We start from the raw sequence: 60,948 nt of genomic DNA on the forward strand, positions 1-60,948 counted from the left end.
TACTGTGCCTGAACTAGTCCAGCCTCCACGAACATGACGTTCACCAGAAAACCAGTTTTGGTTGGACAAATCTCCACCAATTAGAGGAGGTTGTAGAGGGTCAGGCACACGAACAGGATTCACAGCCCAATCTTGCGTGTTGACAGGAAGCACTTGCTCTGGCCTCTGGAATAAATATCTACCTCCATCGGGGAAAATATTGTTGGACATATTTTGCTGCATGTAAACAACCTCGTTTCCAGTCTTCTGTACTTGCTCCAGGGGCATAGATAGACTTGGCTGCTGATGGAAGTGACTGGGGAACCGAGAATCTTCCATCAAAACACTGTTTGATGGAGCAAAGTGTAACTCTGTAGGTTTCTGCTCTTGATTGTAAGACATCATGTCCTGGCCCTTAAGAATAGATTGGAGAAGTTCATTTTGGTCTGGGTTTGGATAGGATTTCAGAGAACCCTCGTTTGATTGTTGATGCAAGTTGCATTCAAGATCCATCCAGTGCCCTCGTTGCTCGTCATTAACCGGAGGATGGGTGAGTTTCAACTCACTGGAAGAAGTGCCCTGAGGGCCTGTATTAGACTCATAGAAAGGATGGAGCATGTTTACCGGTTGCCAGATGTTACCACCACCAGAAGAGAGAGGAAGTCCCTGACCAGCCATTCTATTAGTGTGGCTCAAGGTTCCCGAGAATGCCGATACACTGTGAGGACCATTATCTGATTTTGAGGTTGCTCTATTATCTCCAGACTCGAGATTCAGATGGCTAAAATCATGGCAGCCACTAAGTGGGGATATCTCCTTCATCGATGGGTTGTGGCAAGACACAGGAAGAGGGGTTCTCGAGAATGCTGATACATTGTGAGGACCATTATCTGTTCTTGAGGTTGCTCTATTATCTACAGACTCGAGATTCAGATGGTTAAAATCATGGCAGCCACTAAGCGGGGATATCTCCTTCATAGGTGGGTTGAGGGAAGATGCAGGAACAGGACTTCTCTCTCCATGCACAGTAGAAATATTGTCTACCGAATCAACATCTTTTAGATCATGCACAGATCCAGGAATAGGCTCTTGGTCATCCTGCATGATTGAAGCGAGGCCAGTGGCTTGATCATTTCTACTGTCGGGGGAAAAGTCAGGTTCCGGCTCTTCATCATTCTCCCCATCAAAAGCAAATTCTGCTTTTGTGTCATCGTTTTGATCCTCCGAGGTACCTGAAAGAGACTCTTTCTCATTTTCCATGTTGAGTGTGTTCTGCCCCCCATCAACACTTTCATCCACAGACACACTTTCAGAAGTTTCTTCCTCATCCTCACCATCCTGTCAGAAGAAAACACATCAGCAATGCCTAGAGAAAAGCTGCAGGACTAAATCATATGAAGATTCTTAACGCAGTAGACTTGTAGAAGCTCATGTTGAGGTCAATTTCAGAAAAAATCATAGCTCTATGTAAATATTCATGTACATGGTAGCCAAAAAATGCAGGTAAAAGAGGAGGACAGTAAGAACCTCTCTGAAAGATTCTCCTCTTTCGTTGAGTTCTTGCTCCAATGCCCTAACCATATGATGTTTCTGCTCTTGCATGTTCCTCCACCTTGCATATGTAGAAGGGATATCTTCTTTTGCCAATCGCACCCTAGGCAAAAACAGATGCTCAATATACATATGCCAGGAAAATAAAAACTGAAGCTATAATGTAAATAACTCACCAGTATTCATGCAACTTCTTCTGCTCCTCTTCTACAAATACTTCATATGGTTGTACATTGAAATCATCAAGATTGCCTAAAAGAGGTCTGAGTGACTTGGAGTGCATGGTGGTACCAGATTGCTCCATGCTCTTGGCAAGTTCATGCTGCTTCTTACTGATCTGAACATTTTAAACGAAATGATCATATGACAAGGAATAGATTGCACTTGTTACTTGTCTAGAATGCCTTCACACTTACATATACTAATAGAGTTGAAAAAATGATTGATCATATGACTACTTCATGTCCAAAGGACCAAAAAAGGTGAAGACTCTTTTTCGTTATGGGACGATGGCCGAACTTGACACAGATGCTCCTTAATCAAGTAGATAAATGTAGACGAGAGAGAATTTCATATTGTTAGAAGAGTGCAGGTGGCCAAAAAAAAGGAATAATGTACAAGCCAACTCCAGTACCAATATCAACAACCAATTTTAGTAAATTTTATGGTTCATAGCACTAATGATATGCAAGAACAGACAATGGAAAAGGAGATTTTGAAGGTCAAAAATATAACATATTCTCACCATGTCACCTAGTCGCTTGAACAAGAAAGCACAAAAGGACAAACTATGACAAAGCTTGTAGCAATTTTCCACAATATTCCAACAATCATACTAAGAGAAGCTTAATTAATATTTAAGTTTAAGAAGCATTGTTCCTAAGCTTTACGACTTGATATTGTTCCAAATATGTTCAAGGTCCCCTAACGATGAAGAAAGATTGGAGCTAAACCAGATAACTGATCCGTGCTCATAGCCAGATAGTTTGAATGATAGAAGGAAAACTATTATATGCTTCTGGCTCAGTGGAACCTGAGCTTGGCAGCACTAGTATATGGTGCCTGATTCTGGCCGGAACAAGGGACATGGAAATGCTTTTAAAATTCACATGCTTTACACTACTGATCAACCAACAGGTAAAACAATTCTCAGAGATGGAGATACATGTGCCCCAACTACACCGATTCACTCAATTTCCAAGCTGTGGCCTTTTAGTCAACCTCCCTAAGATAAGAAAATACTGACCTTGATGTAGGACATGTATTTGGCTCCATCGTTGTAGATTATGCTACTTTTGCTTAGCTTTTTGTCTTTCCTTGGCTTCTTTTGCGCCTTAAGCACATTATCTAAGACAGCAAATGAATTGCTGGTTTTGCCCTTGCCTTTCTCGCCAATCCTGCAACCAAAGGTTTTGCAAGATTCATAAATTATAAATGCACGCATAAGTGGACATGACCCCTCATAAAATATATTTTAGTAATCACAAGCAATGAAAATATTACGTCATTCCACATTTATGATGGCTACACATGTTATTTAATCAAATAGCTTTTCTGGAGCTGCCAAAGTATAATGTCTCCAACAAATAGGGTTTCAATAGCACTTTCTATCGCAGATCACCTGGAGTAATTTTTGGAACAGTGGAAGAAACCAAAAATAATTCGAAACAAAATAAAAAGGAAAAAAAGAGAAAGCAGAATGAGAGAAGCACAACACACTAAACAATTGTTCGTTAAACCAAACAAAAGAACCCAGAGAATATAGAGACCACACTTCAGAAATTTCAGAATAGACACACCACATTAACTTCAAAGAAACAGGAGATTCCCCTATCAATATCAACCTATCTCCTTCGGGAAGGCTTGAAGGCAAACATCAAAGAACTCTTTGCATGGATCAGTTACCTCTTCTTTGAAACTACACCCTTCAGAACAGTGGATAGGTGCTTATCACTGTTATTTGACCTCTCATCTCCATCCCATGAGGAAAATTCAGATGAAGCAGAGACGCTCTCTTCAAATTCACGAAATATGGATCCGTTTGCAGGTGAAGAGAACTTTTTTCCTGCATTCTTTCTGGACCTGCTGAAAGTGAAAGGTAAATTCTCAATTAGATGTTGTCATCATCAATATGCATATAGAATATATAAGAAAGGGACGAGCCTCCGGATCTTCTGGACAAATTCTTTTTCTGGGTCCTTGCTGCTTTCCCAACTCTCCTTCAGCTTCAGCAAGCATCCTATAATACTGCAAGGGGGAAAACAATTGAGATGTCAATGCAAATGCAGTCTAACAAGCAAAATACTGAAGAAAAAAGGGGGCTGAACATGTTTTACATACTCATTGTGATATTTCTTTAAGTCTGAGTAGTATTCCTTCTTTTCCGCCTTTAATTGCTGTTCACGTCTAACAACTGCATCAGGATGCAAATTACCTGATTGAAGTGAAGCACCCCTGCAGTCACAAGTTTCATTAGGAGCTCAGAATCAGAGAATCCCCCCAACTTTCCATTTTGAGGAAGGAAAAGGTCGAACTACCAGACTATTTTACATTTCCTTTTTGTTAATTATGACGGGCAGGGGGTGATGAGACTTGACACTCAAAAGCACAGATGCAGGTAAGGCTGCCCAAATAACTGAAAAAATTTAATGAGCAAAGGCAGAAATAAACAACCGTTACTTCATAACCAAATGTCAGGAAGGAATGGAAGGTACTATTGGATGATTATAGTGGCGTTCAATACAATGAGAAAAAGATCAATTCATAATCAGAATAGAGAGTTAAAATTAAATAACAACATGCAAATAGCACTCTTTCACAAAGTTAAAAGTTTCAACAAGCCCTGTCAAAGTACAGACATTTAAAAGTCAACACGCCCTATTAAAATACAGACATTTAAGCTGAGCCCAATGGTTAACTTGACTCTTTGAAGTCTAAGAAAAAATTTCCAATCTAAGAAAGCAATTTTCTTCTGACATGCAGCAAGGATAAACTACAATCTCACAGAAAATCAGAATGTTTTCAATCTATATTCAAACATATATCAACAAATTTTCACCAAGCTTTCAACTGTTCATCCCTTCCAGTCCTACAAGCAAATTCAACAGTTCTTCTACTTTGCCTAATACTATTCCTCTTCTGTTGATGAACATGGCTCATAGATTCCAATCTGCTCAGAGATGACCTAGTAAGGTCTCAATTTCGTCAATCCAACAGAAAACCTTCGGCACATGCACAAAGAACAAGGACTCCCTCCAAATATGTGGATTTTTCAAAAAGTAAAAGAGATGATTGCGCCAGCTGTTAAGAAATAATATCAAATGACTAGGAGAATTTCCAAATCCCGAAAAGCATGACAGAGTTTCTCATATAGGAGGTTCATAAACATGATTTTCTGTGAATCGTCAAGTTCAATTGCACAAAAGAAATACACAACGTACAACAAAAGACACAAGGTTTGGTGTAGAAAAGAGGACAACCTATAAGTGCCACGGTCACCTAAAACAAATTATTACATATCAAGAATACCTGATTGGGCAATAAACAACGGAAAGAGCAATCACAACTACAGATGGGTATGCTTTTCTTGATGACAGGAAGAGGAAAAATTGCTTATGTCAGAAATTGCACCATCCCAACATGAAAGAGAGCAACTCTCTATGTTGGACACCGGACCATGCCACAAGCACAAAGTGCATCAACGCAGAATGATACTTGCAAAGAAAATTATCTTCAAATGAGATATTTCAAATCGATGCTAACCAGTTGGTTAAAGGATTTCCGAAATGGAAGTTATCTCCTGAGAACAATGATTTAACAACTTCCTTTGCCTCTGCTTCTCTGGGAAGAAACTGCTTCAGAAATTTTCTCTCACTTTCTGATAGACAACTTTTCCAAGCCTGCATGTTCCAATTGAAATACCTTGGTAAGTTTCCAGAGCATCTGAAAATGCAAAGGCACAGGCAATTCACATAACCATATTATATGAAAATACCTCGTGGGAGAGAACATTCTTCAAACTCTCCAAGTCAAATATTTCTCTCGGGATATCAAAGGCATCAGCCAAGACATTGTGACCATGCGGCGGAGTATCAACAAACGTTTTCAAATCTCTCCAACTGATGCCAATTTGCTCCTTCTTAGCGATAACCCTCGCTTGGTTCACATCCCACTGAAGAGATATATGAGACTTTGTGTTTAAGCCATCTTCTACTGATTCCACACGTTTCCTTTTTGCCCTAGATTGTCCACGCAAAGTGCTATCAGCATTAGCAGCACCATTTGACAGCTTTCTTCTTTGATCAGCAGCCATCACAATAGATAATGTCAAAACAAGACCACGAAACACATCACGCTAGCTAGAGGGAAAAGCTCTCTTGAAACATTGAAGGAGTATCTTCCATCCAAACGTAATCTGAAATCCATGTGCAAATAGATTAAAATTGCCAGACAGCAGTTAACAATAGTGTATGATGTTATTGCGAAGACAACTATATAATCATCATTTCAGTAGTTGTAGCAATGTATAGATGTCTACAGTGTGACCTAAGTAGAAACACAAGTTTTATGCACAAAAGATTCATATAAAAAAAAAAAAATCGTGAAGAGATGTTTAAGGATAAAGATTGACTGCAAAGCTTAGAAACGATATTCAATCTGTCAAATTAGGGCGCGTTTATTTATGCTTCAATGGAAGCAAATTTCAATCAGTTATGGAAAATACATGTGAATGCATGTCAAAATTTGTATATAGCGAAAGTTTCAAGTGTAACAAGAAAAAAAAAAAAAAAAAAAAAGGAAGTCCACGTTTGTTCACTGCAAGATTTGGACTAAGCAAAAAGCAAAAAGTAGAAAGCAGAAAGCAGAAAGTAAAAGATTATCCAAACACACCCTTCAACTTCATGCTTAAACCTTAATTCTCAGACATACATGACAAAATTGAAAATGACATACCCAACGAGCCAACACCCAATGTACTTTGGCTATCAACACCAATACAGACACTATCACAAAAGCTACATTTGAATATTTCCCTTCCTCCAGGACCAAAAAAGGATAACGAAGATCATGTATCCTCCAAAAGATGCCAATACAGAAGAAAACACTACCGCTCCCACAAATTTAAACATTATGCTAGGCACAAAAACAAAAGCAGATCCTAAGACAATCGGACAAAGAAACAGCAGACAAAGAACTGAGGCTGTTATAGGTTATTTCCAATGACCCACAAAACTACCAATCAATCCCTCGAAAGGCATGAAAATGGCAATGCAGATCAATGAAATTGAACAATTTAAATGCCCAATTTCACAGCCCCAGCATTCAAGTACCAGAACGTGATCTCACACAGCATAGGAACTAAAAGTGCACTTGGTTAGATGAAGTTTCCAATATGAAGTTGATATAAAGAGTATATGTACCAGGAGATCTCTATATTTCTTCTATCATTCAAATTTTTAACAGAGCAATACAATGCCTGTCCCAACTGATCAACCAAAAAAAAGGAAAGGCAATAAAGCAACTAATACTCTAATATTAATTTCTCATCCATTCACAAAATCCTAAATTGGACATTGGAGTAAATGCAACACTCTAGAATATGCCTTAAGACCATAAATGACAGTATAAACTGTATAACCCATGCAGAGTGTAGATGGGTATCATGAACCTCTGAAATAAGTCACATTCTAAGAATTAACCAAAATAAGAGTGGTGACTAGATAATGGGGGGAAACAAACTAGCCAAACTCCATCTAAGAAAACAGCATAAAACCAAACCCTTCACCATGGACACTTCATTAAATAAGCCAGAATGGTCAACCTAACCACCCCTTTGCATGCGCTAACCAAAACTTATTCCTACCATATTGCGAAGAGGCCAACAAAAATAAATAAAAATTTTAACATCAATCAGGAAAGCCCCAATTAAGTCCTCCGCTGCACACCCCCCTTAAACAGCAAAACACGAAAGTCCACCCCAATTCACCGCTTGCCGAATTTGTCCCGAGAGACTCCCATCAAAGCAACGTAAAAATTGACGCATCACATCCCCCATACGATCCATAATTACACATGGACGCGGAAGTACCACCAAAAAGTCCAATTCGCGAGCATAAAAGGCAAAGATTCAGCAATTCCCCCAATCCCAAAACGAAGCGAAGCCGTGCGGACTCAAAAACTTCACAAACAAATCAATCAGAAAAACAGAAAAAAACGAAAAACCACAAACACGCACGAGCGACCGACGGATATCGAGGCTCCCCCTCATTAATCAGCAAAGCAGAGCAAACCTAAATTCGGAAACAAAACCGCAGCTCCCCCCCAACCCCGGCGTACCTCTCCGCGCGGAGAATCGATTCCTCCGGGGGGGGCCGAAACCCTAGGAATTCGGCGGCGACCGGGACCGGCTTTCTCCGTCGGGAAGCGCTGGCGGCGGCGGCGGAAAAGCCCTCGTCTTTCGCAAGGCAATCGGCGGCGGCGGCGGAAACCCAAGAGGAGGCCGCGAGAATCGGCTCGCCCCCACCACCCCAAAAAAAAAAAAAAAAAAAAAACAAGACTCGAAGGAAGGAAAGAATCGAATGAATGGAAAACCGCAGAGGAGAGAGAGAGAGAGAGAAGGGGCGAGGGGGGCGTAATGGAGCAGGGCGGAGAAAAATCCGCGTTATCCAATTCGGTCTCGAGGAGAGAGAAAGAGGAGGAGGAAGAGGAGAGAGAAGGAAGACGCAGGCCACGAGAATATGGCCAGATAGAGAGATCGAAGGGGGAAGCAGCGAGGCCTCCCCGCGCGCTCCGCTCGGCTCGGCTCCGCTCCGGCCAGCGGCTCGGCCGGTGGGTTCGTTCCTGCCGGGCCGGTCCGGTCCGGTTCGATCTCCTCCGGACCGTCGGCCCCGCAGGCGAGTCTTCACGGTTTGACCTGTCTCTCCTTTCTCTCTCAGACTCTCACCACCACCACCACCTCCTTGACCTATCGAATTGCAAAATGCAGATTTTGCAAAAGGGGGTGAGCTTTTTGCAGGCCCCTTTTTTTCCCTCTTTGGCTTGCCCTCCTTCCTTCCTAGATGTACTAGAAAAAAAGGGATTCAAAAATCGGCTAAATGGGGAAACGCGCGCTCCCGTCGAATATTGGCGGATCCATGGTTTTCATAAATAGTAATGAGGATAGTGCTTGCCCATTTTAAACCAATTTTTGGTAGCTTATTAACTTTTTGCATCGTGCTTTTTCGGTGATGGAACGATGTGACGGTCCAAGAGCATTTTGATTTTGGTATGTATTGGGATGAAAATACGAAGAGGGTTTAATGACTTGCTAGATAGATACAATCGTCCTGGTCATTTACTCATTGGAGTTGAATTTAGATAAGGTTTTCGTCATGACAAAAAAGGAAATATCCCTAGTTGTCGAGTAGGGAAAATTACCAAAAAAGTTTTAAACCTAATGTACAGCGCGGCCAATTCAATTTTAAACTATATTATTTTCAATTTAGCCATGCAACCAAAAGGAAGAAAAAAAAGAACAAAAAAAAAAGAAAATAAGAAAAGGTTCAAAAAAATTGAAAAATCTATCCATGTTAGCAATATTCATGCTGTGTAGGATAGCTATCACTGACTCGACCACCATGTAAATTGCCAAAATGTTTAGAATTAATTTGGCAAAATTAAAAGTCTAATACTAAATTGGTGATCGTACAATAGATTTATGACTATTTTTAGTAATTATCTATTATGTAGGACGACCGTCGTTGACTAGGCCACCATATAATTATCAAAATATTTAGGACTAAATTGGCAAAATTTTAAAGTTTAACACTGAATTGGTGATCATATAATAGGATTAGGTTTAGAGCTATTTTTAGTAATTATCTATTTATCAAACAAGTGTTAGAAAAAGGAAGTAAAAGGAAAATTACACTGATTGTTTTTTAAGTTTGTCCCAATATGTAATGTCGTATTTGGACTTTTTTAATTCATCTAATGTGATCATTAAACTCATTCATAAATGTTCAAAGTAATTATTTTGTCTAATCAAATAATGGAGAGTCAACACAAGCTCCTAAGCTATTGCGAAATGTCTAATCTAATCCATTAACTGGAAATGTGTAATATAATCCCCAAATTTCAATTTTTTTTCTAGCAAGTCCCTCAACTTTTCATAGTAAAGTTAAATTAGTACGAATATTTTCCAAAATTAGTAAAGACAATACCCACCAATAACTGTAGGTCTCGCAATCTGACACGGGCGTTGGAAAAGGGAAGGAAATGATGATAAAGGCCAAACAGAAGTTAGACTTTTCTTCGCACGTCACCAATCACATTTTCAAAGTGAACCAAGAAATTAGTGATAGATTTATATTATTTTAACAGAAGACAGCTTGCTTTGGCCATTAAGAAGAAATTAACAAAAGATGAGCTTGGAGAATGAAACTTATGGGTCCATTAATTCAACATTGTGTCCTAAAATAAAAATCATCAAATGTTCAAATATCATAAATAAAATAAAGTTATATGAAAAAAGTAAGAAAATCTGAGGCCGAAGGCAAAAAACCTAGGACCCGGTCCGCCGGACGGTAGGAAAGATTGCGCCGAGTGGCTGATCTTATTATATATTATTTTGGTTTATTGGTGGGGGTGAACAGTGGACACTGGACGTGAGGGCATGAAGTCAACGAGTTATGCTTTTCCTGTTCCGTAGGTTTTTTCTTCTTGTCAGCCTTTTCAAGGAAACTTCTGTTCCATTCTGAAAATGCCTAAACACAAGAGCGGGAGTTTCAAGATAAAGCAAATCTCATGCAGTTTGAGGAGGGTGGACTACCCAATTCGGTGATAGAACAATTTCGTGATGTTGTTAACGAGCTATAGAATAAAAATTTTAGCGCGTGGCTAATTTTTTTCTTAGCATGAACAGTTCCCACAACAACATTTTACAAAGGAAGACATTTGAGATGATATTCGATTTGAATGGCACGAGGTTACGAAGTTACTATGAACATGGGTTATTTCTACTTTCTTGCGACATCTTTAGTCTTTGGCTATTTATTTAAATTAAATTTGTATGTGGGTTACATTGGAACATGTGAAAGTAACTTTCTCAAATAAAAAATGGAAGGAAATGTAAGGTTAATTTGGCAACACTTTTCCAAAGGACCTTGAACCCGTAGAAGTCTCAGAGACAAAGTGAAGCAATTTGGAAGCTGATTTGGCAAATGCAATGTATTTCTAAAGGGTTTTTCTCTCAAGGCAAGTCCATATCAATTTTGGCATTTCTTATTATCAAATGCTGGATACCAAAAGTAATGAATTTTTATTTCAATTTTACCCTTAATAATTTTTCTCATCCCTTTCTCGTCCCTTGATTTTGCATTGTTCATCATCTCTCTAAATCACTCGCTCTAGATTGTCGAGTCACCAACAAATGCCAACAATTGCTAAGGTCATGCAACCCTTGACCTATGCCTCATGTGGGTTGCTTGAAGTCATATGAGACCTGGGTTCGCACAACCTTTGGTGAGGATGGTACCTACTGCTAAACGGGGAAATGCGCACTCCTACCAAATATTGGTGGATCCATGGTTTTCATAAATAGTAATGAGGATAGCGCTTGCCCATTTTAAACTAATTTTTGGTAGCTTATTAATTTTTTGCATCCTGGTTTTTCGGTGATGGAACGACATGACAGTCCAGGAGCATTTTGATTTCAGTATGTATTGGGATGAAAATACGAAGAGGGTTTAATGACTTGCTAGATAGATACAATTATCCTGGTCATTTACTCATTGAAGTCGAATTTAGATAAGGTTTTCGTCATGACAAAAAAGGAGATATCGCTAGTTGTCGAGTAGGGAAAATTACCAAAAAAGTTTTAAACCTAATGTATAGTGTGACCAATTCAGTTTTAAACTCTTCAATTTTCAATTTAGCCATGTACCCAAAGGAAGAAGAAAAGGAATAAAGAAAAATTAAAAGGAAAAAACGAGAAAATAAGAAAAGGTTAAAAAATGTTTAAGACTAAATTGATAAAATTAAAAAGTCGAATAGAACTATTTTTAGTAACTATCTATTACATAGGACAACCGTCATTGACTGGACCAGCATGTAAATTATCAAAATATTTAGGATTAAATTGGCAAAATTTTAAAGTTTAATAATGAATTGGCGGTCGTACTATAGGTTTAGGTTTAGAACTATTTTTAGTAATTATCTATTTATCAAACAAGTGTTAGAAAAACGAAGTAAAAGGAAAATCACACTGATTGATTGTTAAGTTTGGCCCAATATATAATGTCATCGTTGGACTTTTTTAATTCATCTAATGTTATCCTTAAACTTATTCATAAATGTCCAAAGCGATTATTTTGTCCAATCAAATAATGGAGAGTCAACACAAGCCCCTAAGCTATTGCGAAATATCCAATCTAATCCATTAACTGGAAATGTGGAATAACCGACCAAAAAAAAATGGAAATGTGTAATATAATTCCCAAATTTCAATTTTTTTCTATCAAGTCCTTCAACTTTTCATAGTAAAGTTAAATTAGTACGGATGTTTTCCAAAATTAGTAAATGACAATACCCACCAATAACCGTAGGTCTCGCAATCTAATACAAGTGTTGGAAAAGGGAAGGAAATGATGATAAAGGCAAAACAGACGTTAGACTTTTCGTTTCATGTCACCAATAACATTTTCAAAGTAAACCAAGAAATTAGCGATAGATTTATATTATTTTAACAGAAGACAGCTTGCTTTGGGCCATTAATAAGAAATTAACAAAAGATGAGCTTGGAGAATGAAACTTATGGGTCCATTAATTCAACATTGAGAGGAATTCATCAAATTGTCAATACCATAAATAAAATAAAATTATATAAAAAAGTGAGAAAATCTAAGGCCAAAGGCAAAAAGCCTAGGACCCGGTCCGCCGGATGGTAGGAAAGATTGCACCGAATGACTGGTCTTATTATATATTATTTTGGGTTATTGGTGGGTCAACGGTGGACTCGAGGGCATGAAGTCAACGATTTATGCTTTTCTTGTTCCGAACGTTTTTTCTTCTTACCAGCCCTTTTAAGGAAACTACTGTTCCAACTATGAACATGGGTTATTTCTACTTTCTTGCGACATCTTTAGTCTTTAACTATGTAATTAAATTAAATTAGAGTGTGCGTTACATTGGAATGTGTGAAAGTAATTTTCTCAAATAAAAAAATGGAGGGAAATGTAGGGTTGAATTGACAGCACTTTTCCGAAGGACTTTGAACCCCATAAAGGCCTTAGAGAAAATTTAATGAAGCAATTTGGAAGCTGATTTGGCAAATGCAATGTATTTCTAAAAGGTCTTTCTCTCGAGGCAAGTCCATATCAATTTTGGCATTTCTTATTATCAAATGCCGGATACCAGACGTAATGAATTTTTATTCTAGATTGTCAAGTCACCAATGGAGGCCGACAATTGCCAAGGTCATGCGACTCTTGACCTTTGCCTCACATGGGTCACTTGAGATTGCATGAGATCTGGGTTCACACAACCTTCGGTGAGGACGATAGTTGCTACTTCGTGCTATTTCGCCTTCCTGTGGTTCAAATCTAGATCTTCTAAGATGCGCCACCTCATCATCGGCTCACCTGGGATTATGCGACCTTAGTGACCCGTCACTTGGGGTCAAGCCACGAAGGTTGTGCAACCTTGACAACCTGTCAGCTTAGTCTACCGACTCCAACGTTGGCTTGCTTGGGATCGTGAGACCTGAGACGAGGGCAATAACTTCTCCTTCATCTACTTCGCCTCTGGTCCAAATCCAATTCTCTTGAGGTCGAGCGACCTCTACAACCCGTCGCCTAGGCTGGCATGATTGCCAACCACCGTTGCTGGAGCTGAAGGTCATTGTTGCAATTTGTCTTTTGCCTAAGTGGCCAAGAATTTGCAATTTTTTATTTATATTTTTAACTAAAGCACTTCATGCAAATAATATTTGGTCAACACTATTTGTATTATGGCGAAAAATTATCCAAAAAGTCATAAACCAATTATAGTTTTGCCAATTTAATTCTAAACTTTTTGATTTTGCTAATTGAGTTCTAAGCCTTTTTACTTTTTGTCCATCGAGTTCATCTGATCAATTTTAGTTGGAATTCACTAACATGGACATCGACCATCCTACATGGTATGATCGGTGCTGATGTGGACAAATATATATTATTTTTAATTTTTTTCGATTTTTTTTTCTTTTTTTTTTTCCTCATCTCTCTTCTTCCTCTATCAGTCACCCAACCTCTCGCAATTGGCCATAGGCTGCAATTGGCAAAGGCAAACCCTCGCTTGAGGCTAGAGAGGCTGCCCTCATGTGAGGCCAGCGAGGTCGCCCCTCGCCAGTTCTTGACGACGGTGACCTCGCCTAAGGTTGGTGAGGCCAACCCTCCCTGATCACAGCCTCTGGTCAATCGCCGAAGGCTAGGCAACCGATAGAGTAAGAAGAGAGAGGCAAAAAAATAAAAAAGGAAAGGAAAAAATTATAAAAATACAAAAAGAATATTTAAAAAATAATTAATTTCATGCTATGTTGCTTAGCTATAGCGTACCTCATCTAGAGGAACTTCAACCTTGGCGATCTATGGTAACAAAAATCACCAACTTCAAACTTCCATCCTTTTTTCTTATGAAAATAAAATAAAGAATAGGAATAAATTATGAGGAATTGCCAATATGAATTAATTCAACATAACTGCAAAAAAATGATATATTGATATTGAAACATATTTTCCTATAGTTTGAATTGTATTGTCTCAAACTGTCATACAAAATAGCAAATTAGATAAACATGTTTGCCGTATTAAACTTTCTCTATAAATTGGCAAACCTTGCAACAATTCAATTATTTTCATTCCAATGGGGTCAATCTCGTGCCCATGTCTTCTGATCGAGTCATCTCTACGGTACTCCTCTTACACTTGTGTTGAACCTCATTTTGGGAATTGTAGATGATGTGCTTAACGTTAGAACTCATAGGCAACTTACGAATGAAGGTTTGCTTTTCCTGGGCATTAACGTGTCTTTCCAGCCTTGTGATTAATTAAGGATGAAAAAAATGACTTTTCTCTAAAAATATTAGGTATTTTATTAAAGGGCTTACTAGTTTTTACAGCACAAAAAAGGTGGTTAAGTTAGTCTAAATCAAGTTTAAATCAAAGCTGTGTCTTGTGATCGAGTCATGTCCAGGGTTATCGTTCCCATGGCAATGTTAAGCACCATTTCCTTTGAAAAAGAGTTCTCTCTTTGGTGGGCATAATTGATTTTCTTACATGGCAAACCAAGAGTACAAATCCACTCTACTAAAACTTATAAATAGCAGACACCAACTGCAGAGTTTATCTGAATCCTTTTGATTTTGGTTTGGCTGCTAATCTCAAAGGGTATTAAAAATATTGACCGAATGAATGTGCCTTATGTTTGCTTCAACATCTACATGTGTTATCGCTCCATTGCTTCAAAGTTCAATTTAACTTACCAACCACGACATGGTGACCGCACTAATTTCTGTCACAACATCTATCTCCATTGTCTTATTAAACCAAGTTTCTAAGTTGTTACCTAGAATGAAACAGGAAATATGGGCAATGCCACTTCTTCTTGGCCTGTTCATCTTGACCTGTTTAGCACATTGGTCCCCCTCCACTGTAGAATTTGGAAAAAATAAAATAGCAATGATTTAGATTTTTCTTGCTCTTGGTGCAACATAATCCAAGAAAAGTATAGTTGTGGAAAGTGAAGACATGGAAAAAAAGGAACTGGGCCAATTTATTGTGTTGCTGCTGTAAGTACTGTCATGTCAATGGTGAAACATGCAATGCAATCTAGACAGTTTTTGTCACATGGGTTCTTCTCCGGCACTATGGTATTGAATACTTATTTTATGATAAGGAATGTAGTCAATATGCTATGGAGATTTATGTAATGTCAAAATAAAATATTCTTGGATATTATTCAAATTATCTAGACTTATTTATTGGTGAGCATTAATTTTTTAATTGAAATATTTTGTAGTTGTACTTGTCTTTGCACTTGCATTTTCATCTCAACAATCGAACAAGAAATAAAATTGCTATATTGCATATATATGATGTTGTCATCCAGTGTGAATGAGGGTACTTCAAGCGGATTGACCTTTAAAAATTAATGGTGTAACCATGGTAAGCATGTTGTCGTGAGAATGTTGGAATCTAAAAAGCAACAAAAACAGGTTATACTACAATTGTTATATTGCAACTATATGATGTTGGCATCGCCTCGCCAGGTGAGGTCAATCTCGCTGGGGGTTGGTGAGGCTCCAACAAGGTTGTTGGGCCTCGTAGCATTGGCCGGCAACCAGTTAGGGGAAAAAGAGAAGGAAGAGAAAAAGAAAGAAAAGAAAAAATTAGGCTTGATTTTTGAGTTATTTCTAGAAACAAAAAGGCAAAAACTTTTTTTTTATTATTTCTTGTTCCTGTTCTAAATTTTTCTTCAGAAACAAAAACCTACACCAATAGATTTTTTGTTCTATTTCTGTTCCAAGGAATAAAAAAGCAAAAAAAAAAAAATAGAGAAACTAGAATATTATCAAATGCGCCCTTATTTGAGAGGAATAATAAAAATTCTAAACTAGCAGCTATAGACAAAGCCAATTAACCACCCAACAACTTATTGATATCAATTCATCATTACTGTCTTCGATTGATATGCTCTTAGGCCTTTGCCCATTAATTGCACCATGTCAACGCTTAGCCAAAATTAGGGATTGTTTGCTGTTGATGATTCCGTTGACCACTTTCTCAAGTCTTGATTAACGTTGCCATCAATAACTTTCACGTGATGTGTTCTCGATGACTTTTTGTCAAATTATTGCTTCCCTTCAATTTGTTGACTTCTCGATTTGTTAGGAACTTCTATTTTATCAACCGACCACTCAAATAACTAAAAGTTGATAATTTTTTTGGGGTCAACAGTTTCTTTCTGAACGGCACCTTTAATGGTAAAAAGCCTTTATCGATCTAAGGACCCGTAACATAGCAACTTTTCACCACACCATACATGCAACAAAAATAAAATAAAAGAACCAAATGAGAACTTTTTACCATCCTCAATTTCTTAAATTCATAACTACAGTTACATAACTTTGTATAGTGAGATAGAGATTACAAATGGTACTTGAACATTAAATCAAAGAATGAAATGAGAACTTTCTACCATCCTAAATTTCTTAGATTCATAAACCATAAGTCACAGTTACATAACTTTGTATAGTGAGATAGACATTACAAATGGTACTTGAACATTAAATCAAAGAATGAAATGAGAACTTTCTACCATCCTAAATTTCTTAGATTCATAAACCATAAGTCACATAGCTTCTTTACAGAGCGATAAGACATTGCAAATGGCACTTCAGCATTAAATTCGATAAATATTCCGCTGCTGGTAATTTAACGTGAAAAGTGGTAAGATTAAAAAACATTTGAATTTCATCACATTGATTTACCAATCCGAAGACGCATCTATTACATCTGTGGATGTGCCCCTCCTAACATGGGAAGCCCAAAAACCTGTGTAGACCCTCCAAGTTATGGAAAGAAGCATCTGTTGTCGCAATTTCTACATTGTCGGAATGTCTTTTCCTCTTAGGATCGTGACATGAAATGCATAGGATCGAACATCAATATCAAGTACGCTTTCCATCATAATGTCATCATCATCACAAAGCTACGAAGTTCAACAACCAAATTATTCAGATCTATATTAGGTATACCGTCGTCCTAAAGATTAACTCATTGAGAACCGATCAGCAGCCGCCTCTCGTCGAGGAAGGCGTAAACCGGCACCTCCAGATTGAGCGGCGCGGGGCCCTTCCGGGCCCGGCCCGAGATGTCGTAGTGCGAGCCGTGGCACGGGCAGAACCACCCGCCGTAGTCGCCGGCGTTCGGCAGCGGGATGCAGCCGAGGTGCGTGCACACGCCCACGACCACGAGCCACTCCGGGTCCTGGACTCGCGCGGAGTCTGGCTGGGGATCCCGGAGCGAGGTCCAGTCCTCGCGGCTCGCCCGCTCGATCTCCTCCTCCGTCCGGCGCCGGATGAAGACGGGCTTCCCGCGCCACTTGACGGTCACGGTGCTGCCCGGCTCGATGCTCGACAGGTCGACCTCGAGCGACGCCATGGCGAGCACGTCCCTGGTGGCCGACATGCTCAGGACCAGCTTGACGATGAGCAGGCGGACGGCGGACGCGTAGGCGAATCGCCCCAGGACCAGGACGAAGTAGGCGAAGGCGCGCTTGCTCGGCGACCCGGGAGGCAAGCGCTCGTGGTTGTACTCGTCGTAGACTATCCTCGGGGTGGGGTTCTTGATGGCGGCCGCGACCGGGGGCTCGCCGTCCGCCACGGCGATGCTTTCGCCACGCGCCGCGAGCGCTCTGGAGGCGAGGCCTGATTCAGATCGTTCAAAAAACAGAGTGCAAATTACTAAATGACGAAGCATGAAATGGACCCGAAACTCGTGACGAACTATGCGACGGCGCGCCAACCAACCCACCTCTCCCCATAAGGCGAAACGGAGGTTTACTCGAGAAGTATCCGGAGAAGACGAGCGGCGACAAGCCGGGATCTTTCGCCGCGGCGGGGACGGCGGCCGTGGGGAAACTGCTCGGCCTCCGGAGAGGGGAGAGAAGAGAGAGCCGCCTCGGGGCCGCTGCAGCCTTCCACATCCTCGCGCGACCTTTCTGGCGACGTTCGAATGCCAAACACCTCGCGCCGCTTTCGATTAGAGAGAGGGGGGGGACGATCGATCCGGAAAGATTTCCTCCACCCTGTTCTTGTTCTGCAGAAAGCAAGACGGTGCTGCATGCGGTGCGGGGAGAAGCCGGATGTCGACGCGAGGCAGGGCTGAGGAGCGAACACGCGGCGGGCGGTACGCATATGCCCAAATAAAGAAGAAATAAAAATATAAAAGAACAAAAGACAAATAGCCGTCTTAGCTCAGCTGGTAGAGCGCATGGCTTTTAACCATGTGGTCGTGGGTTCGATTCCCACAGACGGCGTCCTCTATCGATTTTTTGTGTTTTGACTCTTTTTTTTTTTTAATCCTCCTTCTTTCTTCCTATCTCTTCAAAATTAGCCACTCTTAATCCGTCTTCTATCTTTTTGCCCCCAACTTTTCAAAACAAATGCTGATTATATCAAGCCCATTTTAAGATTTTTTTAAATCCTCCTTCTTTCTTCCTGCTATTTTTTTTTAAAATTAAAATAATCTGTCAATTAGCCACTCTTAATCCATCTTCAATCTTTTTTGCCCCCAACTTTTCAATAACAAATGCTGATTATATCAAAGCCCACTTCTTAAAATCAACCGACCTCGTAATAACATCATTACGTAGTTTTGGAAATTTAATGTTTTATGTACCAATTAAAGCATCACTCGCTACTATTGCTATTTTTTTATTTAAAATTAAAATAATCTATCAATTAGCCACTCTTAATCCATCTTCAATCTTTTTGCCCCCAACTTTCCAATAACAAATGCTAATTATATCAAGGCCACTTCTTAAAATCAACCGACCTTGTAATAACATTGTTTCATAGTTTTGGAAATTTAATGTTTTATGTACCAATTAAAGCATCACTCGCCGCAAATTTTTAATGACCAGTGCTATTGCATTTTTTCCTCTATTTTTTTCTCTATTTAAAATTAAAATAATCTTTCAATTAGCCACTCTTCATCCATCTTCAATCTTTTTGCCCCCAACTTTCCAATAACAAATGCTAATTATATCAAGCCCACTTCTTAAAATCCATCTTCAATCTTTTTCATTTTTTTGGAAATTTAATTTTTATGTACCTATTAAAGCATTACTTATTCTTTTTTTTTTATCCCATCTCTCTTTCTTTCTATACCTCTTCTTTTTAATTAAAATAATCTTTCAATTAGGGTCTTAGTCCGTCTTCTATCTTTTTGCCCCCAACTTTCCTTTTGCCCACGACCACAAATTTTTAATGAATAATGCTATTGAAATTTTAGTTTTTGGCCATTATTTTAATTTCTTCTCTCTCTTCTTTTAAAATTAAAATAATCTTTCAACTAGTCACTCTTAGCCTGTTTAGTAACAATTCGGTTATCGGTGGCAAATTCGATCGAAGCGATTCTTTTTTATGGCGGTAGATGAATAATAAGAAAAGAGAAGAAATTATCCAAAAGAAAAATAAAAGCATTTGATTCTTGATTATGTTTCCAAGAATCAATTTTTTTTTAATTTTGAAATATTTTTTACATTTTTTTCCTTTTTCTCCTATTCTTCTTTTTACCAAACACGGTTCGTTTCTAAACGGACCGGAATAGAAAATCAAGGGTCGAGTCTCTATTCGGAGGTTATCAAACATGGCCTTAATCCTTCTTCTATCTTTTTACCCCCATCTTTCCAATAACAAATGCTAATTTTATCGAGGCCACTTCTTAAAATCAACCGGTCTCGTAATAATATTGTTTCATAATTTTGGAAATTTAATGTTTTATGTACCAATTAAAGCATTACTCTTAGATTTGTTTACTATTGTCAATTTTTTTTTTTTTTAATTCTTGATTCCATCTCTCTTTCTTTTTCTATACCTCTTCTTTTTGAATTAAAATAATCTTTCATTTAGCCACTCTTAGTCCGTCTTCTATCTTTTTGGCTCAACTTTCTGATAACAAATGCTGATTATATCAAGACCACTTCTTAAAATCAACTGACCAGGTATTAACATTGTTTCATAGTTTTGGAAATTTAATATTTTATGTACTGATTAAAGCATTACTAACTACTATTACTATTTTTTTTTCTTGAAAATTCCAAATCTCTTTCTTTTTCTATACCTCTTCTTTTTGTTAAAATAATCTTTCAATTAGCCACTCTTAGTTGTCTTCTAATAAGGCTCAACTTTTTGTGATAAAAATGATTATATCAAGACCATTCTTAAAATCATTGAGGACCTTAACATTGTTTCATTTTTGGCGATTAAAATATTTTATGTCTGATTAATTTGTCATTGGAAAAACTACTATTACTATTTTTTGGGAAAGTTTAGGTTATTCATTTAAATGTTTTACGTTTTATTCTTTCTTCTCTCCCACTGCTCCTCAACCAAATTGCTGCCCGGTCATCGCCATGACTCAATTCTCGTCGCTCCTCACCTTGCTCGATTGGCAAAGAATTTAGGTCTTCATAAACAAAGAAAGAAGAATATGGTTTTGTTCTTGTTTTTGAATTCATGCCTCAATCGGCAGAGGATTTGGGTCTTTGACTTTGCGAATGATGGGTACAAGGAATGGGGGGAATTTCGATCTTTGACTTTGCAGATGATGGGTACAAGGAACGGGGGGAGACTGTAGAAAACCTAGGGTTTTTTTGTTTATATTTTAGGATTTGTTAATTTTTCCTAAATTATTTTTGGACAAAATTGCCCAAATTTTGGTTGTCAAAAATGTCACATGCTTGATAGTTGGCGAATAGTTGGGTAACCAGCAAGCTTAGGTCCTTATTTGGAATTGATTTAATCACTTCGAGTCCTTATTTTAGACAATGAGATCCACTTTAGATCTTTATCGACACAAATTTCATTTTGGATCATTATTTGAGAAAATTAGTTAGTTCACTTCGGATTCTTATTTGAAATTTTCTCATTTTTTTTTATTCCATATCTCTTTCTTTATATACCGCTTCTTTTTAAATTAAAACAATCTCTCAATTAGCCACTCTTAATATGTCTTCTATCTTTTTGCCCCCAACTTTCCAATAACAAATGTTGATTGTATCAAGGCCACTTCTTAAAAATCAACCGACCTCGTAATAACACTGTTTCATAGTTTTGAAATTTTAATGTTTTATTTACCAATTAAAGCATTACTCGCTACTATTACAGGAGCATATTGAAATTTTTGTTTTTGTTATCTTTTTTATGGCATCTCTCCCTCTTTCCATACATTTCTTATCAAATCAAAATCCCCTTTCAATTGGTCACTCTTAATTTATTTCTATACCTATTCTTTTAAAATTAAAATCGCCTTGAGGTTAGCTATCCTTAATCTGTCTTTTATTTTTTTGCCCTCAATTTTCCAATAGATATATGCTAATTATATCAAGGTCGCTTCTTAAAGTCAACCAACCGTGTAATTACATTGTTTCACATTTTTGAAAATTTAATGTTTTTACAAACCAATTTAAGCATTACCCATTACTAATATAGGCACACATTAAAATTTGTGTTTTGGGCAATTTTTTTGTCCTATCTCTCTTTCTTTCTTTCTTTCCCTTTTTTTTTTTTAAATCAAAATTTTTCTTCAAATTGGCCACTCTCAATCCGTCTTTTATATTTTGCTTGCAATTTTTCAATATACAATGCTAATTATAACAAGGTCACTTATTAAAATCATCCTTGTAATTGTATTGTTTCATAGTTCAAGTATTCAGGTACAATCTGCAGATTCGCTTCTACAGTAGTTAGGGTACTTACTATTACTAATACATGCACATGTCAATTTTTTCTTATGTTTTGGCAAATTTTTTTTATCCATCTCTCTCTCTCTGTACCTTTTCTTTTAAAATTAAAACATTATTTCAATTCACCACTCTTAACGTGTGTTTTATCATTTTGCTTACAAATTTCTAATAGACATCCAAATTTCTAGGATAGTGCTAATTATATAAAAGCTACTTCTTAAAATCAACCTTGTAATTATGTTGTTTTCATAGTCATGAAGTTTAAGCATTCAAGTACAATTTGTCACTTCACTTATTGATAATAATTACATCATTAATTGTTATTAATACACACACATATTGAAATTCTTTCTTCTTCATCACACATGCTTACCAGAAATTCTTTTCTTCGGTTCAAGCTTTCTTTCAGAATATGGAAACAAGAAGATAAATTCTCAAAATTCTAGATAACTATGGGAAACTCGTGCATCATTCTCAAGAAAATTTTAAAATAAGGACCTATAGTGCCATCATTTTCTTAAAAAATAACCTTAAGTGAACTTTGTCTCAAATAAGGACCCAAAATACCTTCATTTTCTCAAAAGATGACATGGAGTGGAGTTTGTGTTAAATAAGGACCCAAAGTGATCATTTAGTCTTAAAAAAGAATCTCATCTATTGGCCGGTGAATAAATGCATCTCCGAAGCATATTTCGGTAGCCTAATTACGGATATTTTTGTCCATTTTTTTTTAATTTTTAGTTATCTTGTTCTTTACTATTTTTTTTTTGGGTCAATAGTGGCATTGTTCATCATCTTCTTCATCCCTTGTTCGTCTTCTTCTCAAGAACATCGGACTTTGGAAGGGTTAGTGAGCGCTGGCTGTTGGTGAGGGTCGGTGAGGGTTGGATGCCCATCGTCGACAGTAGTTGAGGGCCACCAAGCCCTCGCCAGCCATGGGTGAGGGCTTGTAAGCTGATCCTCACTAGATCTAGTGAGGGTGGCCTCAGTTGCAGTTGGTTGCAGGTGAGGGCTTGCAAGCCCTCGTTGGCCCTTATTAGTGGCTAGTGAGATGGGCCAGCCCTCGCCCAAGGCCGGCGAGGGGTGACCTCGCTAATGGCTATGAGGGGCGACCTCCCCCACCTCCGCCCGACTACTCCACCAACAACCTTGTCTTCTGCTAGAACTACGACTGGGATGCCCACGTTGCTTTCTTTATCCCTTCCTCCCACCACCGCTCTTAGATTGACGACTTTTTCGGCTACCCCTTTTGCCCTCAAGGACCTTCTTGTATGGCCTCGATTTGGACGGCCCCCCTCCCCCATGGCCAGTGAGGGCTTGATGGCCCTTGCTCACTGTCAGCAATGGGCATGGAGCCCTCGCTTGCTGCTAGTGATGGGCGTCGAGCCCTTGCCGGCCCTTACCAACGGCTAGCGCTCGCTAGCCTTTCCCCAAGTCCAGTATTCTTGATCTAGGTAAGAAGAAATGAACAGGGGACGAAGAAGACGATGAATAGGGCAACAAAAAATGAGAAAAAAAATGGATGAAAATACCGTAATCAAGCTACCGGAATATACATTAAAGATGCATCTATTCACCGACCAGCAAGTAAGCTCATTCTTTGAGATTAAATGACTATTTTGGATCATTATTTGATACAAACTTCACTTCAGATCATCTTTTGAGAAAATGATGATATTTTGAATCCTTATTTGAGATAAAATTCACTTCAGGTCATCTTTTGAGAAAATGATGGCACTCCATATCCTTATTTGAAATTTTCTCTCATTCTCACGACCCTCTAAAATAAAACAAAAGCTGAATTGAAATATCCATAAAATCTACGAAAAGGACAAAAAAAGAGGGACGGAAAATAGAAAGAAGGAAGGGGACCCACTCCTATCAGGTGGTCAAATGCGCCAATCGGGCCCCACTCCGAATCCGGATCCTCTGCAATCGGGTTCGGAGCCCCAACTCCTACTTCCTTCCCTCCTCCTCCTCCTCCTCCTTCGTTCCCCAAAAAATTCCCTCTACCCATTCGTTCTCCCGCCGCCGCCGCCGTATTGGCATCGTCGGGGGCGCTCTACTTCCCGATGGAGGCGGCGACCAGCGGGGCGGAGGAGGTGGAGGAGGAGAAGAAGGCTGAGTTCGATGCGTCGGAGATAGAGTACGCGAGCTACGGCGGGGAGCACCACCTGCCGCTCATCATGAGCCTCGTCGACCAGGAGCTCAGCGAGCCCTACTCCATCTTCACCTACCGCTACTTCGTCTACCTCTGGCCTCAGCTCTCCTTCCTGGTAACTCCCTCTCTCCCTCTCCCTCTTCGAGTTTTCCAGTCTCCGCGCCTGTCGATTTCGAACGATCGTTCTCTCGCTTAGCTTGGTGTTGCTCGCGTGTGGATTTTCGTGTCAGTCAGGCGTTTCACAAGGGCAAGTGCGTGGGGACCGTGGTGTGCAAGATGGGCGAGCATCGGAGCACCTACCGGGGTTACATTGCGATGCTGGTCGTCATCAAGCCCTACCGAGGGAAAGGGATAGGTAATAATCGTTTACTCCTCGTTTGAAGTTGGTGGCTTCGCCTGAACTTCGTGTGATTCGTGGGCTCCGGTTGAATTGATTGAGGGGTGAAGTGCGATCCTTTGTTAAGCTCGATTGCGTATAAAAATGCAGACTTGAAGAGTTTGTGTTTGTATGAGAAGAGCTTGTGAAGATGTTCTGTAGTTATGATGCTGTGTAATGAGTAGCAAGCGACCCAAGTGACCAAATTTATCTCTTGTCTTAGTGTATTTTCCTTGCTTGCATTGTGTTTTTGAGACGGGTGTGGAGTTGAGGTGCCATGTTTTTTCTTCTTGTTGCAGCCACGGAACTCGTGAGTAGATCCATCAGTGTCATGAGGGAGTCTGGCTGCGAAGAGGTAATTTCACATGGCTCCTGAGCTTTAGAATGACGAGCTTAGTGTTTAGTTCTTAATTCGAGTTATGATTACACACACCAGCGATAGGACTGGGAGAAAATTTTCTTCCTCTGTGGTTTTGTGATCAAAACTCATGTATGTCCAATTAGTCTATCAATTGGATAGACGTGCATCTCAACCTAGACTGCTCATGGAGATAGAGTGTTTCCATTGCTAGACCTCGCTTTTGATTTGTCTTTAAATCTAAATGGGATGATCATGGGAAGATTAGGAGAAGAGAAATCTGGGCTAAATTTTTTTCCTAGATATCTTCTCTTGTAATCATCTATCAATAAGAATAGCATGGAATGTGTTACCTAATCCGGCTTTGGACATTTTGTTTTCATCTACATTTGAAAGATCTAGTCTCAAGTCTTTGCCTTAGCTTCCTGATTACGTGCAAAAGAACGGTAAGTTACCAGTTAAAGCCAGATGATTTATTTTGTCTTCATAGATAGTCCTAGTTGGTTACTATTTTAATGGGACTTGGGATGGCGGTTTGCAACACAACAAGACAACACAACTGGGACAAGATATGGAATTAGCAGGTTTGGGTTGATGCTACTTGTGTTTGGGTCAATTTTGTTTCAACCCACAAGGCACGATTAATAATCGTGTTGCCTTCATTCAAATCCACCAGATACAAAATCAACTCGTATAACAAGTCAGTGTTAATGCTAACTCGTGTTCCGGTCAATTTCTGTAAGGTTCATTAATTCTGGAATAGAAAGATTAAAGTAGTTTATATGGATTTCAGAAGTTTCATTCCCAACTTCAAATAGGAGTTATGAAACCTAACTCGACACATGGATCCTGTTCAGACTAAAGTAAAGAAATAAATTATCCTACTCCAAAAGGAAACTAACTAAAACTCTAATATAACTCAAATCCTACTCCATTAGACTGCTAATTTCAGCTGCGAGAAAAGACCTAATCTAATTAGAACTTTTCTTTGAATAGTCAACTGGTCAATTTTAACCAAAGCTTGGTGAAGACATCAATGATTGAACATCTATTGACTTGATTGATCTTGTAGCTTGCATTAACTGTGTTTCATTGTTTTCTCGTGTTGATACAAATAATGAGACCTTTCTGTCCATATTTACTGTTGTAAGCCTGTGGATCTTTCAGCAACTGATGTCCAAATCTGTATTGTGTTCTGACACTGATTTTAAACTCAAATGGAGTTCCCTAGGTGTTTGAAATGCTTGAATTTGTAAACTGAAGTTTGCGGGGCGACCTATTTTCTAATTCTTTCATTGGCCCAAGAAGAAGGGTTTGATCCATGTGTGGGCATCAAGTATGTTCACATGATTCTCAATGTTCCCTTTGTCTTCTGAATTAAAATAGAAGGTGATTCTAGGAAGACCTAATTCTTAATGTCATGATTCTCAATGTTCCCTTTGTCTTCTGAATTAAAATAGAAGGTGATTCTAGGAAGACCTAATTCTTAATGTGCTTTCGCACTCATTGTTGGCAGTGATATTTTCTGTATATTATATAAAGAACTCCCATATACTCTACTTGAAACTTTCAGGGTAGTGTAGAATTTTACTCGTGTCTTATGACTTTCTTTCCATCTTTTTTTTTCTTGTTCTGGAAGGTGACTTTGGAAGCAGAAGTCACAAATAAAGGAGCCCTGGCACTTTATGGTCGTCTTGGATTCATTAGGGCCAAGAGGCTCTTCCGATACTATCTGAATGGAGTCGATGCATTCCGTTTAAAGTTGCTATTTCCACAGCCTGAGCTACACCCTTCTCTGGTTATGATGGCGAATGACGATGCTAGTCAGAGGCATCCTGCTAACAGACCACTGGAAGAGATCCCTGAGGAACAAGAAAGGTTTTAGTGTACGTCATTTTCCTTTAATTTGGATATTATAGATGTTTCACTTTATGGAAATTTTGTTTTGCACAAAGGTAACTGTGTAGTCTTTGAAACTGCTGGTCTTAGTTGTATGTTCTAAATCAGTTCTGTGCATGCTTCAGAATGCCCCAGGGGCTATATATGATGTTTTTGTTGTATTTCCAGAGACAATTCTTCTATGGTGAAAAGTGCTGGCAATAATTGGAGGAGGCAGCAGGAATGAGGAATCAATTGAAAGTGCTGGCCTTGAACCCGTTACATTATAGATGAATATGATCTCGCTGTAAGCTTGACTAGTCGAAGGACAGTTCTTGTATACAATGTTCATTCAATTTTGGTTCTTCTATGCTCCAATTTCAGAGATAAAATCATATTTCCTATTTTATTAATCATATTGGGCAACTTGTATTTACGAGTTTGGAGATAATTTCAAATTGGCCTGTTCGATTGCCTTCTCTGTTCTTCACTCTCCATTTCCTTCTTTCATTCCTATAAAAAGAAGATTAGGGATAGAGGAGTCTAGCACGGTGAAGGAGAAGTTAAGACAGCTTTCAGTAAGCTGTTAATGCTTGTTAATGTTTTGAATTTTAGAACAAAATGGGGTGACGTTCATCGATAAAATGCATCATAGACTTATCTTATTCTCTAACATTAATTTTAAATATTGAAATGCCATGAAAATTAGCTTAGCTTTACCTGCCTCGGAGGATAATGTCAGCCTAGTAGTTTCTTTTCCTTTCCATTTGGACGTAACTGTGCTATTACCCATTTGGTGGACAAGAGTCAACCTTTAGCAGCTCCTTTTTCAGTACGTTTTTGTTGGATTTTTACATAGCTTTATGATCTAGAGGTAATCATTTGACTTTATGATCTAGAGGTAATCATTTGACGGGCTCTGTCCGAGCCAAAAGTCTGGCATCATTTATTGCTCTAATCCTCTTGTAAGATAAAAGGGATCAATTTTTAAAAATGTTCAAAATCTCATAAACTTTTCAATTGTGTTAATTTAGTTTTTAACTCTATTTGAATGTAACTGTGCTATTACCCATTTGGTGGACAAGAGTCAACCTTTGGCAGCTCCCTTTTCAGTACGTTTTTGTTGGATTTTACATAGCACTATGATCTAGAGGTAATCATTTGACAGGCTCCGTTTGAGCTGAAAGTCTGGCAACATTTATTGCCCAATCCCTCTTGTAAGATAAAAAAGATAACTGTTAAAAAAGTCCAAAACCTATTGAACATAAGTCAATTCAATCATAAACCTTTCAATTACGCTAATTTAGTCATAACCCCATTTGAACGTAATTGTGCTATTACCCATTTGGTGGACAAGAGTCAACCTTTGGTAACTCCCTTTCCAGTATGTTCTTGTTGGATTTTAGATAGCACAATGATCAGGAGGTAATCATTTGATGGGCTCTGTTCAAGCTGAAAGTCTGGCATCATTTATTGTCCAATCCCTCTTGTAAGATAAATGGGATAATTGTTAAAAAAAAGTCCGAAACCTAATATATATAAGCCAATTCAGTTATAAACTTTTTAATTGTGCTAATTTAGTCATAATCCCGTTTGAACGTAATTGTGCTATTACACATTTGGTGGACAAGAGTCAACCTTTGGCAACTCCCTTTTCAGTACATTTTTGTTGGATTTTAGGTAGCACTATGATCTAGAGGTAATCATTTGATTGGCTCTGTTCGAGCTGAAAGTCTGGCATCATTTATTGCCCAATCCCTCCTGTAAGATGAAAGGGATAATTATTAAAAAAGTTCAAAACCTATTGTGCATAAGTCAATTCAGTCATAAATCTTTTAATTGTGCTAATTTAGTCCTTCCTCTATTTAAACGTAACTGTGCTATTATCCATTTGGTGGACAAGAGTCAACCTTTGGCAGCTCCCTTTTCAGTACGTTTTTGTTGAATTTTAGATAGCATTATGATCTAGAGGTAATCATTTGACAGGTCTGTTTGAGCCGAAAGTCTGGGTATAGATAGCATTATGATCTAGAGGTAATCATTTGACAGGTTCTATTTGAGCCGAAAGTCTAGCATCATTTACTACCCGATCCCTCGTGTAAGATAAAAGGAATAATTTTAAAATGTCCAAAATCTATTGTACAAAAGCCAATTCAATTATAAACTTTTCAATTGTGTTAATTTATTGTCAATCAGTTTTAAATCTTTCACCTCTGCCAGTTTAGTTTTAAATCTTTTGAAAATTTGGAAATTTAGTCCCTAAATCTTATGATGATTTGTAAATTTTGTCTGTAATTTATATTGAATATTGGGTCGAAAGGATTACACTTGCAAATCGTTAAAATGTTTATAACTACATTGAAATATTTTCAAAAGGTTTAAGCTTAAATTGACATAATTGAAATGTTTAGGATTAAATTAGAAAACGTATAAATGTTTATAATTAAATTGATATAATTGAAATGTTTATAATTGAATTAGTCATATATAATAGATTTATGATTTTTTGGACAATTTTCCCGAAGATAAAATGTTTAAGCCAGGCACGGGCCAAAGTTGGCATGGATGTTGTCCAAGCTCTGCCACTGGTCTTTCAGGGCTCTCGAGCTTGAGCGCGGCTGGGCAGTTTTCCTAACTGTTCATTTTTTCTCTCGTACGCATTACCTAGATATGGATAGTCGCACTAAATAGGAATCGTGTAACCTTAAATAAATACAACACGTTTTAAAGCCGTGTTTGTGCGGCCAAGCTGACTAGAGTGGATAAAATCAAGCTGGCCACGGGCCACAGTGGAGATTTTGGGTTGTAGATTATCTCTATTCCCATGTCTTTTGTTTCCTTCACGACGAAGGAAAATACTTTAATGGAAAAATGGTTTGTTTCCATTTATTTGGTGATTTTATAGAAAGTGATTTCCTTCGCTAAAAGGGGAAATCATATTCCTACATTTAAGCTTATTGTTTTCGATTCATGAAAAGCATTTATTGTGAATTGATTAGTTTTTGGTTACTCAAATATCGAAAAGTTAGAAAATAATTTCTGAGAAACTGTTTTCATTTAAATGGATCTTTGGATTCCTTTTTCCTGTCTCAGCTTCTTAGCTCTCCTAATGAGTTTTGTAGTTATCTGAGGGTGACTGAAAGTAGCTAGTGCCTCACCTCTAACTCGACACTTATCTCTCTTTCCTCAAAAATCATCTAAAATCCACTCCCATCGGTACATTTTGCACCTAACATCAATAACAAAAGCACAAAACAACATGATGTTCACATTGTATATATTCCCCCACTACTGGTCATGCTCGATTTTCCATCTTTCCAAGCATAAAAGTCAAAGTAGAATTATCTTACTTTTACCAAAAAAAAGAGTCAAAGTAGAATCATCACCATCACATAGCGCATATATTCACCAACCAAAGCGATTGACAATTGCTAGTGAAGTCAGACACTTGCAAAGTAGTACCATAGAAAGCTCCAGAAAGCTCCGGAAGCGTTGCATACTCCCAATAATCATAAGTAGGTTGTTCCTTCCTATCCGTTCATCTATAATATCTTAGATACCTAGCGTTCTTTCCGTTCTTTTTATTACATATTGGTAGATATTGTAAGATAAATGATTTTGTTAACAAATGCCTAATCCATGTCACCAGAGCAAGTAATTAAGAAGAGTTTCCGTTCTTCGATATATATTGCTTTTCGCGCCTTATGCGTCAAAACTATCTCGAAAATTGGAGCATTTTTATTTACACATTTCGAATCAATAACCGGAAGACCATTTCAGTAATGGCCTTCCGACCCATTTATAGCGGGCGCGCCACGCTCCACGCGCGCCGTCCACGCGCCCCCGGCGCGCCGTATTTGTGCGAAGATACCCCACGGAGCGTGCCAGACATGGGCCCCGCCGTACCTGCTGGCGCGTGTCCCGGTTCTCCTGCAGAAATGCTCTTTTGTACGAGCGAAGCCCGTATCGGACCGGCGCGCGCTGGGGCCCCCGCCGTCAAAGTCAAAGGCACCGACGGTTTCGAGCCCTCCGATCGATCCAACGGGGTCCCGAGCGGCCGCGGCGCGCCTCCATCTATCCTACACCCGGGCGCAGGGGAACGGAGGCCCGGCCCCGTGGCGCCCCTCACGGAAAATGGGAGGGGAGGAGATGGAGGGAGGCGAAACGCGAAACGCGAAACGCGAAAGCGCGAACTGGACGAGCAAAATAAATAAATAAAATAAACAAATAAAGTAGGAAGAAAGAAAGTCCTTCGATTTCATCATTCTCCCAAAAAAAAGAAAAAAGAAAAAAAAAGCGAAAAGAAAATGCGGAGCTTCCTGCAAACACCCAGATCGGACGCTGTCCATCTGCTCCATTCTTCTCGAGATTAGAGCTCGAAGAAGAGAGGGAAAAAGGAGGAGGAGGAGAGGAGGAAGGAGAAGGAGAAGCAGCGAATAGCAATCCCTCCCTCCCTCTCCCTTTCCCTTTCCCTCTCTCTCTCTCTCTCTCTCTACCTTTCTCTCTCTTCCTTTCTCTCTCCTCGTCAGCGCTCCTCTGCAGCGCGTCTCAAGAGCATTGGGAATTTCTTCCGGCTCTGGACCGGACTTTTTTTTATCTGATGGTGGTGCCGTCGCTGCAGTGCATGGGCTCCCTGTCGAGCGACGAGCTGAGGGCCGACGGCGACGGCGGCGCCCCGGAGGTCGTCGTCGTCGCCGCCGCCGCCGCCCCCTCCAGCGCCGGCGGCCGCGGCAAGAGCCCTAAGGGCGAGGGCGGGAAGGAAGGGGCCGGCAAGCGCGACAAGGAGAAGGACAAGGACAAGGAGAAGGAGCAGGAGAAGGGGAGGGGCGAGGCGGAGCGCGACTCCTCCTCCCCCGACGGGGGCGGGGGCGGGGGCGGAGGCGGAGGCGGGGACGGGGACGGGGACGGGAACGCAGAGGAGGTGCAGCGTGAGGATCCAGACGAAGCAGAGGGCCGAGAAGGAGCTCCTGGTGCGCCGGAGGGTGGAACTCCTGGACAAGAGCGACGAGGCTCCGGCCGCCGGGAAGCGGCGCAATGTCGGGGGTAGGCAGAGGTCGGGAGGGGAGAGCGCGAGGGCGGAGAAGGAGGCCCCGAAGGTGGAGGAGAGCGCCCCGGCGGCGGCAGCGGAGGAAGCTGTCGGGGGAGGGAGAGCGGCGGCGGCTGCGTCGAGCTGGTGGAGAATGCGGGTTCGGAAGTGGAGAGAAAGAGCCAGGTGGCGGGCGGCGGCGATAATGTGGCGACCGTGGGGGAGAAGAGCGACTTTGCTAAGGTCAAGGAGACTCTGAGGTTGTTCAACAAGCATTATCTTCACTTTGTTCAGGTCAGTTTTCAGTGGCTTCTCTCTTTCTGACGACTCAGCCGTAGCTATGCACTTGTCCTTTTCAGTCGGCCTTCTTTTGTGTTCTTGCTTGAAATGACGTTGTCTGCGCAATGGCTATCAGGAAGAGGAGAAAAGATGTAACAAAGAGAAGGCGGAAAAATCTAAAGGTTCGCAGAAACCTAAACCTAAATCCAAACCCAAGGTTAGTGTCTGCTTCACCAATCTCCAGTTTTAGCCGCCTTTGTGGTGTATGGGCTAGCTTTCTACTTATGAATGACTGGACCATGGTTTGCCATTGTCATTTCCATGAAAATTTATAGTGTAAGATGCCATATGGTTGCGATTGCTGATACCCGTTTGCATGACCTCTTCTTCTCTTGATTAGGAACAACAAGAAGGTTCAAAGCAAACTAAATCTAACTCCAAGCTCAGTGTCTTTTTCATCATTTTCTTATTAGTGTCACTCATATCGTGTTCTAGCTGCCGTATTATTGTCAGATTCCAGGCCATTTCAGTCCATTCATTTCAACTCCTCATATGTTGTTTAAGCAGCTTCTTTTTCTCTCTTTGATTCTACAAGGATTGTTTGTGCCTGAGACATATTTGACTGCATGAGTTTTTCTGTGGTTTAATCCGTCATGCTCCCTGTTGAGAATAACTTTATGTTCTTTTTAAACAAAGCTGAAGGTGTTACCGCCTTTTGCATAAGTGCTCCTGTGTGCCATAAATTGAGCATTGATGATATCTAGTTCAGGTCCTCTACTTCTTTAGCATTCATTCTCGGGATAATCATTGTCACTGCTTCAAAAAATTACTTGTGTGCTAGCTACGAGTACTGTGCATTGCATTGAATTAATGGTTGGAAGACCATTTTCAAAGGTACTATTTAAATATCTTTTCCAGATAATCAATGAGTAATTCAGTTTATGCATTTTCAATGCACTATCAAGTTAGGCAGGACAGTATTAGAGTTTCAAGAAAACCATAACTAAGACAAAGGGGACCCATAATATATTAGTCAGCTTGTTGATCCATCCAAGAAGTAGGATTCTTACTTTCTTTTCAAGCCTAACTTGTATCTTTTCTTTTATGAAGTAGAATCACCCATCAGGCTTGTCAAAAAAGCAATCTGGCCATCTGTAGCAGCCTTTGTTGTGAAACAGCTATCCTCTTTTTCACAAAAGCTTTTTATTACCTAACTGGAAGAGAAGACAAAGGAAATTCCTTCCTTTGAATTGAATGGAATAGATAAAATAATCATATCTGCGCTAGTGGGGGAAGGAAGGAATAATAACTAAAAGAAGCATATGATAGATATATCACTTAACAATCATCTAACCTCAATCAAGTGAAGTATTGTGGAATCCCCCATCCTCACCTGTTGAATATGTCCAATTTGATGGACAGCACTTATGGAGGAAGAAGATTATGTATTTTTTTCCGTTAAATGGAAGAAGACCATTCGAATGAGAGGTTTATGTGCAAAATAAAATTCGACTAATGGATGACATTAGTGTCTTAAAAGTTACAACACCTTGCAACACAAAAGGTGTTCTCATTGCAATCCTTTTGCTTCTTGCAACAAAGGTCAACGTTGCAATATTAATGCCGCTATACAATATGCTTCCTTATTCCGAAATTTAGTTTTGCACACACACATATCTATGTTGTTCTTATTATACTCAAGTCTTGGCAGTGCATAGATCTCCCCCATTGCACGCAGTTGGGCTGAATTATGTATTTCAAAATTCTAGGCCTTCTTTTCTCACATTTTTTCATGAGTAAAAATTTTCTAACTACCATTCTGTATCAAGTTCCTGATTATTTCTTCTAGCGAATTTAAAATTGATCTTTCCTCTTTTGGTAGTGAAATGCTTTGTTGTTATTTTTTGGAACTGTTTTTCTTGCGGTGTAATCCCATTGTAGAATATAAATGTGTGAACAAAAGCACTGCTCACTTTATTGTGATAAGTGATATCATCGTATGTGTAGTCTTTTTTTTTGGTCAGAATCTTATATGTAGTTGTTTTGATACTAATTGGCATCTCTCCAAGAATGATGCAGAAAGGAAATTCAACAGAAGGAGATACCAAGAAATTAGCCATGAGGCCCGATCTGAAGGCAATATCCAAGGCACGTTGACATGATCTTGTGTTTTCGTAGGGTCTATCAGTGGTTACTTCTACTTTTAATTTCTAACTTTTTGTAAATTATGTGGATCGCACTTTGACTTTTATTTGATTGAGAGAACTCGAAACATTTCGAAAAATGACATGTGGAATTATGTATAATTTCTCACGACTTAAGTAATATATACATGTATTTTTTAATTTTTAAAGAGGAATCATAATTGGAAGTCAGAAGTAATTGTGCATGCTTTGATTCGTTCATAGTACTTCAATTTTTCTGACAATTGTAGCTCCTGGTGTTCATGCAATTTGATTCTTCTCTTAACATCTTGGAACCCTCTCATGCTTGCTGCTCTCGCATTGCTTGTCCTTATTTTTTGGAAAAAGAAGATTGTGGCCATGCGTTGTAACAATGTGACTCACTTATTCATTTTCTAACCTCAGATGCTGGAGACCAATTGTGTGTTAAATCCTAAGAAAAGGTTTGGTAATATTCCAGGTAGGTGGTTTGCATTGTTATGTTTACTTAATGATGATGTTGGTCTTGGTCAGGACTTTCTAAGTTTTAAACAGTTAGGATCTGTATGATTTTGACATGAAAATACAAAAGAAACTTCTTCTGCGAGTTTTATATATTACTTTGAATGTCAGGTATTAATGTTGGTCATCAGTTCTTTTCACGGGCTGAAATGGTTGTCGTTGGATTTCATAGTCATTGGTTGAATGGTATCGACTATATGGGCCAAGCCTATAGAAAGGTAATGACTGTTTATTCCCTTCTATTGGTCTTTTTGAGGGCTGGAATCATAAATTATGTTAGATTTCTGTAATTGTCTTTAGGTCTACTAATAGATTGAATGAGGAGTGTTTACTTTTGGCATCTTGAATAGTGCATTGATTATGAAGAGGGGATTCTCCAGCTATATTTTCTCTGCAGTGTTTGGTTGAACATGTATGTCTCTTTTTGGTTCTCCATGGTAATGTTGGGGTAAGTCTTTGGCTTATTGAAACTTTTACCATTAGTAAGTGCTAGCCAGTTCCTAATGAGGTACATCAGTTGTTGAAATCACAATTTAACGTGATGACATAGATGGTGTTTGGTGTGGTATTGGCTTTTGGCAATGGCCTTTTCACTTAAGTAGTAGTTTAGTTTAGTATTTGAAAGACTTGATATTTATGTCATAACTGATTAGGCCTTATATTGGATAATAATAATACCGAATTGATTATAAAGGTACAAGGATGGGGTCTGTTTGTAGTTAGGGTTAATTTTATCCTTTACTTCATTTAAATTTTGCAGCACTCATTGTTTGACTTTTATTTATTGGGTAAGACCCGAAACTTCTCAAAATACACAACGATCGATATACAGAATCATATATAATTCTGTCACAGTTTTAAAAACTGAAAACATTTCTTTCCCTTTTTAATTCTTGGAGGGAAGGTAAAAAGTAGGAAAAATCGCCTCTTTTAAGTGTAGACATGCATAGCCTAAGTAATTTAGTTCTTTTACTTAGTCTTTTTGGATCTTAAATAACATACTTCTTGTTTTCTCCTTTTTGTTTTTTTGTGCTTTTCAGCCAACTTTTTTAACTTTGTGGACATACTATAATATTTAGCCAAATGATGAAAAGAAATGTCAAAGAGCAGTGTGGATGAGCTTCCTGGCTTTTACAATGGGAAGCACTAGTTAATTCTCTTGCCAAATAGAACTTTAAATAGAAAAAGAATTGGGGAGGTGGAGTGTCCCCCCAAAAAAAAAAAAAAAAAGAAAAAAAACAACAACAACCCCCCAAACCCAAAACCAGAAAAAAGCACCCTTGATCCAGCAGTGCGGAAGGTGCATTTGTGGTACTGTTGTAACTTACTAAGGCATACAACAAGAAAAACCTCCTCCCACTAGTTAAGTTAGCTACCTCAATTCTCTCAATGCAGCACACTTATTATCATCTCCTTGAGATTTGTAAACTTCTAGATCTTTTAGCTTATCTTTGGGAGAGAGGGAGGAGAGGAAGATGAAGAAAGAGAGGGGAGAAGGTGCCCAATTTTGAACTTTCTTCCCAAACAAAGACACTAGGGAATAACCCCACTTCTTTTTATTTCTTTTGATACCCATTTGGATCGACTGCCATCCCTAAACCATATTTTCTCAGCTAAGATCTTGCAATTTTCTCATCAGATGTACAAGCCCATGGTGGGCTTCTCTCATCTTTTTACTAAATTGAGGCGTCCTTTGATGTCATCCAGGTTGCTCATTTAGGTGATGGAAGGTTTACTGTTGGGAAAAAAAATTGCGCTTGATTGTCACAAGTAACAGCATCCGATGTAATAGTATTATCCATAAGGGCTTAAACAGCAATTTAGTTGCTTCAATATAATTGATGGATAATGATTTTGGGGTTCAAAATTCAGTCAGATGTTAGCTATGGAGTATCTTTGAGTAATTGGGGTACGGAATGGAAGGGACTCTTGTCAAGATAAAGTTAAGTCTGTAAGAGCATTAGGGGAAGAAGGAATGATGATAACTGGGCTAGCTCTTTAATGAATGAAGTTGGAGGCGCAGGGCAGCTCTTGTTGCTATAGAAAATCATGCCATAAGGCAGTGACGAGAGAGATTATCGCAGCAATGATCAAATATTTGAGCACTTTGAAGATGTTTTGTGAAAAGCCATTCCTCAATGAGCCTTATTTCAAGTTAATAAGTGTGAAGTTTCTAGAACACCCTATAAAGACTCTAAATAACCCTTGGTCCTCCAAGTCTTCATACTAATGCCATTTGTGGGAGAGGAAAGATGGGCATCCTTGTCAAAATTGACTGGATTCTATGAATCTACTTCTTGCTTGGTAGATCTTCTTTTTAGTTTCTTTTGTTGTTAGATTGTAAAGTGATTCTCTGGTTCTTGGTTGTCATTGAATACCATGTATAGTTATGGATTAATTTGACAACCCTGTTTACAAGTAAACAGTATACTGAGAAAAATCTTGCTCTATCCAAACTTTAATTTTTGCAATACTACTCTATATTTTATGACATGTTTGTCTCAGGAGCTTTGGTTTTCCAAACATGTTATTTTCGTAGTTAGATGTTTTGAAACTGCTTTTGAGTGCACAAAAAATGAAGCCGGTGGTTATATGCATTGGTTTTAGGAATACAGTAATTACACATTCCCTGTTGCCGTGGCGATAGTTCTGTCGGGCATGTATGAGGATGATCAGGATAATGCTGATGATGTTGTATATACTGGTCAAGGCGGGCACAATCTAACTGGTGATAAGCGTCAAATTAAGGATCAAGTATTAGAGCGTGGTAATTTGGCTCTAAAGGTATGCACATCATTCTGTGCTCAGTATTTCTTTCTTTTCATTCTGAAATGCTTGCTCTTATGAGAAGCTTTATCTCCGAACTGTTTTCTTTTCTTTTCTTTTTTTGTAACTTGTGGAACCTTTATATTGAGGCTAATTACTATAAGATGAGGCTCTAACACCCTTTTGTCTGTCGGACTCATTGGATTTTAATTTGTCTGCACACTGATATTTCTAGTTCATATCATGTCAAGTATCTTATTTACAATATGATGATACTGATGATTTTGTGATGTTATATAAATGCTACGGTATCCAATTTTCATCTTATCCTTGATAAGGATGGCAGCGCTTATACCATCTTATTGTCCTTCCAATATGATTTGAGATGGCAAATATGAAACCTGATTCTCTTTGTTTTCCATTATTGTTAAAGGTGGGTTCTAATGTCCTCTTTAAGTCTCTTCTTAAAAACTTCTTTTCCTTGGCACATAAAATGAATCTCTTATTGGCGTCTGATAAAAATTGGAGTAATATATAGTCAATATTTGCTATTGCAGAATTGCATTGACCAAAATGTGCCTGTCAGAGTGATACGTGGTCACGAATCTAGAAGCAGCTACTGTGGCAAAGTCTATACATATGATGGACTGTATCAGGTACCAAGGCTGTTCAGTGAAAGAGGTTGCATTATTTGCGAGTCAGATGGTTTCTGCTGTGGAACATCAAATCTTCATTGCCTCAAACTTTTATCGAGTTTTAATTCTTGACAAAAGGAAACACACTGGTCCATTTTCACATGCACCAGCATGCTTGTGTACACAAAATGCTTCATGAAATGTGAAATCAGTTTAGGAGGCACACAAATCATTGAAAATTATGTAGATATATGATGTCTGCAAGCACATTTTATCTTTTTCTGCTCGATAGGTTGTTAAGTACTGGGCGGAGAAGGGTATATCTGGATATACTGTCTTCAAATTTCGGTTAAGGAGGATGCCAGGGCAGCCCATGTTGACTACCAATCAGGTCTGTGATTGTCTTTTATTTGATTGTTTGAGCTTGTTTAGTATCATTGAATGAGCCTACTACATACATCCATGTAAATGTACACTTTTGGAATATCTACTTCCATTCTAAAACCCATATCCATTTTTTGATGGTGGGAGAATTGCTAAGGCCTTTAGGCAAAGCCAAGTAGTGCCGGTGTAATATTAGGTGGTGGCTGTCGTGAAAAGGAAAACAAAAAGAAACGCGTGCAAAATAAGAGCTTTAAGAAATCTATTGCATCTCAACAATGAAATATATAGGCATTACAAAGATGGTAATCACGTGAAAGATGAAAAGAAGTACCATAGCATATATTATCCTTCTGACTATATAAGTATATATTGACTACCCAAAAAGGGGAAAATACAAAAACCTCTGTAAGAATTTTCTATTTGGTAGCTTGTTGTTAGCTAGTAATTTTTATTGTTTCTTTAAACCTGTACATGTTGTTGAGGCTGATTCAGAAAATACTTGTCCAATCAGTAGCAAGAAATGCATTTAAATTAAGTTAATTTACATATAATTAGTAAAAACCCATGTGGTTGTTTGAGTGATTCTAGATGATGACATGGCTAATATGCAGGATACTTGTCTGCAGAATAGTTTCTGTGGGTTTTCATTTTTTTGAACATTTATTACATCTATGACATGTAATTGCCATTCTGAAAAATATATGCTCATGTAGTTCTGTATAGATCCTAGTAAAAACCCATTTGGTTGTTTGAGTGATTCTAGATGATGACCAACATGCAGGATACTTGTCTGCGGAATAGTTTCTGTGGGTTTTCATCTTTTTGAACTTTATTACATCTATGACATGTAATTGCCATTTTCAAAAATTTATGCTCATGTAGTTCTGTGTAGATCCTGGCTAATTTTGAAGAAAGTTTTTAATAGGAGGAACGTATATGAGATAAGCTTGCTTGTTGATTTTTATAAATTGCCTTGAATACCTGGAAATAAAAATATTTGTGTAGTTGAAGACAAACCTAAGGGGAAAGATCAAAAGATGACTGAGGAAAAAAGTGCAAAAGAAGCACACATCCAAGCTGAAAGTAATTCAGTAACTTCAGATTAGGAGTAGTGATTAATTTGTATAAAGTAGGTCAGAATCATTCAACTATCTTGAAAATAAGAGAATAACCAGAAGAAAATGCATCTTAGCTGAAGGAGAGGAAGGAAAATGACCTAAACATTGTGTTTGATGCATGTAAGGCAAAACCTGAATGCAGGATGGGACCTGCTGAGGGAAGGAGAAAGGGATGTTTGGTAGCTTTAATTTTTGTTTACTTGCAACCTTTTTGGCTTGTCAAAATAAGTGCTTCTAGCGGGGAAATCAGTTTGGATTTACATTAAATTCAAGTTGTACCAAGTCTTGGTTCATGCTGAAGCTTCCCTTTCTATTTTCGAGAGTTGGCATCCACTTTGTCTCTATGAATGAAAGTTCCAATTCATGGTTCATGTCCAGTATTTATACTTAATTACTATGTAGTTACTGTCAACATGGTTGTAAATTGATTGATTTCTTCTTTGATTGTTCGTCTTCCCAACGGCAGGTTCAGTTTGTATATGGTCGTGCTCCTAACTCTGTGTCAGAAATACGCGGGTATGATATTTATAAAATCTAATATGTGGAAAACAATCTTTTATGTCAAAAATTTAAGGAATATCTCATTGTATCGAATATTTGTTGAATAAGATTGGTATGCGAGGATATCACGGGGGGTAAAGAGGATATTCCTATACCGGCTACAAATTTAGTGGACGATCCTCCTGTTGCTCCTACAGGCAAGTAATTAACACATTCTTGTGCATTTAAGTATGGAACCTATTGATAGTCAAGTCTGTTGGGAGTATTACTTGTTGATAGCTTGCCATGGGTGTGTCACATCTTATTCTTTGGATGAAGGTTAACTTGGGTGAATTTGATCAGTGTATCATAGAGGTGTAGCATGTCCCTTCGATAGTGGGTTGTCTTACGATTGCAACCTTTTTTTTAGAGAGAGCAAACCCTGCTAAAGAATTGGTTGTTCTGCATGTCTTTTGAGATCGGATCACAGAGATCTGAGAGATACTTGTCAGAGATGATGGCAGAGGCAAGAGGGTGCCTGCGTTGCATGGCGGCAAGTGACATCGACATTGGTGGATGTAGGCTACATTTGAAGAATAGCGTTAATTGTTTACCTGTGGTGGTAGTGCCTCAACCACGTAGGAGAGAGGATACTGAAATAAGCCACGTAGGGTTTTCCTTTAGCCTAAAGTGGACAGTCCCGACAGAGATATTGTTTGCAAAATGCATAGAAGCATTAGGAGTGAATAATACGATTTGGACATCTCACAATTCAATTGCACTTTGGGTATAAGTTGACTACCAATATGAACTAGCTTTGATATTGGGTTCTTATATTTCAGGATACACGTATGTCAAGACTATTCAAGTTGCAAAGAACATAGTTCTTCCCTCAGCTTCCACAGGTTGTAACTGCCGAGGAGGTTGCATTGATCCAAAAATCTGTTCATGTGCTAAATTGAATGGTTCTGACTTTCCATATGTGCAGCGAGATGGTGGCAGGTGAGGATTGTCAAATTATGTGGTTTGGTTGATGGGTCAATTCCATTATAGTCCGTATGACCATATACAGTTCTTTTGCTTGTCAATCGAGGAACGATCCCCTGCAAATATGGTGATTGTTGGTTACTACCTCAAGTTCATTACTTGTCGCAAACTGACAGACTCCTTAGTTTGAATGTGATGAGGAAGCTGAGCTGTGGCAACAATGTGAATTGCTGCTTGGCTTTTCAATGGCATGATTTCTTGGAGTCTCTTTCTTTTTTGGCTTATCAGCTAACAATCATCCTCCTGTTGATGTGGCCCAACTCTATGCACGTTTTTGTCAGTAAATAAATATTTTTCGTGGATGAGTGTATGTTTCTTGTTTTTCATAATCAAATTGGCCTTTGAGACTTGGAGTATAATATTATGTTTCTTATTTTTGTTATAAGCAGGATTTATATTTCTATCTAAGATACCTATTTGATTTTAAATGGGAGTAAGCTTTGTAAAAGAGCACATATGCAGTTATAGTTCTTTCTATCTACAGTGTTAATGAATTATTGTATTTCATCGAGTCTATGCTTTGGAATATTGTGATGCAATTCTTCTTAAATGAAATGCTATAGGAACCCCACATGTAATATTTAAGAAGCTTTGGATGCGTCGTTTAAAGGAATTTACTTGTTTGAATTATCATTTGCTGTGATTTTTCTTCAATTTTGTATTAAATCAGGCTCACTATGTTAGGATTCTTGGTCCTACTTAAATTTGGCTATGGAGCCGGGTTTCTATAAGCTATGATTTGTAATTCTTCTCCCTCAATTATGAGCAACACTGCGTTGAGCTCCGAGTTTGGTGAGTTGAACTCCAAGTTTGACACTTTGCTTAAGGTTCATGAGAATGCAAAAGCAAGACTCACAATCATAATTCATGAGCTCTTTTAGCATCAAAAGGGCTGAATAGATTAGCTTTCTGAGCAAGTAAGGAAGTTTGTCCCTGCTCTAGAATTTCAACCAAACAAAATGACTGTCGACAAAGTCCCTTTTAAATTTGAAAATTCTGAAAGTGGCCTAAATCTCCAAGTGTTAGAAAATTCCATGGTTGAGGATGAAGATCTTAAATTACTTGACGCTTTGAGTAGTCTGGAGAAGATTAAGGATATTGATGAATCAAGCATGTAAGTGAGCTTAAATCATCCCTGGTTTTCATTGGGAGCACCAGGCCATGATGCTTATTGATGTTAAATGGAAGTGTTGTTTGGGTAGAAGAAGAAAGAATCAGAGATCCCGCTAGCATAATTAAGGATATTGATTTTGTTGATGCCATTTTAGATGAAGCATTCAAATGAGGATTTTATTCCAGAAGGATTCTTAGAGAATGCTCAGAGTAAATGGAGAATGTTATTTGGCTTCAATTTTGGAGCATAGTATGATTAGGATGAAATTGCAAAATCCAATTATTTGCCATTTCAAAACTCGAGACTAGTTTTGTCCAGTTGGGGAGAATAATGTGCAACCCACAAGATTGATCGAGTCTGTATTTGTTTTTAAGTTTCGATTATTGTCGAGCTTTGGAGAAGATAGAAGATTGCATCAATTCTTATCTCAAATAAGTGTCCTAATTTGATGAGGATTCTTCTCTGAATTCAGTTAGAGGTCTTGACTCTTATCTGTTAGGATTTGAGGAAGTTTCTATGTTTTTTTATATTTAGAGTGGACTTTCTTATTTCCATTTAAGTCAGATTTATGTTTTTATCTAAGTTTTCTATTTGACTTGGGAATGGGATTTTTAGAAGAGTATGTATACAGTTCTGATTCTTTCTATTCAATAGATTTGACAATTTAACGAGTCTAGGAAGTCTTTCTCTTTTGGAATTGTGTGATGCAAAGGAATCCTAGGTGTTATGTTTACGAAATTTTGGGTGTGATGCCTGAAGAACTTTACTTGTTTTGAGTTTATTCATTATCTCTCTTGACGTGGTTTTGTTAAATCAAGTTTGCATCAGGACTTGTTGTCATACATTACTCTCTCTCTCTCTCTCTCTCTCTCTCTGGGCTCGGAGGATGGACGGATGTGCTAAATTCACTGGTTATTTTGTGCTTTTCAGATTAATAGAAGCTAAGGATGTTGTCTATGAATGTGGACCAAACTGTGGCTGTGGACCTGGTTGTGTGAATCGGGTGTCTCAGAGAGGCATACGATATCGTCTCGAGGTTGTATTTTGATTGAATGATATAAAATCCTCCCCAATGACATGTCAAGCCACTTCTTTTTCTCAGATTGAATTCTGCTCATGGATTCCAGGTGTTTCGAGCCCCACGAAAGGGTTGGGCTGTTAGATCATGGGACTTTATACCTTCGGGAGCACCGGTATGCGAATACATTGGTATTCTCAATAGGGCTGAAGACATGGAAAATGCCTCTGAGAATAACTACATTTTTGATATTGATTGCTTGCAAACCATGAGGGGTCTTGGTGGAAGGGAGGTTAGCATCTGATACTCTGCTTCTCATGACGAAATTCCACTTATTAAAGTTAAATGCACACATGCATGTAAACAAGCTACATGCTTTCAATCCCATGCAAGTTTGAAGAAAAAGATTTGTAACACAGGTATTCGTTGATATATAAGTTGCATGGGAATATTTTACTATATGCAACATGTGATTAGATGTTTTTGTATGTATTTTAGGAGCACCGTATTTCAGGACAGGGTGACTTAATTACTAGTTCCTAAATTAATCTGGCTAATTAATATTTCCATAATGAATAGGGGTAAGATAAAGCTTTTAAAGTGGGTATGATGGTAAATATAGAGTCAAGGTCAACGAAATATAATAAGTACATGAACTTGATAAGGGCTTAGCAACTGCTCAAGTATCCATGAGCTTGAGCTTAACTCAAGATCAATAATGAGCTGGTCAAATTCTAGAATTTGGCAAGCCCGACCCTGAGTTCGTACAACTAGCTTGATTTGATTACACCATGAAAAATCTTTGTTTTTGATGGAGTTATAGGTGTTCTTTTTCTTTTTTATCAGAAAGACATTTATTGGGATATGCTGTCTCTATACGAACTATACTCTTGCATATGAGTCCAAATATTTGTGGGGATTGGTATGAACTTGTGATGATACAAGCTTTTCCTTTTTTTAATTGCTTGTGATTGCTTGAACAATACCTAGTCCATTAACTAGATAATTACACTGAATACTGTAGTTAAATTTTTAGAGCAATTTTATCAATTAAGCATTTCATAGATGGCTCTCAACTTCTCTAAATAAGTGCTAGGCATTTGTGTCATGGGGATAAAGTGATTGGTCATTTAATCAAAAGTTCCTTTAAAATTTGTTGTTGCATTGCGCTGAAGTGTTGTCCACATTGCTTGTATAGGGATTTATCATGGCCTAGTAGCTTGAGCTTTGGGGTTAGACTTTTGACATGGTTTTAAGAGTCAAGTTTTAATCTGTCCTGCCAGTTTTATGTTTATTTCACATGTAGATCCCTGATCTGCAGTTCCATGTGCATACATATGGTTTCATTCTGATTTGCACGTGAGAAGGGGTCTTAATTTTATTCCACTTCACTTGTTTATGGGGTTGGGGTCTATTGCGACCTTATCTGCATGAACCCTCTTTCCTTTCAGTAACTTAAGTTTTTTGACATTGTAATTTTTAGCCTTTTTAAATGGGAATGACATAGGATTGAGAAATGAATTGAGTATTTTCATCATCAGCATTAGTATTATGTGGTAGGTGGCATATCGTCTACAATCAGCCTTTTCATTGCTTAAAATTGAAAGTCTTGAAATTTTGCTACAAATACGGAGTTTAGTTACCAAGGTATTTGTACAGGAGAATAGTGCTTTGTTTTGAATATATATTTAAGAAATCTGGCCGTTTCTCAAATTTTAACAAGAGTTATCCAAGATCTATACACTGCTTTGTAGTATTGTCTTCTTAGACTGAAAGTTGAAAAAAGGAAAAGCATGTAACTGTGTGAAAGCTAACTCGAAGTCACTGTCAAGTGCATTTTTCTGTCAAGAACAGCCGAAATGTGACTTCATGTTTCTCATATTTCTCATCCATGATCAGAGGAGGTCACGAGATGCAACCTCTGGGACAGCTGATCAGGTGGAAAAGCATGATGAACAGAAATCTGAGGTCCCAGAGTTCTGCATTGATGCTGGTTCAGCTGGAAACATTGCCAGGTTTATCAATCATAGCTGCGAGCCCAATCTATTTGTCCAATGTATATTAAGTTCCCACCAAGACATTAAGCTGGCTAGGTGGTTCTATTTGCAGCTGATAACATACCACCATTGCAGGTAATTCATTTTTCTCTTGTGATGCACTCTTCGCTTGGTAGCTATAGACTTAATTAAATATATTCAGCAGCACTATGTCAAGTTGTAGCTCTCTCTGTCTGTACTTACGTGTGCGCTTACAAGGTGTAGGTGCAGCACATAGATGCTAGTCTGAAAGCCTTGCGTATTCATGCAAACTGACTGCTTTTATTTTAGTAAACTTTTGCTGATAGATTTGTTGAAAGTGTGGACCACTGGTACTCGCTAATTTTGAGGAACTGACATCTTTTAAGCGGGTTTGTTCTGGTTCTTCTCAGCATGACTGACTCCCACTTATTTCGTCTGTAGGAGCTCACGTATGACTATGGCTATGCGCTTGATAGTGTTTTTGGCCCTGATGGAAAGGTGAAAAGAATGCCATGCTACTGTGGTGCAGCTGATTGTAGGAAGCGCTTGTTCTAAAACAGTAAAACATTCCAAGTGCTTGTTCCGCTTTCTGTGGTTCTTATGCTTTTCTTGGCCAAGCAAATTTTGTGGTAATGTGCTATTGCGTAAGCTTGTTTGTTCCTGTAATCTTGTCTCTGCGGTGACAGGTTAGATACAGTAGGTTAGATTCTATAGCCAGAAACGGAGAGGGAAAGCAAATAGGTTCTGTTGTGAAAATCAAAGAAGCGCACGTCATTTGTCAGTTAAGGAGCCGTTGTGTGTATTTAGGATCTGTCATTTTCCCTTGTCACGACACTTTGGGCTTTGATTGCCCACCATATCTGCAAATGAAAATTCAGGGGTGAGAGGGGAAGCAACAAAAAGTGCTTTTCCCTCACTAAAAAAGACTTGGTTTTGTAGAACCTGTGCGGTTGATTTCTTATATTGTGAGCCCTTTGGTTTCCTTTCAAGTCACTCACGCCATGCGGTCACTTCGGAGTGTCGAGTGCCTTGTTGCTTCCATCAAGTGGTCCTGGCAGGGTTATCTTCCTGGGAAGACAACTAGGCTTGTCAAATCTCATGCTTTCTTCCACTTATACAACTTGAGATTAAACGTGAGTTGCACGTGAAAATGACTGTCCATCTGACATTAGCCTTTAAATGCGCGGATGATAACTATTCCGTTTCTCTGTCTTTTTATTTTTATTTTTTATTTTTTGTGATTAGATTTGGAACAGAGATTCGTGGGTAATATAATTTCATTTTTTTTTATTCCTGAGGTAAATTTTTAATTTAGAAATAAGTTTGGAAAATAAGTTTGGAACAAAAATGAGAAGTAAACTTTTTTAATTTTCTTTTTTTTTGAAATAGAAATAGAAATAAAAAAAAAAAAATCTTCTCGTCACTCGCCAATTGCTGCCCTTAGCCCAGAAATTTAAGGTGTATGAAGTGAATTTTCGTTTGGGAGACACAAATTTTGTGTTATTATCAAATATGTATTTTTGCTTAGAAACTTGCCGACACATTGTTCTCGAGAAGAGAACAGTTTTCATTTGTTGCGTCCTAATTCTCTCAAACTCCTTTTGCGTTTGGATTTTCTGGAGTTTCAATGGGTATATCTTGTGTTGGTCTCTTGAGACGTGTCTTTGATCCCTACGATCCTTCTGCATTGGGGAACGATGAGAGGAGCTGCTCTCATGGACTGGTGGTGTTTGAATGAATCTCGGTTGCCAACGGGCAATGGGCAATGTTCACCGTCTTGCGCATTTTTCCATTATGATCTTTAATATTTAATTTGCATTCTAAAGATGGAATAATAGCTTCCTTTGCACACAAGTAATGTGTGTATCCTCGAATGGTTGGACCTTTTTGTTATGGTGCTACAAGTGTTAAGGCACTTGTTTATCTTTTGCTTCTAGAGATGGAATAATGTCTTCCTTGGCACAGACGTAATGTGTGTATATGTATACTTGAATGGTTGGATCTCTAGTATGGGTGTTAATTTAGTCTTGAATATTTTAATTTTGCAAATTAAGTTCAAACATTTGCGTGAAATTTTTATATGATTTTTCAGATCAATTTTCGTTGGAAGTTGATAATGTGGCGGTCGACTGCCGTCCTATGAGACTTTATCACGTTGGAGATTTATAGCGAAAATCTACGAAAATATTATATTGGAATTTCATGCAAAATTTTAAAACTAAATTGATAAAATTAAAAGATTCATTATTGAATTGATACTTGTATAATAAGTTTAGGATTGATTGAACAAATTTTCCCTTGGATATACCCATCATTTTTCAAATTATATAATCGTTTTACAATCGCTTTTCCTAGCGAAATTGAACCATCAGATTGATTCTCGATGAGATTAACATGCCTAGGTAATCACGTGCATGTGCTAGATAAATGCATGTGACTTGATGTGACTGCAAAGGAATTCTCCTAGCAACATTGAGATTACATTTTGGCCCTTATACTTTTCGAGGTTGCTCAATTCCCCATCGTCTATTTTCCTTAATTCGCCCTAGACCCCCGATTTTAGCTTTCCGTACTATTGATCTCTCAGGGTGTGTGATATCTCATGCATAATTTTTTCCAACTTTAGTAGAGAATGGATAATCAATATAGGCCTTTTATTTAAGCTCCATTCTTTTACAAAAAAAATGAATGATTTTGGAAACTACTTTCCTAAAATTGGTTGCTTATTTTACTTATCAAAACAAATGAACAGGTAAATATGGAGAATATGTAAAATATAAATTACTATGGATAATGAAAATATTTTCTATTAACTAGTTATTTCAAATAATAAGAGTAATTAAAATTTATTTTCTCACGAAACAAATGGATCAAGTAAATATTAATTTCCCGGGGCATTGACTTGAGTCAAACAAAGAGAATGAATGTCAAGTTCCCAAAATTGCCCCCGTAGAACAGTGTAATTTGCCTTACCAGTCCCAACGATCCCCTCCTCCCTCCTCCCCAAACCTCACTTTCAACTAAATAAAACAGCCGCTGTCCCACTTTCCCGCTAATCCAAATCATCAAACCTTATCCCATCTACTCCTCACTTGACAACTCAACCCAAAAATACATTAAAATAATAATAAAAAACAACCCCAAAAATACAGAAATAGAAAAAAAAACCCCAAATAATAATTAAAAAAACAACAACAACTGAATATCCAAAAAGGAACGTCACATCACTTCTCTCTCTCTCTCTTCTCTTGCTTCTCACTCCAAGACAGTCCAACACGAGAAGCCACTCACGCAACTACTTCCGTTTCCACGCTCCCTCCGTTGAAATTCCCTCTCTCTCTCTCCTCTGCTAGCTGCAAGCAATCGTCGTCTTCTCCACTTCGACGCTGCTGATGCTCTGAGCTCTGCTGCTGCTGCTGCTGCTGCTGCACCGATGGCGGCGGCGACGGCGGTTGTTCCGGTGGCTCTCGCGGCGGCGGTCGTCGTCCTCCTCCTGTCCTCCCTGGCCCTCTCCCCCGCCGCGGCGGAGGTCTCCACCCACGTGGCCTACAACACGAGCGCCGGGATCGCCCCCGGCAAGCTCAACGTCCACCTGGTCCCCCACTCCCACGACGACGTCGGCTGGCTGAAGACCGTCGACCAGTACTTCGTCGGCGCCAACAACTCCATCCGGGTAAGAAAAAAAAGGGGTCTTTGACAACCCCGTGCTACTTCGGTGCTTTGTTCGATTTGCTCCGACTGAGGTGAAATCAGCGTGGCTCGAATTGGTTCCGCAGGGGGCGTGCGTGCAGAACGTGCTGGACTCGGTGATATCGGCGCTGCTGGATGATAAGAATCGCAAGTTCATTTATGTCGAGATGGTACTTCTTCTTTTTTTAATTCAGTGGTGTTTTGGGGTTGCGTGAAGAGGAATGGTGGTTTGATTGGGCATGTGGTTTTTTGTTTTTGGGATTTCTTAAGGCTTTTTTCCAAAGATGGTGGAGACAGCAGAGCGAGGCAATGAGGATTAAAGTGAAGGAGCTTGTCGACTCGGGTCGATTGGAGTTCATGTACTTTCGGCCTTACTAATCTTTCTCGTTACTGTCTTTCCGCATTTGTTTACTCGATGGAAAATGGTCTCTCGGACTTGTGACTAATTATGAATTTAATGGTTGCATGCATTGTGTAATAGAATAATGTTTCTGCATGTAACGCATGGTTAATGCACTGAGAACTGAGGGTGAATTAATTGGATTCTTACATGTGGAGATTCGTTTGCTTTGGTTGTTTTCGACACTGGTTCTGATACTGATCTTTGGGTTTTTTTTTTTTGCCCCCCTTTCTTTTGTTTACTTTTTTGGTTTGCTTCATTTAAGAAATGGCGGGATGTGTATGCATGATGAGGCGAGCCCACATTACATTGACTTGATTGATCAGACGACTTTAGGCCATTGGTATATCAAAAAGGAATTCAATCAGGTTCCTAGAGTGGGTTGGCAGATTGATCCTTTTGGACATTCTGCTGTTCAAGCTTATTTGCTTGGCGCAGAGGTATGTAGCCTTTTTTTTCTTAAAAATTGGAATCCGTTTCGTGCTTGGTGATCACCTTCTGTTGTGGGCCTTCTATTTGAAAATGGGTGATGCACAAAATACAGATTGTGATCTTCTTTGTATTATGGCTGCTGAAGTTATGAGATCTTAGTTTCTCTGGATATGAATGAGTCTTTTTGCATAAGTTTTATGTATATTGCATGATTTACTTATATTCTTTTGCCAAATTCCTGTGCAGTTAGGATTTGACTCTCTCTTCTTTGCCCGCATTGACTACCAAGATAGAGCGAAGAGACTAAAGGATAAAACTCTTGAAGTTATATGGCGAGGTTCCAAGTCCCTTGGATCATCTTCTCAGGTTAGGGGAATGACTCGTGCTTCCTTTAAGAGTTGAACTGCTAAATTTCTGTTCTTGATGAGTCTTCTATAGTTAAAATTTGTTTCATCACTTGAATTGTACTTGTTTCTTTCTTAATGATTTGCGTCTAACACTTTGTTATTGCCCTGCTGGATATTCGAACCATTTTCAGATCTTCACTGGTGTATTCCCTAGGCATTATGACCCTCCTGATGGTTTTGTATTTGAGATAAATGATGTTTCCCCTCCTATTCAGGTAAATCTTGTAAAACACATGGAAATGACATTGATATTCTAACAAATATATTTCTGTTGAGCTAATTATCTTTTTAACCTATGAAGGATGATATTTTCCTGTTTGATTATAATGTCCAAGAGCGAGTTGATGCCTTTGTAGCAGCTGCTTTGGCACAGGTGTGATTCAGATCATATCTCATCATTACTTAATTCTCGATAAACTAACTTTGGGACTTCATTTTAATAAGTTAGTTCACATAAGGAAGGTTTGAGATTTATTGTATGCCCAAAGAGCCTTCTCATTTAGATGACCTTGACTTCTAGCATTCCAGTTTTATTTGAGCCACTCACCAGTGAATAAATTAAAGGCTAAATATTGGCAAAGATTTTCTCTTATTAGTCTATATCGTTGATTGGTTTTGTGTCTACTTTCTTCTCTTTCTTGTATTTATTTTTTCACATACAGGGTTCTTTTCTCTCTTACTCTTGTCGTTTTTAGAGGGGGACTGTTGATAGGCTAATCTATTATATTCTCCATTACGCTATACTGGAAGTACTTACTGCTAGTTAAGCTGAATTTTCTTTTTCCCATTATGAAGAACGTATACTTTCAAATCATAAATCTGCCTCTAGAATCATCTCAGGAATATGTTGTTTTTGCCAGGCCAACGTGACCCGAACCAACCATATAATGTGGACCATGGGTACAGATTTCAGATATCAATATGCTGTGTCATGGTTCAGGCAGATAGACAAGTTCATTCATTATGTCAATAAGGTATTTGATTAGCCTTCTTAAAATCAAATAGTCATGACCATGAAGTGTTTCAAGAGTTTATTACCATTTAAGCATTCCTTTTTTTCTTTTTGACACCTGAACTGCTTTCAGGATGGGCGTGTTAATGCTCTATATTCTACACCATCCATATACACAGATGCAAAATATGCAGCAAATGAACAGTGGCCTCTCAAAACTGATGATTTTTTTCCGTGAGTTTGCCTAACTCTTTTTTCCTTTTCCAAGCTTCTATTTTTGAACCTTGCGGTTGACAGTTCAATGCTATATTAGGTATGCAGATCGTCCAAATGCCTACTGGACAGGATACTTTACAAGTAGGCCTGGATTTAAAGGTTATGTCAGGGTATTGAGTGGTTATTATGTGGTAAGAGGCTGGCTTGAAGTTCACTGCTTGTTGATTGTTAGAATATAAGGGTAAAATAGTGCTTAGGAACTTTAGGGTTTATTTTATGTATATATAGGACATTATTGAATAATAGAAGTATTTTTCTCTCACATGGTATGAGGGAATTCTATCAGTTCCTGGTAGACGATGTACTTGCACCTATATAAGTCACTGCTTTTTGCTTTTTGCACATTTGGGATAGGCTGCGAGGCAATTGGAATTCTTCAAAGGGAGGGCTAATACAGGACCAAATACTGATGCTCTGGCCGATGCCCTGGCAATTGCTCAACATCATGATGCTGTTAGTGGTACTCAAAGACAGCATGTTGCTGCTGATTATGCATTGAGATTATCAATAGGCTACATGGAGGTGCTTGTCTGATGAGTTAATGTGATAGCTTTATATCAATTTGGGCAATGGGCATAATGAGGTAATGTGAAGAGCATGTCATTTTGTAGGCTGAGAAGATGGTTACATCTTCGCTTGCATTCTTGGCCGAGCCAAGAGTGGGCGCAGGAGAGCAGAAGTCAACGTTGAGCTTTCAGCAGGCAATCTCACGTTAGCTATTTGCTCTTAATTTGATTTTGACATTGATGTGTTTTGCTGAGAATATTGATACAGATGAATTCGCCCATGATGTGCTATAGAAGCATCATACTATTGTTCCATGCTGATGGGGTTAAACATATTTGGTGGATATTTGTTGATGAATACTTTATTTGTTATGGGATTATGTGGAGAACCTTTAGTTTTTATGATAAAATGCAAAGTCAACTGACATTGATTGATCGAGTAATCAGGTTGAGTTTTGAGAAATGAGCTTCAGAATAAATATGTTCTCATTCTTGTTATAATTTTGAACATATTTTGTGAATGGCCTTAGTGCCTCTTGGACATGGGGCTGTCACTCAACTTTCTTCTTCTCATTTTGAGCATAACAGTTTTTCTAGAATACGTTGATTAACTTGTACTGTTTGTGCTTGTACAACAACTTTCGCTGCCAAGCATCTCTTTGGAACAATGCACTTATTAATATTTAGATTTTGCTCAAAGTTCTTGGTTTAAATTCTCTATTGCAGTGTCCTCTTCTTAACATCAGTCACTGTCCTATGTCAGAAGCTGCTTTGTCTGATGGGAAAAGCTTGGTATGATATCATCTTAGCTCAAACACTGGTCATGTTGAAGGATTAAGTTGATGCTAATTTCTCTATGCATGGTATTTCTGAATCAGGTTGTTGTCATATACAATCCTCTTGGGTGGCACAGAGAGGAGGTGGTACGAATACCTGTAAGTGTTTCGAGTTTGCTTCTTTGGACAGGTTTAAATATTCAAAACTACAAATTTCAACATGTCAGAGCCACTGGAACAAAAGACGTTGTTGTCTTAACACGAGTGCTTTAAAGATGGTGTTGAATGTAGCAATGTACTGGAATATTCCTAATCATGGGATAGATACCATTTTCTTTTTCATGCATTGATTAGCCACTTACTGAACCTCTTGAAGTTAGAATTGACTTGTTTGCAATTTCAAAGTCTCTTCAGAGCAGCCTAAATAATCGGAACTGATCTTAACAGGTTTCCACGGAAAATGCTGTTGTTCATGATTCCAGTGGAGTAGAAGTTGATTCTCAGCTGCTGCCTGTGTCCAATGCCACTTCAAAATTGAAAAGCTTCTATGTGAAAGCATATTTGGGAACATCCTCAAGTGATTTAGTCAAGTATTGGCTTGCATTTCCAGTATCTGTTCCTCCTCTTGGTTTCAGCACTTACACTGTTTCAAATGCAAAGAAAATAGGTTAGCAATTTTCTCCTCGGTCCAACATTGAATAGTAGAATCTATCCATTTCCTCCTCTTGAATTAGCGATACTAATTCCAAAATTGGTTTTTCTGTGTGCTTTATTTGTGGCTGAAGATCGTAGTTCGATCATGTCAACTGTATACACCTCAGAAGAAAATACTAATGCTACGATAGAAGTTGGTCAAGGGAGTTTAAAGCTGCTTTACTCCATGAACGAAGGGGGACTTTCTCATTATGTCAATAGTCGAACTCTGGTATGCAAATTCTCTCAAGCTTTAGCTCTGTGTTGAGTAGTATGAACCAGTTTGACTCATTCTCTTGGATTTGTTCCATCTCTGTTTTCTTATACCCTCAGTTTAGGAAAAAGGGTGAAGAAAAAAGGATGGGAATTGGAGGGAGTGAAAATTGGAGAAGCTAAAATTAGCTAACCTTTCATGATTTTGATAGAAAGAAAGTGGGATGAAGGAAAGTGGTATTAGATTTTTTTGTATGATATAGAGAATTACAATTTATTGCAGAATTCCTAATTGCAGAATTCCTATTTTATCACCTGCTATTTTGTCATTTCTTTTACTTTTGGGAGTAAATATGGAAAGATGAGACAAATTACTGCTTTCCTTCCTACTTCCTCTCCAAATCTGTGGGAAGGACAAAACTGCTGGCCCAGCAGATTCCATATCTTTCCCAAACAAACCTTTATGTTTTCTCGTAACATGATTTGCTGTTCTTGTTTTCTTGAAATGCTTTTCTCTTTTTCTTCATCACGAGTTTATTTGGCAAACACCAACACTTGTCCCCCAAATTGTTTTGCCGCTGAAGGTTACTGCAGCAGCTGAGCAATCATATGGGTATTACTCGGGAAATGATGGGACTGATAAGGATCCTCAGGTAGTTAATCCTTTGATACTTACTTATATCAGTTGGTCTGTGTCCCTTTTGATTTACTAGGGCATGGCATTTTGTTCTTTCTTTTGGTTCGTTTGTATAAAAGTGCTAAATAACTTAAGTTAACCGTACTACCTCTCTGTTGAAGGCATCAGGGGCCTATGTCTTCCGCCCAAATATGACACACTCCTTAAAATCGCAAGGCCAGGTAGTGTACGCTCATCAAACCTCACTGGAGGAATATTAATAAACTTGAAGATGCCTCTAACATGTGTTCTTTTCTTGCTTCTTGTAGGCTCCATTGACCGTCATACAAGGTCCATTGGTGGATGAAGTACACCGACAACTTAATGAATGGATATCTCAGGTAAATAACTATAATCAGTGATATGGTTGGGGAAACGGCTCTCTATATCACTTTTTACATATAAAGCTTCAGGTAAACAATCAATCAAGAGTAATGCCAACATTTGCAACAGTTAATGAAATGTTTGGCCTCTTTGGCAATTGGTACTTGTGCATTTTGCTGCAATTTTACATTTACATTCCATGTGGCATTTATGTTCATGAGGAAGAAAGTATTGTCACTCACTTAAGAGAGTGCTTCTATCTCTAACCTATAAGAAGCCAAATAGGGTTGCATCTTCAGCTTGCTAATCATTAGTCCAGTCAAATGCTCAAAGCCCATCTCCAAGCTCTATTGTGATGGATAGGTATGGCAACAACGAATGGATAGCTAAACAACAAATTTCTTCCACAGGTTACCAGGGTTTACAAGGGAAAGGAACATGCTGAAGTTGAGTTCACTGTAAGTTTCTCTCTTTTGTTGATTGAGTTAGTTGAGATTAAGACCTCCTTTCTGCTAACACAATCAAGCAAGACTGGGCTCAATATTCTATTTTTCGTGATTTTAGATTGGGCCTATACCAACAGATGATGGGACTGGTAAAGAAATCATCACTCAAATAAGGACTAATATGAAGACCAATAAGACATTTTACACGGATTCTAATGGACGTGACTTCATCAAAAGGGTATGTTGACTGTTGCCGGTAACCTTTGTACAAATATCTGAGTCTTGCAGTTTACTTATCCTAATTTTTGAGTTGATAATATAGCATACATTTCTCTTCTTCATCTAGCAAACTTTAATTCAGATTCTCTTTAAGAAACATACCTCATTATCACTTTGCAAGGAACTGTTAATTGTAGATAGCAACCCTCAGAAAAGGACATGAATCTGCTATTTGACGCTGTTTGCATGTGCTTCAATCTGATTATGTAATGATTTTGCAGATCCGTGACTTCAGGAGTGACTGGGAATTGGAAGTGAACCAGCCAGTTGCTGGAAATTATTATCCTGTACGTTTCATAATTTCCTACATTTACAAAGAATTATATACATTTTGCTCTTTTGAGATTAGATATCATTTACTATTTGGTGAAGTTTTGGAAATATATGCTGAGATAAAGAGTTTTCCTTTAGTTTATTCTCCCAATTGGGTATAAATAAAATTCTTGCTTTTGATCCCTTGCCTATTCCAGAGGATTGGCATCTCCATTATTTCACTCAACCTGGGCATTACCCAGCTATGCAGGCCAGTGTAATCTAGCAGCAATATGTGTTACTAGGCTATCACTCAATGTTGAGCCTTGCAGAGATGTTTGTTAGGATTCTGATTGTTATTTCTAAAAACTTCTGAGTTGAGAAATATGAAGGCACAAAAGCAACTTTAGGAATTTCAAAAGCATGCTCAAAAGGATGGTATTTTTTTTTCTCTCTGTAGTATCTCATTTTAGTTCAAAGAGTAATATGAAAGTTTCCCAGCCTTCATATCTGGAAAGAAATTTCTTTCGATCTGACATAATCTGTTGCCTTGGAAGAGGCTATTTAATAGCCTAAGAAGTTAGTCTATTGATATTTATAGCCGACCCCAATGGAAAAGGCTCCAATAAAAGGGGCGGGGAAAGGCGAAAAGGACGTGGATAGTGTAGAATGAGCCTAGGTACTTGAATTTTACAGATTGACAGAGCACCATGGTGTAAAATGATCTCTGTGGCTTATACTAAGAAAAGGCTCAGTATTGTGTAACCAGCATTATGCGATGAGCTCACGCTTCTTCCACATTGCTCCTGATTTTTTTATACGTGTTTGCTTTAAAAGATGAAAAATTGTGCTTTATGCCTTTGTTATTTAATCCCGCATGATTGAAAAATTTGAAGTGATTGGTAAGCTTATAGCGGTTTCAGGAAGTTATGGATTGTCTTCACATACCTTTGTCTAATCAAACTTGTTTAATTGCTTGATAGACACACGTTTCTGTCCAGATCGTGCTCTTTACCTTGTATTCATGCCAACATTATGATTTCGATGTATTAAGTGTGCTTGTGATGTGCACATTTTTGGGGACTTTTCACAATTCTTCCTTTCTACCTATTGCTGAATATTGCAGATAAATTTGGGAATGTATGTGGAAGACGGTAGCATGGAGCTTTCAGTGTTGGTGGATCGATCTGTGGGAGGATCTAGTTTAGTCGATGGTGAAATTGAGTTGATGCTCCATAGGTTTCTGCTCTTGTTTTTCTTCTATTCTCTCTGTGATACTCATAATTTACTTGTGTGACATAAAAGGCCTATAGCCTGGCTTTCCAGGGTTTAGTTATCATTTTGTGATACTCAATGAACAAGCGTTGTTGCAGGAGGCTTCTTCATGATGATATAAGAGGTGTTGGTGAGGTTCTAAATGAAACAGTTTGCGTCCTTGATAAATGTGAAGGCTTGACTGTAAGCAAATCTCTCAACCTCATTTTCACAAGCATCGTATTGCACAATCATCTTATTACATATTATTTATGTGTTGTGCTTGGAGATGATGTCTACCTGGATGTCTATGCATATCCTTTTATTGGAGTAGGGGCTGTTGGAGAATCTCTATCTTTGATTGTCATCTGTGTCCTGATTGACTCCTTTTTCTGTCTATTTTAATGTCTTTCTTGTTTGACTGACTTCATTGCTGTACTAGGCTCATTACCATGTTCCCTTAATAAGTTCTGATATCACATCGCTGCCATAGACCGCATAAGATAAATCAGATAGGTATAAGTCCTGGTGCTTATGCTTGCCTTCCTCCCATAACTATCTATATGGCTTCTTTCCTTTGAAAGCTTGGATTAAGATGCAACGGTGCTTGTCCTTCATAGCTTTCGTGTGTGATTTGACACATGCGTTCTATAACAATGAAGAAAAAGGCAAGACCTGTTGCATTATGCATAACAGTTGAACTTTGCATAGTTGCTGTAGCAATTTAGCGATGTACCAACAAGTTGAACTATGCTTAGTTTATTCACATCTCAACCTTTGTCGTGCCTTATGTCTGTAGTTCAGATGAATGCCCTCAGTTTATACAAATTAAAGATGGATCAGAATTGTTTGACTGGTAGATGTTTAAATCACACTAGTTGAAGTACATATTATGTACAAACCTCCGGATTGTACTGCCATGTTCCTGGTTGTCTAAATTTCAGGACTTCATACTGTGTAATACATAGTGAATAATTATACAGCTGATAATTGTTACATGATAGCTTCACATGGTGCTTGTTCTCTTCTCTTCCTCGTCTTCAGCAGTGATATAGGCTGGCAGCAGTCATATGCTGATTTATGATTTTGATTTTATAGATCCAAGGAAAGTTTTATTTTAGAATTGATCCCAAAGGAGAAGGTGCAAGGTGGCGACGCACTGTTGGTCAGGAGATATACTCTCCACTTCTTTTAGCATTCAGTGAGAAGGTAAAAGGACTTAAAATTGACTTGGGGTTATAGGGGCATTCATGCTGAACTTTTGTGCTTTTGGTTTGCAGGATGTTGGTGAGCCACTGACTTCTCGCGTGACAACCTTTTCAGGAATTGATTCTTCCTATAGTTTGCCAGGCAATATTGCCCTACTAACTCTCCAGGTACTGGAAAAATCTTCTGGAATCTGTTTAGTAGCCAATTTAAATGAGATCTGTAACCTTTAGGTGCCTTTACCTTCTGTTTGTGATTGTGGTTGCATAGTTTACATGCTTTTCCTCCTTTCAAATTTGCAGGAACTTGAAAATGGCAAAGTGTTAATTAGGCTGGCTCACCTATATGAGGTTTTTCCTTTTCTCCTGTTGAGTGGTTTTATATGCCTTTGTGATATATACACTGTTAAAAGATAATGGTATATAAGGATTGACTACATTTTTTAGATTGATCATACGATGCTCAAGATTTAATTTGTCCAACGTCAATCATGACACATTATTCTTCGTTTGTTGTAAGACGGCTAATCTTTTAGCTAGGTTGCAGAAGCTTTTTGGTCTTCTCTAAAATTTTTGCATGATTGGATGGACATGCTAAAAATTAGCCTCAAATTAGCCTCAAGATTTTTAAAATCTGCCGCCCATTTTCCTCATCTCTTCTGGAAGTCCCTATGGAAAGATTGTTTAAGAGTACAATGCACAGAGATTGATGACAGCCTTGAAATTTAAGTGTGATACGTTCTTGAGAAACCATGCTGAAACTCAGATGATACTGGCTGTGCAAAATAAATATTTCACTTTGGACCTGATGTGCACTGCGTATCTACACAGAACTCACTCTTTCAAGGAGAGAAATGAGGACTTCCAGTTGTGTTCTTCATTTGCTAAAGTGCTACATCCTCAAACTTTCATCTTATGCTTCAACAATATATTTGTGGATGTTCCGTTCATGCAGGTTGGGGAGGACAAAGAATATTCGACCTTGGCAAGTGTAGAATTGAGAGGGCTGTTCCCTAGCAGGAAGGTGAGAGCTGCATCATGCAGAACCTTTGTCTGTTGCTGGTCAAATTTCTCCATATTAATATTCATTGCCTTCTTTCAGATAAACAAAGTGACGGAGATGAATCTGTCTGCCAATCAAGAAAGAGCGGACATGGAGAAGAGGAGGTTAATCTGGAAAGTCGAAGGTTCTACTGATGAACCGGAGGTAAAGAGAGGAGGCCCTGTTGATCCTGAAAAGCTGGTGGTCGAACTTGCCCCAATGGAAATCCGAACTTTCCTTCTGGACTTTGATTATCTTCGAGAGTTCCACTGAGGAACTTGTAAAGAGAGGAGGCCTATCGATCCTGAAGAGCTGGTGGTCGAACTCACTGCAATGGAAATTCGCACTTGTCTTCTCGACATCGATTATCTTCAGGTCTCTGGTCCTTGAGGAGAAACATATTTCTCCTTTACAGTGCGTGCGGCAGTTTTTAAACCTTTCTTCTGTATAAGCTAATCTTGAGCTCCCTATGCTCTTCTTTCTTTCAATTTTCTACTAATGACGAAGAGAGCTGCTGTACATACATCCGCTGAACAGAGGAAAAGTAAATAGTAAAATATTTCTACCTTGTATTAAGCAATACACTTTTGCTCTAATAGTAGCAAGTTAGCAGCAAGCAAATTACAAACCCCAAGAGGTCGACTGAGTCCCTAAGTAGCACTTACATGGGACACGACACGTCATTTCTCAAAAAGAGAGAATTTCGACATGTTTGAACATGTTATATATAAAATGAATATTTTTAATTTTAATTAATTTAATTCAAATTTATAAATAAATAAATAAATAAATAAATAAAAAGATTACAATGAATTTACATTAATGACATTAATAAATCTGAAAGACATTCATAATTAATACGTACCGGGAACATATTTCTAACTTTAATAAATTTTTAGATGAAACTAATGACCAACAAAAGATTATAATAAATTTATTTAAATAAATTTATGATTTTCTATATCGATCAAAATTTATTATTATTGAAAATTCAGTATTTTTATTTTTGAAAACTATTATTAGACAATTTATTTATTTTTCTAACAAATATAATCTCACTGCCCAAAAATTATTTCCCTCCCTCTTTTTTTCCTAAACCCTCATCCCTTAAAAATTATTTCCTCTCTCCCCCCCACCCCTCCTCTCAATTTTTTCCTCCTCTCCCCCAATGACCTGTCATTTCCCTCAATTCTCTCTCCCACCCCACGTCGGCACCTAATTTCTTTCCCTTGTGTCCCCCTCCATCACCTGTCATTTCCATCATTTCTCTCTTCCCTCTCCCCCTCACGCCACCTGAGCCCTTGGCCACCCCCCCCAACCTATTGTTTCTCTCTCTCCCCCTCAACCCCACGCCACCCCAACCCCCCTCCCCCGGCCCCCTTGCCTCATTTCTTTCCCTTTCTTCCACCCCCATCACCTGCTGTTTCTCCCCCAAGCGCCACCCCAATCCCTTGGGGGCCCAATCTCCACCTCCGGTTCTTCCCCTTTCTTCGCCCCTCCCTCGGTTCTTTCCCTTTCTTCCCCCTCCCCCATCACTTGTTAACCGCGACCTCCTCCTCCTAGTCTTTGCACGATCCTCTCTACTCTCTTTCGGTCGTCTCATCGCAATTGCTCATCGCCTCGTCTCTAGCCCTTCCTCCTTTGCAGTCATAGCCTCACCCTCGGCCCACCATCGCAGAATCGTAATCGCGAACCTCAGATTTCCTTGGTCTTTGCTCTTCCTCTGGCCCTCCCTCACCATTACGGCATCGCCTTCGCTCCCTTGC

The 60,948-nt window shown here is 38.6% G+C and overlaps 5 protein-coding genes and 1 non-coding gene across 7 annotated transcripts in view; 4 read left to right on the forward strand and 2 right to left on the reverse strand.

Annotated features, from left to right (window-relative positions):
• LOC104453522 overlaps positions 1–8,269 on the reverse strand; it is a 9,054-nt gene extending 785 nt beyond the window's left edge. Inside the window, exons 1-10 of the mRNA XM_010068103.3 lie at positions 7,867–8,269; positions 5,525–5,944; positions 5,293–5,429; positions 3,871–3,984; positions 3,694–3,777; positions 3,436–3,612; positions 2,777–2,927; positions 1,707–1,867; positions 1,507–1,633; positions 1–1,317 (exon numbers count right to left, since the gene is read on the reverse strand). The exon at positions 1–1,317 is cut by the window's left edge and continues 785 nt beyond it. Of these exons, the coding sequence (XP_010066405.2) occupies positions 1–1,317; positions 1,507–1,633; positions 1,707–1,867; positions 2,777–2,927; positions 3,436–3,612; positions 3,694–3,777; positions 3,871–3,984; positions 5,293–5,429; positions 5,525–5,842 (2,586 nt within the window). The 5' untranslated portion in view covers positions 5,843–5,944; positions 7,867–8,269. The remainder of the gene's footprint in view (positions 1,318–1,506; positions 1,634–1,706; positions 1,868–2,776; positions 2,928–3,435; positions 3,613–3,693; positions 3,778–3,870; positions 3,985–5,292; positions 5,430–5,524; positions 5,945–7,866) is intronic.
• Positions 8,270–17,098: 8,829 nt separating this feature from the next.
• LOC104455564 (cytochrome b-c1 complex subunit Rieske-4, mitochondrial-like) lies at positions 17,099–18,416 on the reverse strand. Its single transcript, XM_010070335.3, has 2 exons — positions 18,081–18,416; positions 17,099–17,974 (listed from the first exon to the last, which is right to left on the reverse strand). Exons 1-2 carry the CDS (start codon positions 18,250–18,252, stop codon positions 17,322–17,324), a joined length of 825 nt encoding a protein of 274 aa, XP_010068637.2. The 5' UTR covers positions 18,253–18,416; the 3' UTR covers positions 17,099–17,321.
• A 96-nt stretch (positions 18,417–18,512) lies between these two features.
• Positions 18,513–18,585, forward strand: TRNAK-UUU. Its single transcript has one exon. It is a non-coding gene; the product is annotated as a tRNA-Lys (tRNA).
• A 5,367-nt stretch (positions 18,586–23,952) lies between these two features.
• On the forward strand, positions 23,953–27,265 carry LOC104453523 (N-alpha-acetyltransferase MAK3). 2 transcript variants are annotated; one of them, XM_010068106.3, is made up of 5 exons: positions 23,953–24,293; positions 24,413–24,533; positions 24,854–24,909; positions 26,552–26,798; positions 26,980–27,265. In XM_010068106.3, the coding sequence occupies exons 1-4, from the start codon at positions 24,090–24,092 to the stop codon at positions 26,795–26,797; spliced, it is 627 nt and encodes a 208-aa protein (XP_010066408.1). In that variant the 5' UTR covers positions 23,953–24,089; the 3' UTR covers position 26,798; positions 26,980–27,265. The 2 variants fall into 2 exon arrangements, with proteins under 2 accessions (XP_010066408.1, XP_010066407.1); XM_010068105.3 differs by having other exon boundaries at positions 26,552–26,790.
• Positions 27,266–31,714: 4,449 nt separating this feature from the next.
• On the forward strand, positions 31,715–46,300 carry LOC104455565 (histone-lysine N-methyltransferase, H3 lysine-9 specific SUVH4). Its single transcript, XM_010070336.3, is given in 16 exon segments — positions 31,715–32,110; positions 32,232–32,312; positions 34,175–34,243; positions 34,684–34,738; positions 34,891–34,997; positions 37,387–37,563; positions 38,103–38,201; positions 38,473–38,571; positions 40,149–40,198; positions 40,292–40,380; positions 41,005–41,164; positions 43,254–43,359; positions 43,451–43,633; positions 45,241–45,433; positions 45,436–45,473; positions 45,801–46,300. Coding segments are annotated over 14 exon segments (1,500 nt in total). The 5' UTR covers positions 31,715–32,110; positions 32,232–32,312; positions 34,175–34,213; the 3' UTR covers positions 45,915–46,300.
• A 2,348-nt stretch (positions 46,301–48,648) lies between these two features.
• Positions 48,649–59,778, forward strand: LOC104453524 (alpha-mannosidase At3g26720). Its single transcript, XM_010068107.3, has 29 exons — positions 48,649–49,032; positions 49,136–49,219; positions 49,320–49,408; positions 49,715–49,889; positions 50,128–50,247; positions 50,420–50,503; positions 50,590–50,661; positions 51,149–51,262; positions 51,374–51,474; positions 51,554–51,647; positions 51,871–52,038; positions 52,128–52,217; positions 52,749–52,814; positions 52,901–52,957; positions 53,246–53,465; positions 53,584–53,723; positions 54,289–54,357; positions 54,503–54,562; positions 54,650–54,721; positions 55,115–55,162; positions 55,269–55,388; positions 55,651–55,716; positions 56,808–56,920; positions 57,055–57,139; positions 58,034–58,144; positions 58,216–58,311; positions 58,444–58,491; positions 59,096–59,164; positions 59,243–59,778. Exons 1-29 carry the CDS (start codon positions 48,793–48,795, stop codon positions 59,453–59,455), a joined length of 3,084 nt encoding a protein of 1,027 aa, XP_010066409.3. The 5' UTR covers positions 48,649–48,792; the 3' UTR covers positions 59,456–59,778.
• The last annotated feature ends 1,170 nt before the right edge of the window (positions 59,779–60,948 follow it).

Source organism: Eucalyptus grandis, chromosome 7 (assembly GCF_016545825.1).
Source record: "Eucalyptus grandis isolate ANBG69807.140 chromosome 7, ASM1654582v1, whole genome shotgun sequence".
In the NCBI taxonomy this organism is placed as follows: Eukaryota; Viridiplantae; Streptophyta; class Magnoliopsida; order Myrtales; family Myrtaceae; genus Eucalyptus; species Eucalyptus grandis.

Bases quoted from the DNA above. Each gene is read 5' to 3' on its own strand.
- LOC104453523 (XM_010068105.3), top strand. From the start codon at position 24,090: ATGGAGGCGGCGACCAGCGGGGCGGAGGAGGTGGAGGAGGAGAAGAAG. The intron at 24,294-24,412 runs GTAACTCCCTCT...CGTGTCAGTCAG, and splicing joins GGCCTCAGCTCTCCTTCCTG to GCGTTTCACAAGGGCAAGTG. The intron at 24,534-24,853 runs GTAATAATCGTT...TTCTTGTTGCAG, and splicing joins CTACCGAGGGAAAGGGATAG to CCACGGAACTCGTGAGTAGA.
- LOC104455564 (XM_010070335.3), bottom strand. From the start codon at position 18,252: ATGTGGAAGGCTGCAGCGGCCCCGAGGCGGCTCTCTCTTCTCTCCCCT. The intron at 17,975-18,080 runs GTGGGTTGGTTG...GATCTGAATCAG, and splicing joins GTTTCGCCTTATGGGGAGAG to GCCTCGCCTCCAGAGCGCTC.
- LOC104453524 (XM_010068107.3), top strand. From the start codon at position 48,793: ATGGCGGCGGCGACGGCGGTTGTTCCGGTGGCTCTCGCGGCGGCGGTC. The intron at 51,263-51,373 runs GTATTTGATTAG...AACTGCTTTCAG, and splicing joins TCATTCATTATGTCAATAAG to GATGGGCGTGTTAATGCTCT. The intron at 52,958-53,245 runs GTAAGTGTTTCG...TGATCTTAACAG, and splicing joins AGGAGGTGGTACGAATACCT to GTTTCCACGGAAAATGCTGT.